We start from the raw sequence: 71804 nt of genomic DNA, 5'->3' as shown, positions 1-71804 counted from the left end.
TTTAGATTGGAGGCAGAACCCAGAATCAGAATCTCAGTTTTGTCGTCATTCAGGCAGAGACCATGTGAGGCCATCCATGCCTGGATGAGGAGGTATATTCTATTTACCAGAGCTGTGTCTTCAACAAAGTTGCCTGACAAAGGTATGAGGATCTGGGTATCGTCCGCGTAGTGAGTGTAGACGACACCTAGCCTGTCAAGTTTGTCGAAGAGTGGCTTGGTAAATATATTATACAATGTGGGTGAGACACAGGAACCTTGGGGTACCCCGCACGTAATTTGGATTGGGTCTGCTGAGGCTGATGGGGAGAACACTCTCATCGTACGGTTAGCTAGGAAGGATTGGATTAATTCTATAGCATCACTCGAGAAATGTGCAGCAGATGCTAGGTGATCGCGTAACACTGCATGATCAACCAGATCAAAAGCTGCTGAGAGGTCGAGGAGGAGTAGCATGGCTGTTTTACCTTTGTCCTTCAACTCGTCGATTTGTGTCTTGAGGTCAATTAGGGCTGTTTCAGTGCCGTGTTGGGGTCTGAAACCAGATTGGCGCGAGCCGAGAAGGCGATTGGTCTCAAGGTAGTTTTGAATTTGGATGTAGGCTACTCTGTCAATGATTTTGAGTAGGAAGGGGACGGTGGTGATGGGTCTTTAATTAGTGGGGATGGCTGGGTCTAAGGTTTGTTTTTTTAGGAGTGGTAGCACCCAGGATTGTTAGAGGTTTGTAGGGACTGAGCTAGAGTTGAAGGAGGTATTGATGAGCTTGGAAATAAAGGGTGCCAGGTCTCTAGCTGCATCCTTAATTATTTGTGCCGGACAGCTGTCGCCCTGGCAATTGGAGGGCTTCAGAGATAGTAAAACCTTTTCGGTTTCCAATATAGTGATGTTGGAAAATCGGAAGGGTAGGGCATTGGGTGGTGTATCTATAGGGTGGGTGAGGTGTATTTCAGTGGAGCTGGAGTTTATGGAGTCTTTTTTGTTGGCTATTTTCGTTTGCAGATTAGATATTTTGTTGGCCAAGGCATTTTGGACGCTGGTGCACCAAGGTTTGTCTTTATCGATATTGTCTAACTGTTGGATGGGGTTTTCCATTTCACGTAGAATGGTAAAGAGTTCTTTGGAATTAGAGTTGGCCTGGGTGATTCTGTTGTTGAAGGTGTTTTTTTTTAGTGCAGATGATTTCTTTTTCATACAGCGTGGCAATATTTGTGAGCAGGGTTTTATTCTCAATAGTAGGGGAGTGTCTCCAGGTGGCTTGAGATTTCCTTTTTTGAAGACGTAGTTCTTTATGCTGGGGTGTGAACCAGGAGTTCAGGTGTGATTTTTGTTTACTTTTACGTGTTTTGACAGGTGCAATCGTGTTGAGTGCTTTTGTCATGGTGGTGTTGAAAATTTCTACAAGTTCACTCGGATCGGAATTGTTGGACATGGCAGACAAGGTAGGTAGGATGAGTGGGAGTAGTTTCTCAGTCGTGAGTAGAGGTGGGACCATGTCATTTGTTTTCTGTTTCATGGGCTCGATTTCGGATAAGAAACCAATAAGGTAGTGGTCGGACCAGTGTTGTGGGGTTATTTTATTGATGGTTATGGAGCAGTTCAGGTTGGCTACCCAGTCTAGGATGCGTCCTTTCGTGTGCGTGGGAGTGAGTACATTTTGGTTTAGCCCGTGTTCGGAAAGGATTGTAGCAATAGCGTGGGCTTGTTTATCACTGGGGTCATTGAAGCCCAGGTTGAAATCTCCTAGAACCAGTATTTGTGAGGTATCCTTGATGTCATTAGAGAGAAGACTGGATAAGTCTTCCTCGAAGGTCCCGAGAGGGCCTGGTGGTCGGTATATCAGCAGGATATTTAGTGTGCTATTATTGGAGGTAGTACGTTTCCCTACAAGCAGTTTGCAGGATTTGATTAATGGGGGAGTGGTTAGTCAAAGAGGCAGACTAGTTTTGGATATGATGGCAAGACTTCCACCTTTGGTGTTTGGTCTATCGACCCTGAGAATGTGATAGTTTTCTGGTATAGCTACCGTGAGGGCTGGGCCTGCTGCATCATGTAGCCAGATTTCTGTGACAGCTAAGAGGTCTGGGGCTTCGCTATAGAGAATGTCTGCGATTTCGGTAGTATGCGCCATAATCGACCTAGCGTTGATAAGGGCTCCTGAAATGGAGGTAAATTGTTTAGATCCTGGGTAGGTTTGGCGCGGTTGTTTTTAGTGTGGTGTCGCTGAAAGTGTGCAAAGGTGTTGGACTGGTGTTTTGGCAATGTTTTGGTAGTAGGTGCATTGGCTGGGGCAGAGATATGAGCAGTGGTGGCATGATTGGTGTCCCTATGGGCTGGGGCGGGTGAGCAACTACTGTTGGCTTTAGGGTCATAGATTCAGGGCAGTCTTGCTCAGAGTCTTAGGTTCCTCTCCGGAAGGGTTCAGGGTAGGAGATTGAAGAGAGCCATAATTGTGAGGGTGCAGAAGGATGTCAATCCAAAGCTGGAGAATTGGCACTTTATGGTGTGCATAGTCGTTGACAGTAGTGGATTGCGGGTCACGTTGGACTTCCGGTTAGGGGATGAGCAGATAATATTCACTAGGGATCGTTGTAGTACGGTGGATCCTGGGAGGTTTAGATGTGTTTTAAACAGAGGGGTAATGGCAATGGATCATTGTGAGTTAGTCTGGACACTGATGGGTAGGCAGTTGGCAAATACATGCGAAATGCAATGGGCTAGAGGTAGCTAGACATAGGCAAGTTTCCAGAATAGGCAATGCAATTGGCTAGGTACATGCGAAATGCAATGGGCAAGAGGTAGCTAGAGGTAGCTAGGAATAGGCAACATAGGCAGGTCTCCATAATCGGCAGTGCAATTGGCTAGGTGCATGCGAAATGCAATGGGCTAGAGGTAGCTAGGCATAGGCAACATGGGCAGGTAACCAGGTTAGGCAATGAAATTGTGAAGTCAGAGTGTGCGCCAACTGGAGGGGCGGCTTTCCGAGTGAGTTAGGTGGCTAACTCGGGTGCTGATCTACTTCAGTGATGTAGTTAGAAGCAGGGTTTAACAATTACTTTGTGATGCATTTGTCGGTGAGCGTGCGGCAGATACTAAGGACGTACTCACTGGGTCGGTATTTCTCTTTGCTGTGTCGCGGAATGAGTCATGCCGGCGTACTGAAGGAAAGGTATGCCGTTGTAGTTCAATAGGCGAAAGTTGTAGCAAGTACTTGGTGGGACGGGCAGGCTTTCTGGCTCCTGTGTCCTGGAAGCCACGGACAGGCAAGGACAAGTGAAGCACCTTTTAAATTGCACCTTCGAAATCGGCCCAGCTCTCACCTTCTAGTTTCCGGAACGAGATCAAATAGATGGGGCCAATCACACGCTTCCTAGTTGCTTAGCAACGCGTGACAACAATGGCCTGGTAATGAACGTGCGCCGCCATTTTATGGATGGTGGACCTCGCACAGGAGCACACGCCGTGTCGGAGCGCAAAGAGGGGCACTGGTGGGAGGGGACCGCTCCTATGATGGTGGTAGTGTGCTTCTTAGATGAGGGCTCTTAGAGATAGGGATCTCACCATTGTGGATCTCGTGGATGCCGCGGAGCTCGATGAAGCTGCTGCTGTTGCTGCGGGGCTCCTCCTGCTGCAAGACTCCTCCTGGAGCTTGCCGTAGATGGGAGACGAGGGCTCCAGCCCTTCCTCTACTGGATTGCAGTGATGTGTTTAAAGCTAAGTTGTTACTCATCATCCAAGCCTCTACTAGGGTGAAGACTCTATTGAGTTAAAGTTCCTCATGAGCATGGAAGCCGGTGAGAGGAATGAGACACTGAGTGGCATCAGCGTAGTTACAAAATTGGACCCCTTCTTCTTTCAGATATGCGAAGAAGGGGGCCATAAACATTTTATAAATGCGAGGTGAGGTGCTCGCACCTTGCGGTACCCCATACAAAACAGTGATGGGGGAGGACTCGGCCTCCTCCATGCAAACCCTGCTCTGCCTGTTAGCAAGGAAGGAACTAATCCAGTGTCCTGCCGCAGGTGAAGTTGGCCACTTCGACCTTTCTGGCTGCTAAAATGGAGTGGTCAATCAAATCTAATGCATCTGGCTGGTCAAGAGATATTAAAAGGGGCATGAGGCCTTTATCAATGCGGCCCAGCAACCTGGACTTCAGCTCCAATAAGGATGTCTCGGTGCCAAATCCTTGTCTGAAGCCGGACTGGTATGTGTTCAAGATAGGGAACTGGGTTAGATGTTGCGAGATCTGCATGTACCATTGGTATGATCTAAAAGCGCTGTGGGTTGAATGCTCACAGGGACCGTAGTCCAGGTCAGTGGAGAGTGGGGGTAGTAAATAGTGCTTGGGTGCACTTGGTATGCATGCAGCCAGATGTTGGCTGCGTGCTGATGCTAGGTGCAGTGGTTGTGAGAGGTCTGTCTAATGTGTGCAGAAAGGCGGGTGGTTTCATAGTCTGTATTTTGGCAGCCATAGGTAGAGTGTAGAAGATTATGTGGAGTAAAGCTCCATTCTAACAGACTTTTGAGGTATTTCATGGAGTAGTGTATGTATGTGTGCAGCTAGGATGAAATTGATCGAGAAGTATAGGTGCATTCGATTGTTTGTTGGTGTAAAGTGGAGAGTGAGCATGGTGCAGGAATGAGTGTCAGTGGATACCAGTGAAAGGCCGCCATTCTTGGTTATTTTCGGAGCTCAATGGCAGGCTGTGTCTATCCTGGTGGTTCGTGGGAGACGATTTCCGAAAGGGATACTCTGGTTGCTGTTACGTTACGTTATGTTTAGCCCAGATGGACGGTCCAACGCTCTGTTGTAGGAGTTGGCAGACTCATTTTCTGGGTCCCTAGTTATCGATTATGGCTGGAGGCTAGGTATTTCTTCACACAAGAGTGGGTATCGCATGATTATCTCGGTCTGTGTAGGGGTCCGTAGGGGTCCGAGGGCCCAATTTCCAGGTCATAGCTTGTTGGGCGGCTGGGTATTTCTAGTCATGTTTGTGGTTATTGCATAGATCTCAGGAGATTCTACCAGGCAAGCCACTATATCTCCTCCAGAGCAGGAGTTCGGGCTTGATTCTTTAATATGTCGGGCTGGCTACATTTGACCACATAACATCTTGAGTGCCTGATAGGTGACATGATATGACCCAACCGTAAGGTTTGAAATCATAGGTGCTCTGGGGTCTAAATTGTTGACTGTCTGACTTGAAGTCCCAAAGGGTAAGGCTTAATACGGGTTAACCGGGAGCAGGGTCATATGTAGTTGCCTGGCGGGGGGCTTGCAATGGTAATTTTACGTGTCGTAAAAGGGTTGGATTAGACAGGAGTGGGTACACTCGCACTGGCTGTCTGAGGACTTATTGCACTCTGGTGCCCAGGGTCTGCGGTTAGGTTTGTATGATAGTGGTTGGTATTCAACTTCATTCAGACAGGTATCTCTAGTTCTAAGAGCATGGGCATGTCAGGTCGGGTAGCTATATTGCGCTACAAATCTTACCTCCACATTCAATGATATTACCATCATATGTTTCTTTTAGTTAGCACACGGTTCCAACTGAGCAGGTCTGCCAACATAGAGGCACAAAACGACCTCTCCATTTCCTGGCACACCTACAAGCATCTTCTGCATTTCTCCATGAAATAAGAATCCCGGACCACTACCGAGGTAAAAATTGGAACCCTCCAAATTTGAACATAGTGCCTTACCCTCTAATAGCACAGGCACCTTACAACCTAACCCCACTAAATTGAGGTTTCCTCTTTTTTGTTTTGTACCAATAGGAAGTCAGATAAACACAATAAGAGGTACCCTTGGGAACGGTCCTACCCTCAAGGGGACTGGAGTTACTGCAATTAAGAAGCAAAGAAGTTACAACACTTGAGTCTAGGGATTGCTCGGTGCTCAGGACTGGACAGGACGCAAGACTTGGGATTACCGTATCGGCAGGTAAAGCTACAGCCGATAGCCTTGAGGCTAGATTTTAATTATTGAATGTCAGACACATCCTGACTAATATTGAGATGGGGAATTATAATGCTTGTTTTCTTTTGCACATTCACACAGGGTCTTCAAACAAGATGCCCTGATGAAGGCAGACTAAAAAGTGTCTTATGACCGCCGAAACGTGAAGAGCTTGGTTGGTGACCAAGCCCCACGTAGGCGAAGAATTCTTTAACCTCAAAGACCCAGATACAGGCTTCATTTGAGCCTCAGGACATTCATTAACCCTTACTAATTCCTGCCTTTCCACCAAAACAGAATAATTGCCGGGGAGAGGCACAGGGATTACCTTAGAACACCCCCAATTGGGTGCATCACTAGGGAACTGAATTCAAGGTTTCCTAATAATTTCTTTTAATTTATTTTCATGTCACATTTAGAACCTCTATTTCTTGTTTTTATGTCGATCAATGCTTTTTGTCATGATGTATCACGACTGAGTTTATCAGAATGTGTATATTTTTTGCAATTTTCTTTTTTTTAATGGTAATATTGAATTAGAACGTATTCTATCAAAAAGCACTTTATTGATGCAAATTAAGAGCACATGTTTTAAAAAATCTTTTTCCGTCTCCAGTATGCTCAATTATCCCAAGACTTTTATAAATAACTGATTTGGACTATTGAGGCTCAACAAATGTCACTCGCAGAGTAACCACCGAGTGATAACCAAGATTTTTGTTCCAAATTTCTTTCTTATAGGGTGGGATACATTCTTATTTACACATGTCAGGTCGGGTGTCAGTGGGCATGCCTGATCATGGCATACGAAATAAGGAGGTTGTGTCTCGGGTTTGGCATCATGTGCACCAGCGTTTGGAGTGCTGGGCGAGCATGGTCCCTAGATGGCACACAGGGTTGTTATGCGGTTGTTGATCAATCCAGGGTGCGCGCAGCACACAGCTGCATGGAGTGACTAGATGGAAAATAGCGGGCTGCTCTGCCTTTGTGGTCGTGCCAGCATCTGCATAGCCCAGAGGCCCACCCCGGGTCTGCCAGTCTTAAGTCGACTGCCAAGAATCGCCAGTTTCTGTTTTTCTGTGGCCAGACTGTTTATTTGAGATAAAGCGATTCTATCCGAGGACTTCCTATTGGAGTAGGGAAATGGTGGCCGTAGGTGGAATAGGAAAAAGCCACGTTTTTAATGCTTTATGGAAGCCTATGTAGTCATGGTTGTGTCTAATAAGGGGAGACAATGATTTCCACAGTGTTGGTGCCAAAGTAGAGTAGGCCGGCCCTCCAAGCCTGGCTGAAATGGAGAATGTAATCACTAGTAGAAGCGCCAAACTAGACCTTAGGGTGCGTGATGGGTAGTAGGGAATTATCTTTTCATGAATTTATGTCGGGCCAGTCTTGTGCACTGCTTGGTGGGTGATGCATAGGACTTTGAACGTGGCCTTTCCTCCAATAGGGAGCCAGTGAAGGGTGCGGACAGCAGGCATTGTGTGGTCCCTTCATCCCAGTGCAAAGAGGAATCTAGCAGCTGTGTTTTGGACTCTTTGGAGTTTGTTGAGTTGGTAGTCCGGTGCATCCAAATACATGGAGTTTGCGTAATCCAGTCTGGACATGACAATGGACATAATAGATGTCAGTCTGTTGGAGTAGGTGAGGTATGGGGAGTTTTGTCCAAGAAGCCTGAGGTGGTAGTGACAGGGTTTGGATACATTATTGACCTGGTTGGATATGGTTAGGGCCGAGTCCATTATGCAGCCAATGTTTTTGACAGTGTTGTAGGAAGTGGAGGAGTGCCTACGGATGGGGGCCATGGAAGCGGTTAAGGAAGAAGAGCTGTATTGCCAGCCACCATGATTTCAGGTTTCCCTAGGTTAAGAAGGCAGTGGTTTCTTGTCATCCAGAGGTCTATATCTCTGAGGCAGGCTGCTAGCTCGGGTTGTGGATCCGAGCTTGTTTTGGGGATTTTAAGTTTGAGCCAGAGGACCGAAGAACGGGAGGGGAAGCCAGATGCCCTTGTGAATGATGCAAATGGTTTTGAATTTGACCTTTGCGGTCACGGGGAGCCAGTGAAGACATTTTAGGGCAGGAGAGATGCAGTCCCTGGGCTTGTGGCTAAGGATAAGACTTGCAGTCCTATTCTGGATTATTTGGAGGGGGCGAAGCGAGGAAAGAGGCAGGTTGAGGAAGAAGCTGTTGCAGTAGTCAAGCCTAGAGAGAACCAGGGCTCTGGAGACATTGAGCTTCTGGGGAAAGGTAGAATGCCCCTGAGAAGGCAGAGCTGAACGTTGAACTTCTTGGCAAGGTCTGTGATGTGTGGAGAGAGAGACAAGTCAAAGATGACCCCAATGGTTTTTGCCTCACAGCTGGGTGAGGGGATGGGACCCAAGGAGTCTGGCCAGAGGGGGTGTGGGATACAATGAGCAGGTGCCCCAATGAGTAGGATCTCTATTTTACTGGCTTAAGGCAGAGATTATTGGCAGAGCACCATGCCTGAATAGCAGTCAGGCAGTCAGGTATGAGAGAGGAGGAGACGATGGCAGACTGAAGGAGAGCTCTGTGTCATCTGCATAACACTGGGAATGAGGTGTGAAAGTGGAGATCAGGTAGGCCAGAGGGGCCAGGTAGATGTTGAATACCCATGGCAATAGAATAGAGCCCTGGGGGACGCCACCGGTAGAGAGTGTGATGGAGGAGAGTAGGAATAGGTCTTCACTGGTGTCCAGGAGAGCAGTCTGCATGCCTCTGGCAGCCCTAAAACTGGACTGGTGATTGTTGAGGCAGCCGACCATTTCAGTGCAGAGGGTCAGTTGGGGGATGTCCAGTATTTCTTGAGTTTGCACAATAAAGGGGTGATGGAGATAGGGCGATAGTTAGCTGGGCAACAAGGGTCAGCAGATGGCATTTTTATGAGAGGATGCACAAGAGAGTGCTGGAGGGTTTGGGGAAAGGAGCCAGTAGCAAAAGAGTGGACGCAGAGGCCCGCCACGGCAGGGGCGAGAGGTGATGTTGTTGTTGTCCATGATGATTCTGGAAGAGCAGGGGAACACCTGTTTAGAGAAGACTTTCAAAGAGCGGCTGACTCTAAGGATCTCATCTGGCGCAATGGGAGAGAGGGAGGAGAGTATGGGGGGATGTGGCCCAAGGGAGGCGGGAGAGGGGTGGAGGGGTGGGGAGGGGGAGCAGAGGACAGGATGTCCAACATTTTGGAGAAATAGTTGGCCAGAGCAGAGGACCTGGGAGGTACAAACTATATCCTTTCAAACAGAAGGTAAGTTTCAGACTTTTTGTGAAACTGCTTTATACTTGGGGACGGGTGTTGAAAGGGAGCTGCAAGCTGGGTGTAGGTCAGACGTTTGAGTTGAACAATGTCGTTTGGTTAGTGACATTCCTACACATTGTGCCTCATTAGAAGTTTGGAGGTAGCCTTGCCGGTAAAACCAGCAGGCTACCGCCAGACTTGCAGTTTTTTCCGGGTCATTATGACCTAGGCGGACCCAGTAATTGCCCTTTCCTGGGTGCCAGAAAATGTTCTTCCCCATTCCCATTTGAGCCCTATAGGGCTCAATGTGAATGGGGAAGGCGGATGCACCGGCACCGTTCATATCGGTGCCAGTGCAGCCGTTGAGTTGTGCTCGCGGCTGCCGCTCTTCCCGCCAGGTCCGACCTGGTGGGCAGAAGGGCACCCGTAATCGCATCTCATAGTATGGAGGTCTGGATGCAACGGCACCGGCAAGCTTACCGGTGCTGTTGTATCCAGACCGCCATACTCGTAATGAGGCCCAATGTATACACATAGCTGTGAGGGTAAGCATAGGTTTTGGACACAGACAGATTTTGAAGTTGAACTTTTTGACTCAGACTTTCCTTAGTTTTATTTAGGTATGGAAATCCCCCCTTAGCATTGGGCAAGTTAGGCGTTCAACCATCCTGACACATCAAGAAAATAAAAGCGTGTGTTTAAACTTGAAGTTTGTTGTCTGTGTCCTTCTTCATGATGCATTCACAGTATACGGTACAAACTATGCTCGATATATCATCCACAGGCCAACAGAATTGTAGAAAAATTAATGGACTGTTGAAGAGTAAACTGTCTCAAATATGCACTGGCTTTCTCTGGCTTTTTAAGCCTGATTAAAGATCACCACTTGTGCCCGCACGGGATATTGATGGGGAGAAGAATGCACACACCTCTCACACCCACAGGCATAGCATCAGATGCTCACAGGGCAGTAGGTGTTTTGCGGGAGGGTTTTCTGGGGTATTTGAGGGAGCTAATAAAAAGTATAAAAGATGTGTCTTGCCAGATTGCTCCAAGAAGAGAAGACACAGTTGAAATGTCTCCCTCAGATGAAATTAACTTACCAGCGCCACAGTTATATCCAGGAGACCAGGGTTTTTTGAGAAATTGCATCAATCATAGGAATTAGCAGAGACTGGAGTGGCCATTTACTGTTATTTATGCCACACACTTTGCAGTTCGTGTGAAGGAGTTGCGGTACAGGGCCCAAGTATCTGACATCCAGAAAGCACCCAGCAGCACTCCACCTTCTTACCAGAATGAACACATTACTGAGTGATATTAAAGTGCATTTTGCAGCACGTTTCCTTATGACACAGCAGATGACCAATCCTTATACTATGATGAAGAGTTTGCATTTTTCTGCATGGTTGTCTGTTTTTCTCTCCCTCTGCAGGTTAAGCACTACAAGCATTGTGTAATATATGTGTTATGTTGTATATGTTTTCTTTTTGGAGTAGGTGTCATATATGATATGGTGTATCATTTATAACGCACCTGTACACAAGTGTTTCTAGGCGCCACAAGACAAGGGTGGGGGAAGACAGGGGAGGACAAGACAAACAATCTTACTAGGCCTTGTGTCATGCAGATCGTGCCAGTGCGACAGCGCAAAAAGTGCAGGGGGAAGGGAGAGGGAAAACTGCCAGGGAGAGGGAAAGGGGAAGTACACTCAGGGCAGCATTGTTCTGAGTGAGTACAGCCAAGGCCGCACGGCTCTGGGGAATTGCAAGGAGACAGGCGTCTATAGAGGTTACAGCTACAGCCCCTAGGTGCGCTGTAGGCACTGAGGCTGTGCAGGGGAGACTGGTCATGGAGGAGCCTGATACCTAGTGAGACTCTGGGGGCAGACAAGCAACAAGTCGGCACAGCAGACAGGCAGGTCAGCAGGGGCAGAGAGAGAAAGAGAGAAAAAGCCGAGGAGAAAAGGAAGGTCTTGAGCAGCTTCCGGAACTTCAGGTGGTCTGGCTCAAGATTGGGAGGGGCAGGGAGGCCATTCCAGAGGAAGGAGAGAGATCTATTCCCTGATCTGCCTGGAGAAGCATCTGACCCTCAGAGTTGGAGGTAGCTCAGCGAAGGACTCAAGAAGAAAGGTATTTTAGAAGAGAGAGTTGGATGTAGTGTAGTGTGGACCACGCCCCCATAAAGCCTTGTACATGATGCAGAGGGCCTTGAACCTGATTGTTGCAGTCCCCAGGAGCCAGTGCAGAGGTTTCAGGGCTGGTGAGATACAGTGCCTGGTCTTGAGGCTAAGGACAAATCTTTCAGTGCTGTTTCGGATTAGTTGAAGAGGACAGAGAGTAGCGGAAGGCAGATTGAGGAAGAGGCAGTTGCAGGAGCCCAACCTAGAGAGAACCAGGGATCTTGAGACAGTGAGCTTCTGGGGGAAAGTAAGAAAAGGAAGAATACCTCTGAGGAGGTGCAGCTGGTAGTGGGTCTTCTTGGCAAGGTCTGTGATATGAGGCAAGAAGGAGAGAGTGAAATTGAAGATGATACCAAAGTTTTTTGCCTCACAGAAAGGCAAAGGAAGAGGGCCCAAGGAAGGCCACCAGAGTGAGAGAGGGAAAGCGGGAGAAGTGGTCATATTGAGAAGGATCTCCATTTTGCTGGCATTAAGGCAGTGATCGTTGACGGTGCACCAATCCTGAATCGTGGATAGACAGTCAGGAATGAGCAAGAGAGGAAAGGAGGATCAGGGGAGGTTGAAAGAGAGCTGATTGTCATCTGCATAACACTGAAAGCTAGAGGATAAGGTGGAGATCAGGTGGGCCAAAGGGGTCAAGTAGACATTGAAGAGCCAGCGTGAGAGGATAGAGCCATGTGGAACACCACATTTGGAGAGAGAGAGAGGTGTTGGAGAGAAAGGACCCACGTTGGACCGCTCAGTCCAGGAGGAAAGTCAGCCACTCCAGGGCTTGATCCATGAAGCCCAGGTTTTCGCAGAGTTGATTGATCAGGATGGCATGGTTGACCGTATCAAAAGCAGAGGAAAGATCAAGCAGTATGAGGACAGAAGGAAGGCTGGAGTCAAGATTAGAGAGCAGATATTCATGGGAGTTTAGGGGAGCAGTTTCCATGCCTCTGGCTGCTCTGAAGCCAGACTGATGATCATGGAGACAACCAACAGATTCAGTCTGAACAGTAAACCGGGTAGATGGCCAGCTTTTCCAGGTATAGTGTTTTTGTGTGATTATTTTATGGGTATTAGCCTAACTGACTGAATTCGGCCAGTACCATTCGATTGATTATAAAGCATACTGAAGATGTGGAGCGGGGTTGCGAGGGTGGCTCATGCTCCCCATGTTCGGTATGCTTGGCCTTGGAGGTTGCAGGGGTGTCCCTGCTTCCTCAGCAAGGGAGGCGGGGGACCCAGCAGCGTCGGATCAGACCCATGTTAGAGGGACTGTCTGACACTGCAGGGTTGCTGTGGACCTAGGGGTGAGCAGGCAGGTAAGTAGGGTTGGGGAGTGGGGGTGGGAGCATTTTGGGTGAATATGGGCAGGGATTGGGGTTGTTTCTTGGTCTGGTAATTGTGCGCATACCAACAGATTAATTTTGAACAGTTCACTGTGAACAATTATCAGAAGAACAAACAACCCCAAACCATTTTATGTGGTTGGGACATATAAAAGGGGGGGGTATGGGAATGAAACAAATGTATTCTTGGGGATGACTTGAACTGGGAGGGAAACAGAGGCAGTGATAGAATGTAATCAATATAAAGGGTTAATACTGGAAAATGTGGCGGATGTGTACCACCCCAAATTGGATAACATGTGGTATAATCACATGCGTGAAGTGGAGCTGGATGGGTCATATGATAGCTATGTATTCTCTTTGATAACTAATGCAACAGGCACACCCAAGTTGTTTTTCCTACAGGAACTGCTGCATTTTATAGCCCAGTGTTTGATACGCTTGGCCCTGTGCAGAGTATGGCCCAGTGTTTGGTACGCTTGGCCCTGTGCAGAGTATAGCCCAGTGTTTGGTACGCTTGGCCCTGTGCAGAGTATGGCCCAGTGTTTGGTACGCTTGGCCCTGTGCAGCGTATAGCCCAGTGTTTGGTACGCTTGGCCCTGTGCAGAGTATGGCCCAGTGTTTGGTACGCTTGGCCCTGTGCAGAGTATGGCCCAGTGTTTGGTACACTTGGCCCTGTGCAGAGTATAGCCCAGTGTTTGGTACGCTTGGCCCTGTGCAGAGTATAGCCCAGTGTTTGGTACGCTTGGCCCTGTGCAGAGTATAGCCCAGTGTTTGGTACGCTTGGCCCTGTGCAGAGTATGGCCCAGTGTTTGGTACGCTTGGCCCTGTGCAGAGTATAGCCCAGTGTTTGGTACGCTTGGCCCTGTGCAGAGTATGGCCCAGTGTTTGGTACGCTTGGCCCTGTGCAGAGTATAGCCCAGTGTTTGGTACGCTTGGCCCTGTGCAGAGTATAGCCCAGTGTTTGGTACGCTTGGCCCTGTGCAGAGTATGGCCCAGTGTTTGGTACGCTTGGCCCTGTGCAGAGTATAGCCCAGTGTTTGGTACGCTTGGCCCTGTGCAGAGTATAGCCCAGTGTTTGGTACCCTTGGCCCTGTGCAGAGTATAGCCCAGTGTTTGGTACGCTTGGCCCTGTGCAGAGTATAGCCCAGTGTTTGGTACGCTTGGCCCTGTGCAGAGTATGGCCCAGTGTTTGGTACGCTTGGCCCTGTGCAGAGTATGGCCCAGTGTTTGGTACCCTTGGCCCTGTGCAGAGTATGGCCCAGTGTTTGGTACCCTTGGCCCTGTGCAGAGTATGGCCCAGTGTTTGGTACCCTTGGCCCTGTGCAGAGTATGGCCCAGTGTTTGGTACGCTTGGCCCTGTGCAGAGTATGGCCCAGTGTTTGGTACGCTTGGCCCTGTGCAGAGTATGGCCCAGTGTTTGGTACGCTTGGCCCTGTGCAGAGTATAGCCCAGTGTTTGGTACGCTTGGCGCTGTGCAGAGTATGGCCCAGTGTTTGGTACGCTTGGCCCTGTGCAGAGTATAGCCCAGTGTTTGGTACGCTTGGCCCTGTGCAGAGTATAGCCCAGTGTTTGGTACGCTTGGCCCTGTGCAGAGTATGGCCCAGTGTTTGGTACGCTTGGCCCTGTGCAGAGTATGGCCCAGTGTTTGGTACGCTTGGCCCTGTGCAGAGTATGGCCCAGTGTTTGGTACGCTTGGCCCTGTGCAGAGTATAAAGTCTTTCTCAAGGGCACTCAGTCGGAGCAGTAATAATGAACAGAGATGATGGCGAATGTGCCAAGAAGAATGAACTTGCCCGGTGTAAAATAAGACCATTGCTGTAGATAGAAGGAGCGTGGTTTTCCAACGATAGATGGGTGGTAGGAGTGGTGAGCTGTGCAGCGGGGGCAGGCTTACTGGGGGAAGATGTAGTGGCACGCGTCAAACATAACCGTGGTCAGACATGGGGAAATTACATGGCGAAATTGACATGGATCGAGCTAAGTGAAACACTAGCAAAAAGTACAGAGCAATAAACATTTGTTGTAATAAGACACTCTCCATCCCTGACCTGACCGAAGGCACAGCAGCGTTAATGGATGTGTATTGGATGTGTGGACAATATGCATACCTACACTTCCCGCCATCATGGAGGGGCGTATGTTCACTGACCAACTTGCACACAGCAGTTCTGGTAGTTCCTAACGCATAAATGTGCCGCCCAAGAACCAACTAAACCTCCATCACTCACTAAGGCTTTGTCATCAGAAAAAATTGAATTATCTTTGTAAAGACTCCTGTGATAAATTAAAGGCAATCCGGATCAATATAGATTATTTACTAAAACAGACGTGTTTCACCTCCCTCCTGGTGCCAGCTATCCCTTCTGCAGCAAATGCAAAGTGGTTGCAGATCACTGGGTGGGATATGCTTCAGCTGGCGAACCAGTCCTTCTTCAGTGTCTCCTTTATGGAACTCAGTCCGCCCTCGCCTAACATCACCACCTGTTGCAAATGGCTCGTAGCACTTCTCATGCCTCCCGTTTGCCAAATCTACTCAGTATCGGCACTGTTGGTAATCTTCCTGTTTTCTGTGCTCTTCCTCATCCTAGTACGTTTGGTTCTCTCTCGTGTATTGCAAAAGTGCATGGGCCTGCTGTCAACATAGTGGTTTGTACTGCAGGTGGGGGCTACCAAATGTGGGGGTCTGGTTTTACCAAGAAGGTTGTAACCTAGATAGACGTCCATGTACCGAGAGGGGCAGTCCCTCCCCATGAGGTCCTGCCGCATTAAACCACCAGTAGGGGGACTATTGGGCAGAGGCCTCACCGTCCTAGCCTCAAGGGAAAGGGCCCCCTCGGGAGAAGTGACGGCAACTCCTGAGTCGTCACATACCCTTCCCTAATGCTGCTGGCTTCCCCATCTCCCTCTAAGCGAAATTGGGGAAGGAAATCTACATTTCCCTGTTCTTGGCCCTTTCTGTGTTCTACACTAAAAAAGAAAGGCTGGAGATCAAGGAACCAGCACACTATTTGTGGGTTGGTAACTTTCCTTGGACTGTGCCATGTGAGCGGGGAGTGGTTGGTTACTAAACGGGGAGATCCAGGCACCAGCACACTATTAGTGGGTTGGTAACTTTCCTTGGACTGAGCCACGTCAGCGGGGAGTAGTCGGTTACTAAACGGAATTTCCTACCTGTTAAAAAGTATTTTAAATAAGCCTACAGCTAGATGGTGGCATAATTGTTCTCCCTTGGAAAGAGCTGATATATAAAACTGGATGCTCTATTCCATCATATGCTTGGGATACTGCTCCTAATCCCAACATCTGAAGGATGAACTCCTTATTAAAATTGGGAACCATCAGGATGGGTTCACTGATCTTCCTTCTGCCAATTTGTTAGTGAGACAAGATGTTATGGCCGAATAGTTGGGAATGAACCAAAGGCCCTTAGGTGTCAATTGGTCTTTGGGGGAGGCATTTCCTGTACAACCCTGACTTTTTCCATTTGGGTTTGGACTATGCCATTTCCCACAAAGCAATCAAGCACTTAACTGGTGACTGGGCTAAATGGCACTTGTTGGGATTATCGGTAAGGTCAGCTTGTGTCAGAGCATGGATGATTTCATTGAAACAGGTGCTCTTCCCAGGACCACCTCCATCCTTGGAATTCAGTAAGACCTCAGGTTCATTCCCTTGAAATGTTGACCCCCTCGTTTGCCCAGGATCACTATTAAATCACCTGGGAATTAGTATATCAGGTCTTGAATATCCTGCTGTTGTTGCTCTGGTAGATGAGATGCAACTACATTATTTTCAAGTTTTTCTTCAGCTAATAAGGTGGCCGTTAAGATGGAAGATAATTCTAGCAGACCCTCCTTCCACTCCTTTAGAAGGTTCACGTGGTAGACTTGGGTTTTAAGTCTTATCGAGTGACCCGATCGTTATAGGTACCTGTCTTCTCTAATATCTCATAAGGTCTGTACCTTCATGAAAGCATTTAGTGCTCTGAGGTGGGTAAGAGGACTAATACTTTCTGTCCAATGGTGAAGGACCAAGGAACTGCCTTCTTGTCATAATGGGCCTCATGGCTTTTTTGGGACTACCCCAGATGTTTTTGAACTAAGTCCCATATGATAGCCATGTCCTCTTTAAGCGGTTGGGCAGTTTTAGACATAGGTAATATTGCCTCTTCCCTTTCTTCCCACGTCTCCCAGAACATGGCAAAGAAGTTTTAGGGGCCTGCCGTAAAGGAGTTCAAATGGTGAATGCCCTCAGGAGGCTCAGGGGAATTTTCTTATGGCAAAAAGGGCCCACAGAATCACTGTGTCACAGTTTCCCCTATCTACTATCACTAGTTTTTTCAGAACTTCTGTTAGTGTTTTATTAAATCTTCCAGCTAAGCCGTCTGTCTGGGGGTGGTAAACAGAGGTGCAGATGGTCTCTATCGGTAACATCTGTTTCGCTTCCGATATCAGCTTTGAGAGAAGGGTGCCCCCATGGTCAGTAAATATCTCCTTCAGGAAGCCCACCTGCAACAGTAAGGTAATTAGGCGTTAAAGAATGTGTTGTGAGGTGCTGTTCTTCTTTAGAAAGACCTACGGATAATGCCGATGGATTTAGGTAGACTCCATATTGTAGGGAGATCGTTGATTTCAATCTTGCACTTGCTGCAAATATGCTGAATTGTTCTGAAATGGCTCTAGTCTGTTTTATTTCAGCGCCTATTCAGTGTGGATTGTAAGAAGGCCAATGGAGATTTAGCTATGTGTTGCTAAAACCTCACAAGGCCTTTACAGGGGACACTTGGAAATGTAACATTTAGCATTTATTCCAGGGCATGTACTGCAACCTTATGAGTCTAAGCTTAGCGCTGCCACTGAGTTGCCCTTGTCAGCTAATGAGGACGCAGGCGATAGTTTATCATTCCCGCGTTTCCCTCACTCCTCTGTGCCTTGAAACTCGCGTTACATTCCTGGCCTCGCCAAGGAATGTTGAGTCTTGAACACACAGATGTCTTGCTCGTAAACATCTCTTCTGCATGGCAGCGCTGCATACCTGAGTTGGCCTCCTATTGACTGCTTTGTAAATGAGTGGACAAGGCTTCTCGCAAGAGAGAACACTGTTTCTGCTTTGACCTGCTGTAAATCTTACTTTCCCTTCAAGAGATTTCTCACTGGAAGCGTAACATTACATTTTAATGCATGTTCTACCATGTTTTTTTCCACACGTGATGACTCATATGTAACTAAGCCAACATGTATGTCGATATGAGTACAAGAAAGCCTTCTTCTCTGCTCATGTTCGTAGGCCCTGAACGTGGCCTGCTCGCATCCATTCTGAGAGCTTGGACAGAAGGATGATGGGAATACAGGCCTTGCTTCTGGGCAGGGATGCTCAGGAGGCATTGTCGCATAGTTGAAACGAAGGCTGTCATTTTAATTAGAGCATTTAGCTTTACAAAAGTCATTTGAACCTGCTGCACGTTGCAAGAATTAACTGTTGTGTGCCTTGTATGGTCACTTAAAGGAGCCATTTGTTAGCTGTGTAATGCCCTGTATTGTAAAGAGACAAACCAAACAGAGTCACACATTTCATCTTTATGGGTGCAAGGTTGCGTTTCTGCCTGACTATATTTAGAAGCTTTCTGCTTAAACATGTCTGTCTAGTAGATTGTGGTGCTTCGCTCAACACATCTAGTTGCCTGTGCTAGGCATTTAATAAAAAGATAGCACTTTTATTTCTTAAGGCTTTTGTGTGCAAGTAATGTGGCTACTTAGGAACTCTTCTATTTTATTTTACAGCTTAGGCACAAAGCAGTTTTTGCACCGATTACAAACTTTAAATGTCGCTTTTGGGGTGCACCCTATGTAAAAGCATCCCTGCATCTCGGGAGGTTCCACTCGTGGACCTCTCTCTACTCTGAGTGTGAGGACTGGTGCTCCCTTATCAGTGGCGTGCCATCTAGAATGAGGGTGTCCAGCTTGGGAGGATTTTTCCGATACCCATTGAATGCTTCATCTGGTAGCCTTTTTATGAAATGCTTCTTAGGGCCTTAGTACTGGACAGATTGGAGGGACCTGGCATCGAGTGTGACTTTTCTTTTTTAATGGCTGCTTTTACCGCCTGATCTACAATTGTAGTTACTGTATCCTGTGCTCTTTTTAGTTCCAAGGAGAACCATTTAGGAGAATTCTGACCACTGGTACTATCTGGCGAGACCTGGGTGGCTTCCCAGGCTACTCCTGCAACTGTGAGACCACTGTAGCCTTACTGGGCTCTAGAGTCCAGTATCTAAGACGATCAAAGTGGAATTTCAGAAGCAAATAATGACTATTTTGGTTGTTATTTCTCTCACCGGGTGGCACCGAGATTGCTCCTAGCTCCAAGGATTCTGCAATGTAGAACCATGTCTGGGTAGACCCACGGGATAGCGAAGCCCGCTTCGGAACCAAGCATAGAATCGCTTTTGCGATAACCCCATTTCTGGGCTGGAATTTGCAGACTATGTCCGTGGCTGATAAACCAAGCATGTCCATACTCCAACATGTGCATATAGGATTTCTGTAGGGAGGGAGTTTTGAGTCCTAGGTTGCTGTGTCCTAATGAACACATACTGCGTTAAGTGATAGACATGGTGGCTGGAAAGTCAAGCATTGATCAACGTGTAGCAACTTTCAGGATTGATGTATTTTAGCAGCTTCAAGTTCCCCATCTACCTGTCCCTCCAATGCAACATATTGGGTGGGGTTAGCTCTTCGCTTGCAACTGCACAAAATGTTGAAGCACTCATTATGTGGACAGTATGAATAACAGGTGTGTGCCTGTATTGCTGTCTTGAAAAGCACTAAGAATTATTAAATCAATCCCAACCGTGCTTTGCATGTGCTCATACGCAACACAGTACTTTCCACATCTGCAGTGGGCGGAGATTCATGTAGTTGGTGCTATTCCCAGCTAAGAGAAGTTCTACTTTTCTCGCTGCCCTCTTCTCTTACATGTCTCTTTCATTTTTATGGTTCTATAATCTCAGGAATCTAGAAAGGCCCTTCTCAGAGTGCCTATTACATAAACAAACTATATATGCAATCCTCTCAAGCTGCTCTTCACTTAAGGGGGAACACAATTCATTTAACAGCTTAGTGTGCAATATGTAGCCATTATGTAACTCGCCGGACTCCAGTGACAAAGGGGCTGTTGGCTTCTTTAACGCGACCTAATCTGCACGACTGACGCGTTATCTTTGCTTCTCACTTTTAGCGCATTTGCGCACTGCTCATGGATAACGCTATGTTGCAGGCTGAGGTATTTTCATGAGCTCCTTTAATGATTCGTTTTATGGGTGCCCGAGGTTTGCACTTTCCTAAACTGCCTTGCGCCGGTAGCCAGCTGGCTGGGGGCCTTGGCATACGTTGGCTCGTTATGAACATACACCGCGGCAGGGCACCATTTGTCGTGTATTCCCTTGGAATTACCTGGCTAGCTAGGAAATTCTGGTGAAGGAAGAACCTAGCAGCCTCCAAATGCGACAAGTAGCACAGGGCTGCCACTTAGTTGCATAGACGTCTCTACAGTGTCTAAGTGCACGTCCCTTTTCTGAGCCTGCACCAAAGTTATGTATGATTAGGGGATGTAGAGACCTAAACCCTAAATGGGGACTGTCAGGGTATGACAGAGTCCTTAAAGTGTTGGCTCATAAACTGTGCATGCTATGAGCAGAGCAATACAGAAATCAAACAGAACGCATGGCAAAGCATCCTGGCATTACATTTTCCAAAATGGATATGGAGTCAAATTAATGCACTGACCTTAAACATGTAAATTATTTAATTTAATTTTTTTAATCATTTTTATTTGGCCTTTACAAGCCTTTAAAAAGAGGAATGAAAACAATCAAGTTTCTTCATATCAAATACATAAAATAGATTCCCCCTCAGTCTAATGAAGATCCTGCAGCCACCTCAAAGCCCCCTGTGCAGAGAAAATCTGTGGTTTCAAGACATTTTTCGATCTCATCTAAGAACAACGTTAAGGCAAATGTACATTTTTTGTTCTCTTCAATGTACATCAAGTGCCATCACTCTTCAGCATTCCTCATAGACAAATCTGCAATCAAGGGGCCGATGTTTGGGGTCGAAGTAGGGGGCAAAATAAGACGAGATGTTTAGTCGTTTCCTCATAGCGTTCACAGAGCCTACAGTTCATGTTCGTCTTATCCAGGCCAGCCCAGTTCTTAGTTCTCTCTTTGGTCTTTAACAGGTTTAGGCGAAAGCGCGTGTATGTTGATCTTCTTTTATTGTCAGGAAAGAGAGCTACATAATTTGGTGGTTTATAATACGCTCAAGCTTCCCACAGCACGTCTTTCATTAGTATAGTGGCGGTTCTTTCTTCACCAGTAAAGATCCAGTCAAGTCTCCAGATCTTTTTCTTCACCAAGACTGGATTATCTCGGAGCGTTGTAGGATCTGTTCCATGCATTGTCAGCAGCCTCTCACATCTTGTGCTCCATAAGGATAATAGGCACTCCGCGTTTCCGCTGCTGGAATTACTCAGAATTTTCAAATGCGGAATAACATTTGTCAGAATGGTTTTCCTATATAGCGCAAGGGTGTTCCAGAAGATACGGGCTTTGATAGAGATCAACCCTAGCTCGTATCGTATACAAGCTGTTGAAGTATTATTGGGTAGATGTAGAATTTTCACCCAAAATATGTGTTCCATGGTTGACCAAAGTTTTTCCGGGCATACACAAGCGTGTTCTGCTCCATAAATCAGGGCTGGGACCACTTTCTGTTGGTAGAAAATTATCACTGGCCTTAGTGAGAACTTCCCGTATTTTCTGTTCAAGATCAAAGCCTGGTTAGCGAATTGACGACATTTTATTTTAGCGATCTCCATCCAGTGCCTATCATTTATGGTTGCGTCAATCTGCATCCCAAGGTATCTAGTGGTTTCTACAGTGCTTACAGTTTCTTTTCCTAGGTGCCACTTAAATGTTTTATTATGTCCATGTCCACCTATGTGTAAATTCTGTAGCGTTAGTATTTCACTCTTTGCGTTGTTGATGACCAAACCATTACTCTCCAAATAGCATTTTAGTGCGTTCATTTTTCACTGGAGACCAATCGGTGTTGAGTCCAACAGGATCAGGTTGTCCGCGTATGGCATCCAGCTTAAGGCGGACCTGTTGATTTTTGGCGAGAATGATCGAGGCTCGTTGATTGCGCTGCCTATGTCAGACAGAAACAGGTTGAAGATTATTACCGCCAATGGGCATCCCTGCTTCACACCGCTAAAGGTGTTAATTTTTTCCGTTAAGGTTCCACTCTGATCTAATCGCACCTTGATGGTAGTGGCGGTGTGGAGTTCTTTAATTGCGGCTAGTAAGCTGTCAGGTCACCCCCAGTTTGACATCTTGGTCCAAAGGAGCTCTCGATCAATGGAATCAAAGGCATGAGAAAAGTCAATCAGAGCTAAGTAGAACTGTCTCCCTGATCTTATGGATTCCATTTTTAACAAGTGTAAGAGCAGGAGGTTTAGGCCGCATCCAACTCCCTTTACAAAACCAGTCTGTCTTGCGTCCATATGGCCACTATCCGAAATCCAGGCTGCCAGTTTCTTTTGGAGCATTGAGGCATAAACTTTTCCCAGCACATCCAAGAGCGCTATGGGGCGATAGTTTTTGGGCTCCAAGCAGTTTCCTTTCTTGATAATGGGAACTATTATGGCTTTCTTCCATGATTTTGGAGTGACACGCCGACTACAGACTCTATTAAAAAGCTCTTTACACACCTCAGCCCATATTTCAGGGTTTTGTTTTAAGGTAAAGTTTGTCAGGCCATCGGGCCCATGTGCCCGCGAGGGACTAACATTGTTGATTATCAGCAGGACCTCTTCTGTGGTGAAGTTGAGATTCCATCTTTCCAGTGTCGATGTTGAGTGGTACGTCCACTTGCCTTTTTTACGGTAGAGCTCAGAGTAGCGAGATATCCACACTGTTTCAGGTACCATGTTGGTCATCAGTGCTGGTTGAGGGGCACCTTCATTATTCAGAATTTTCCAAAACTCAGCCGAGTTATTTCCCATCTTTTTCATCAAGTGTTCTGCATCGTTTTGGAACATTAGGTCTTTATGGGCTCTCAGCCAATTTTTATATTTTTGTTTGGCAATGCGCTTTGCATTCAGGTAGCTTATGGCGTCCTTAGCTCTTATATTTCTTATGGAGTTGCATAAAGCCCTCTTCTGTCTCATAACCTCCACATCAAATTTGTGTTTGTTGGCAAAGCCTAGATTTCTCAGGCCCTGCTTTTTTTCCACAAATTGTTGGAGTAGATGAACGTATTCCACTCCAAGTTCTTCATTGATATAGATATTTTTAATCGCAGACACCTCTTCCGTTTGAGGTTTCAGTCTTATTCTGTTTGGCTCCACCAAGATCGGATGATTCCATGGCCTGTGTTCCGTTTGCCTTGAGCCTGCCATAGACAGAATCACCCTCTCGTGATCGCTGTGCACAATGGGCACTATGAGCAAAGATGAAGTCATTTGCTGGATTTTTTCGGATACGAAGGAGTAATCCAGAGTGGAATTTTGCTCTTTTCTCCTCCATGTTGAATTAGCCGGTATGTCACTGATGGTGTTTCCATTTAACATGGCAAGGTTTCTTACATCCATCTCCAGCATCCACCTTGCGGCCACACTGTTGTGTGTGTAAATAACTTCAGTGTTTTTGTTGTTTACAGACAAACAATTAATATTTAAGTCTCCGCAAATTATGATGTTTGCTGTCTCGTTGGCTAACAGAAGTTCATGAACTACTGTTGAGACTTGGTCGATGAATGTCATGAGGTGATTCCAGTATAAGTTGATGACATTGAGTTGGTTAGAGATGTTGTTTAGCTTCTCTGCTACGGTAATCGTGGTTGGTGTAAATGCCGAATAGTTTACAGAGTTATTAATTCGACAACCCAAGCCTTTTTTTTTTGCAAATGTTAGTAAGCCAGCCATTGGTCTTCCTCTAGATTTTTTAAAGGCAGGATTGATGACCACTTCGTAGATGTCAGAGATCGGGCAGGTATCCAACCAATTTTCCTGGAGACAGACTATGGGGGTCATTATGAGTTTGGCGGTAAGGGATTACCGGCACCAGTAAGGAGACTGGTGCCGGTAATCCCCTACCGCCCAATTCCGAGGTCCCTTAGCGGGAACCGTAAGGGATGTGTGGTCGGACCACACGTCCTTTACGGGTCCCACTAAGGTACCAGGGCGCTAATAACGGGCTTGCTATTCGCAAGCCCGTTATTAGCGCCCTCCCCATTCCCATTGAGCCCTATGGGGGCTCAAATGGGAATGGGAAATGGTTTGTTCAATGGGGACTTACCGGTCCCTCCAGGGTCGGAATGGACCGGTAAGTCCCCATTGAACAACACTGGTGCCGGACCCGGGCTACCTCCAATCTTGGAATGAGGCCCTATGTCAAGGTCAGCTGGCCATGGGTCCTGAAATAAGTGTGAAAAGCCTCTGGTGTTCCAGGATCCGATCTTAAACAGGAGTTGCTCCTCTATCTCTTCACATGTAAATTAATACTTTTTTATTTAAACATACTATCTCTCAGCTCACTTCTTTCACGCAACAGTGTAACACATCTTGATCAATCCCAGAGTATAATCCATAATTCACATTTCCATCATGTGTAGCTGCTGGAATTACAACTCTTTCCAAATCATTAACAACGAATAACTGCTCCGTTCATGATGCCCCCAATGGGAAAGGCCAAAACCAACCAAAATAACAAACACTACCAATACTCTCCTACCCATGTAACATGCCCGAAGCCATCGGTCCATTAATGCAGAAGGTAATGCCCGCGGGCCTTCGTTAAGGCCCTGTAACTATGGGCCCTAGGGGCATTACCTTATGGAGTAATGGCCCGCAGGCCCGGGGCTTATTGCTTAAATAAAAGGTAAGAGCATTTTAAATTCAAGAGGACATAATACAGAGCAAATACACATATTTTATGTCCGATTCTGAAATTAAGCACAACATTCCCTGTCAATAGATGAGGCCTGTTAAGGTAGGACAGGATTTTCAGACTGCTTCCTCAGCTACAAGTCAACGAAAAAGGATTCCACAGGAAGCTACCCTGCTTTTACACACTTAGATCGTCAATGCCCACCGTTTATGTACTATAAAACTGCAACATATTACTTACGCAGTAGTATACCAAGTCAGATTAAACACATATTTTAATTCATATACATATATAACATTATAAAAATGAAAACCCATACAAAAAATGGATGTTTCTGAACAAACGCGTTGGGTAGAAATTTAGCAACAGAAGCGGAGAGATAACCTTGATCTTATGTTTCTGAAAAATGCTTTTGTGAGGTTAGTAACAAAAGTGAGAGATACGTTTAACATAATGGTCTTCTCTGATGGATGTCTACACTTATTCGTGTTTCTGGGTGTGAAGGAAGCACCATTGTGAACTGTTTTGTGTGTTTCTTCCGACCCGTCTTCAGGACGCTTGTTGTGGATGGAACGTGAGCTAAATAACACGTTTGTTGATGCACATGGCCTTGTTAATAGGACACTATGATACAAAATAACCAAACTTATTAAAAACTTGTACCCTAAAACCTTATTTAGACCGGTTATACAGTACAACAGTGGGCTGTATTTCAATTTGACAGACTTTTCGATTTTTCATAGTGTGTAAAGTCATTCTCACGGATTTCCCTTCTGTGGCTCTATCCGGAAAGTTAGTGTTATTCGCAACTATATGGGGGCAATAAATGACCAAATTTACTTCTTCCTATTCAAACATCCAGATTATATGCTTAATAGTTTGATATTATACACGATTTATGCACAAAGCAGTGACCACTTTGTATGAAATACTTCTTATACAATCAAGATGTACCTTACTATGGGTGCAGTTTAACATGGTTCCTATCATCTAACATGGCAATACCTATTATTCACACTGAAAACGCAGTACCGCCAATATCTTAGTCTCCATAGTTACCTGAAAGTAGGTTTCTTTTTTCATATGAAAATTGATGCAAAGGATCTATAATTCTTCCCTTCTGCATCATTTGTAACCTGATGGCTACCACCCAAAGGTTATCTCTCTGCTTGTGTTGCTAAATTGATATATTTTTTTTAATTTGTATATGGTTTCAAGAACCTTTTACAAAAAGAGTTACATAGAAATTAAAAGTAGACAATCGTAATAAAAACATTCTAAGAAAACAAAACAATACGTTTTTCCTTGCATTGCGACCACAAACATTCACCACACATTTCTTAAACAGTGTGGATAGTAGATCGTTCATAATGCTTCTCATTTGTGATTCCCAAACCCAAAGACCTAATCTTGGACACCCAGTGTCTTTCGAGCCGAAAAGTTAAGCAGTGCACCACAGTCCACAAATTCCAGTGGCGAATGGCTTCAGAAAACGATATTGCTTCTTTCTAAGACGTGCACCACATTTATTGTTAATGCCGTTTCGTGCCCAGAGATCAGTCGGTCCCATAACTATCTGACTCAATTCCCTCCTCCATGTCCACAAATCTCCCAAACAATGCCACTCTAGCGGGCCAAGTGCCCTTGCATTCCATTAACAGATGTCTTAGCATTTGATTTGATGGATTTTTACATATTTCAAACAGTTTATGAGCTGCTTCTCCTTGCCTTCATTTGGCCAGTACCTCACCAGTGTGGGTTAGATTCAAGCGAATTCTAAGGATATTTTTTCTGAACTTCCATTCAGGGAATTTTACCAAATATCTCAAAAGATAGCCCAATTTCTTATCAACCGTTAAGAATGAATTTGGGCGGGGAATTGAGTTTCGCAAGTTTTCAATTGTTGCGATCCAATCGCTCAGTTCCACTGCCCTCTTTACTTTTAGGGGATTGTTGATTAGTGTTTCATAATCTACGTCCATTTTTACAAAGATCCCTTATCTCAAAGGTTCGAAAGGGTCTTTGATTTAGAGTGCTCAAGATGAGCCTTAATCTCACTGTATAACGTGTGATCCTGTGCACTGACAGCAATTTCCAGTCTACAAGAGAGCCCAAAGATTTTAAGCCCAGCTCAAATCTCAATCTAGAAATTGGTGCGCTCATTGGTAACCCATGCACTCTCTTCCATATGAGGCACTCCGTTTTTTCCCCAATGTATGTACCAAAGCAATGGTTTGGCCTCTAGTTCATATAAAATCACAGGGATAACTTTTGCTATGTAATATTTCATCAGGGGAAGAATTGAGAATTTACAATATTTGGCAACAACCTTTTTCATTTAGGGAACGAGTAGCATGATTGTCCCATTCACATCCAATTCTACTTTATTTACTACTGGTGATGCGCATACCATATAGCCCAGATAGGTTGTTTCTTCAACCCATGGGATAGCCTGGCCCTCCTGTACCCATTTTGAATAGTGGATCTTTTTTCGTGCATGCCTAAAGACAACAACCTTAGTTTTGTTGGATTGATGGACGGTCCATTTATCTTGGCATACTCGCCTAACCTGGTCGGTAAACACTGCAACCATTGCCATTTTATCCAACAGAACAATATCATCAGTGTTGGGTAGCCAACAGATCCTCCTCCCATTGATCTCCGGGCTGGCCAGCGCTGACGATTCTAGAAAAATACCCATATCTGCCAAAGAGAAATTAAAGAAGAGCATCCCTGTCTCACTCCTCTCTCCACCCTGTCAACCTGGACAAAGGCCTTTTAGAGGTCCACCCAAGCCCTGTATAGAGCAGTTCTCCTTTCCCCCTGGTGTTCTCACTAATCAGACTCAATGTTAACCCATTCAGGGCAGTGGATAGACCTCGTCTAAACCCCGTCTGATGGGTAGACAAAATATGCACACCTACCAATTTTGCAAGATCGCTTAGCAAAGGTTTTTATAAACACTTTACTTTCAATATCAAGGAGGGGGATCGCTCCCTTTGAATAATGGAATAACGATTGCGATCTTCCATGAGGAGGGAAATATTTGTCACTTGAGTATTTCTTTAAAGAGCCAGCAACTTGGACCATATAGCCATATTGTTCTTTAGAACTTGGTATGTCAGCCCATTCGGGTTGGCCGCTCTTGAGACAGATGACTTGGATATTATGTCCACTATGTCCTGTTCATCAAAAGACAGTTGCCAGGGAGCGTCTAAGTTAGCTCTATGTAGGTTTCTTCAGGGGGGGGGGGGGGGGAGTTGTCAAAGTTTTTGTCAAGTATTCCCCCCACCTGCACTCTGACAGCAAATTACATTGAGTATTGTTGGAGTGAGATTCAAGCTGGTTGATAAGCGACCAGAAATGTTTGTAGTTGTTTTTATTAACCAGATGCAACATCAACTCTCCATCTTGTTGCAGGCGTAGCATTCTTCGACCTACTGACCAGTGCTTTTATTCTTGATTTAATATCTTGGACTCTCTTTTGTAACTCTAAATTTATACCCAACTCGTTTGTTCAAATACACCCATTTTATGTGTTTTTGTTTTTATAATGTTATATATGTATATGAATTAAAATAAGTGTTTAATCTGACTGCGTAAGTAATATGTTGCAGTTTTATAGTACATAAACAGTGGGAACTGACGATCTAAGTGTGTAAAAGCAGGGTAGCTTCTGGTGGAATCCTTTTTGGTTGACTTGACTATTTCCTCATCCACAGAGCAACCTATACCACTTTAATTTACTCTTCCTAAACTGCAATCCATCAGGACTGTCAGCATGCCAGCTTCTCAGCCGGCCAGCATCTCATTCGGTCAGCATACCATTATATACCTCAGGAATCTACTTGGTGGGCATCCCGCCGAGTTTGGTAGATCCAACGCAATCTTATGAAGCAAGTGTTTTAAAACCAGGTGCCAAGGTTTGATGTGTATCAACATTTAATTGCTCTGCCAGTTTCTTTCACGTTGGTCGCCAACTTCAGGTTTGATAAACAATTCCCAGATTTAGATGGCATAGCTGTCTGACGCAAACGTACTTGCTTTATCTGTCTGCAATTAGGAGGCAAGACGCCATACATGTTTTAAGGCCATGAACTTATTGTCTGCCTGGAAAGGTGGTGTTGGTGATTAAGTGCTGTCATTCTTTTATCACTGACAACTTGTTTCTTTCCTGCAGGAAGAGAAAGGACATACGAAATAACTTCTCTTGAGAGCTACTGTAAAATCCGTGTAGAAGGAATAAAAACCAAATGGGTTTATTGTAGTTGCTGGTTCACTCTTACCATATTATCGCACAGATTAAAGGGAACATTGCTATGGATCCTCTGATGGCTGCTCAGAGCTGAGGCGTCACTGAAGCTTTTCTTGCACTCTGTGCACTTGTAGAGCTTCACCCCAGTATGGATCCTCTGATGGATTCTCAGAGTTGAGGATCGACTGAAGCATTTCTTGCATTCTGTGCACTCGTAGGGCTTCACCCCACTATGAATCCTATGATGGCATATCAGAGCTGAGGCGTCACTGAAGCTTTTCTTGCACTCTGTGCACGTGTAAGGCTTCTCCCCCGTATGGGTCCTCTGATGGATTCTCAAAGTTGAGAAACGACTGAAGCTTTTCTTGCATTCTGTGCACTTGAAGGGCTTCTCTCCAGTGTGGATCATGAGATGGCTTCTCAGGTGTGAGGAATTACAGAAGCTTTTCTTGCACACTGTGCACTTGCAGGGCTTCCCATCTGTATGGGTCATCTCATGGCGTATCAGAGCTGAGGAATTGCTGAAGCTTTTCTTGCACTCTGTGCACTTGAAGGGCTTCTCTCCAGTGTGGATCATGAGATGACTTCTCAGGGTTGAGGAATTACTGAAGCTTCTCTTGCACTCCATGCACTCGTAGGGCTTCAGCCCAGTATGAACCCTCTGATGCCTTCTCAGCGCTGAGGAACGACTGAAGCTTTTGTTGCACTCCGTACACTTGAAGGGCTTCTCTCCAGTGTGAGTCCTGCAATGACTTCTCATCCCTGTGGAATTGCTGAAGCTTTTCTTGCACTCTGTGCACTTGTAGGGCTTCTCCCCAGAATGGATCCTCTGATGGATTCTCAGTGATGAGGAAGTACTGAAGCCTGTCTTGCACGTGTAGTGCTTCACCTCAGTGTGGATCATCTCATGGCGTATCAGAGCTGAGGAGCCACTGAAGTTTTTATCACACTCTGTGCACTTGAAGGGCTTGTCTCCAGTGTGGATCATGAGATGACGTCTGAAGTGTGAGGAATTACTGAAGCTTTTCTTGCAGTCAGTGCACTTGTAGGGCTTCACCCCAGTATGGGTCCTCTGATGCTTTCGCAGCGCTGAGGAATTGCTGAAGCTTTTCTTGCATTCTATGCACTTGTAGGGCTTCTCTCCAGTATGGATCATGAAATGCCTTCTCAGGGCTGAGGATTGACTGAAGCTTTGCTTGCACACTGTGCACTCGTAGGGCTTCACCCCCGTATGGGTCCTTTGATGGATTCTCCGAGCTGAGGAATGACTGAAGCTTTGCTTGCATTCTGTGCACTTGAAGGGCTTCTCTCCTGTGTGAATCCTTTGATGTCTTCTCAACCCTGAGGAATCGCTGAAGCTTTTCTTGCATTCTGTGCATATGTAGGGTTTCACCCCTGTATGGATCCTCCAATGGCTTCTCAGTGCGGAGGAAGTACGGAAGCTTTTCTTGCACTCAGTGCACTGGTAGGGTTTTACACCAGTATGGATACTCTGATGCTTGCACAGACTTGACATCTGTGTGAAACATTTCATACACACTGTACACTTATAGGGTGTCTCAGCCATGTGAGATTAATTAATTATTTAATCTTTTATTACGCACTTTATACCAGAGTCCAGTCTTTATGCGCTGGGCCAGGATTTGAACCTGTGTTGCTCAGCGTGTTCTTGCTTCCAAGACAGACACGTTCCCCTTGAGCTATCCTCTTATGTGTTTTATTGGACTAGAAACGTGAGTGACGAACATCCCACAAGCTCTGAAGGAAAATGCCTTCCAGTAGGTATGGATCCTTATAGATGTGCCGGGCATTGGCCTCTCTGGAGGAGATGGCACTTTCATTAAAGGTTCGGTGGAATGGCACTGCCCATCTTCTGTGGCGCGTCTCTTATTTCTCTGCATATCTCATCGTCTCATGTTCATTTCCATACCCTCGGTTTCGGGGATGGCTCTACTCTCTGTTGAAAGAAGCAAAGGTTTCAGATATTATTTCAAGTCAATGTAAAAAAAAGCAGGACAGTGCACCAATTTCTTACCAGTAATCTTCACTGTTCCTAGTCCTACTCATCCACAACACAAGAGTTAACATTCAAGGTGACCACCTTCCCGCAAGAGTCTATTCTCAAAAATGTTTTAATTTTTTCCATTGTATTCCCCTGCCCCCATCACCTGGCATGCAAGACTCTCTACCTCCCATGAAAGACAGTATGAAAGCAAGGATGAGACACAATCCATTCTTCAGGGAGGAAGAGGTGGGTGTAAATACTGTGAAGAGGAAGATTAGATCTAGGAGTAGTGAAGATTATGGTAAGTAATCAGATCATTACCACAACCATCATCTTCACCCCAGTTCCTAACAGTAAAGTATACCAAAGCCACATAATTGCACCCTCAGACTTTCCAGAAAGAGAGGCAGACCCCTAGTAGCACACAGAAAAATCACTGGGTTTTGTGCCAACTAAAAGCCACCTTTTGAAGGAGGCAGAATGCAACATGGATGTGTGACAGCCAATCCCAAGGCACTGGTCACCCGTCTCTGGAATGTGCCGCTGGGAGAGGAGAGTGAATGTGTAACGCCGCCCCCCCCATCCCGCAGCCCACCCCTCACCAAGTCGCTGCTCTACACATCTGATCAACTGGACTGGTTGATCCATTCAACAGGTTTGAGAAATTACAGACAGGCTTTTTATGAACGAAACAAACAGAAATATTGCACTTGTACCATCAAGCGATCTTTATCAATTTGGGGTGGAACATTTAGAAAAAATGCTGAGTTTAATATTGATTTCAATATATATATAAAACACAAAATATAATATTAGCTAAATAATTTGTTATTGTGGAAACCTTCTCTATAACAAAATTGGACATCTATAGCTCACACACATTTGAGTTTATTATTTTAATATTGGCAGTAATGGTCAAGACATATTTAAACTGCAAGTCTGGGATACTTTTGAACTTTTTGCATTTAAATTAAACTAATTTGTTCATAGCTTTGTTTAATGTGAAAGTTATAAGTGAGTGGTACCTTCTCTCTAAATCTGATATTAGAATCTACGGTTTGTAATGCTTGTGTTTTACCAGATTATTTTAGCACATGCATTATGAAAAATGTAGGAATGTAGGAACGAAAACCATGCATGCGAAATCGGAAAAGTTTAAAAATCGATACAAATAATAAATAAATCCCTCTGAGTCTTCAAATTTACAAGAATACAAATAAACAAAATATCCTTGCTAGGTAGATTATATAATAAATGAAAACCAGCACTGGCAAAGCAAAACATCTGCCACTTTGTTCCTGCACCTTGGTGAGTGCTGCATCTGCCTGCATCGACCCTCCTGGGCCGAATTCCTGGTGCCCCAGACCCTTTGTAACCCTGTGGCCAGCTCGCTTCCACCCCGTTTCAGCCCTCCCTCCCCTAGACCCTCTCCCTTCCGTGTTTGTCTCTCCTCCCGCCTCCCTCCTCCCCTGATTGGCCGGACCGCTTCCTCCTTGGCCCTGATTGGCTCACGAGCTCACAACAACAGAGCCTACCGGGCCGCGCTCGACTCGTGGAGGCCACTTTGTTCCTGCACCTTGGTGAGTGCTGCATCTGCCTGCATCGACCCTCCTGGGCCGAATTCCTGGTGCCCCAGACCCTTTGTAACCCTGTGCCAGCTCGCTTCCACCCCGTTTCAGCCCTCCCTCCCCTAGACCCTCTCCCTTCCGTGTTTGTCTCTCCTCCCGCCTCCCTCCTCCCCTGATTGGCCGGACCGCTTCCTCCTTGGCCCTGATTGGCTCACGAGCTCACAACAACAGAGCCTACCGGGCCGCGCTCGACTCGTGGAGGCCACTTTGTTCCTGCACCTTGGTGAGTGCTGCATCTGCCTGCATCGACCCTCCTGGGCCGAATTCCTGGTGCCCCAGACCCTTTGTAACCCTGTGCCAGCTCGCTTCCACCCCGTTTCAGCCCTCCCTCCCCTAGACCCTCTCCCTTCCGTGTTTGTCTCTCCTCCCGCCTCCCTCCTCCCCTGATTGGCCGGACCGCTTCCTCCTTGGACCTGATTGGCTCACGAGCTCACAACAACAGAGCCTACCGGCCCGTGCTCTCCTCCCTGCCTCTCCTGCGTCCTGGTCCGCCTCCCGACCCGCCCACAACCCGTCCGATTGGCCATCCGGCCTCCTTTCCCAGGCAATTACTGCAGCTCCCAAGGCAGCCCCCTGCCTGGCAGCCCTACGGCGAAGGACCCGAGGCAAAGGACGACTCCAGATCGTATCTGCAGGTATCCGCAGGAGAAGCAAGAAGCCAACAACAAGTAAGTGTGGCAAGGGCAGGTCCAGAAGCTACTACTTCAGGCCATACTACCCTACCACTCCTCTAACGCAACATCAACAACGTAATTACTGCGCCAAATAGCCTCTCTAAAAAAGTTGAATTGAGAAATATTCCCAATTTGCATTTAAAAGTTTGCGTTAATACATAAGTGTACCCAATTGCATTTAGAAGTGTACCCAATTGCATTTAGAAGCGTACCCAATTGCATTTAAAAGTTTGCGTTTAATACATAAGTGTACCCAATTGCATTTAGAAGTGTACCCAATTGCATTTAGAAGCGTACCCAATTGCATATAGAAGTCTACCCAATTGCATATAGAAGTCTACCCAATTGCATTTAGAAGTCTACCCAATTGCATTTAGAAGTCTACCCAATTGCATTTAGAAGTGTACCCAATTGCATTTAGAAGTGTACCCAATTCCATTTAGAAGCTGCGCCCAATAGCCTCTCTGTGAAAGTTAATTTTAGAACTGCTCCCTCCTCCATTAGAACTGCTCCCTCCTCCATTAGAACTGCTCCCTCCTGCATATAGAAGTCTACCCAATTGCATTTAGAAGTGTACTCAATTGCATTTAGAAGTGTACCCAATTGCATTTAGAAGTGTACCCAATTGCATTTAAAAGTTTGCGTTTAATACATAAGTGTACCCAATTGCATTTAGAAGTGTACCCAATTGCATTTAGAAGTGTACCCAATTGCATATAGAAGTCTACCCAATTGCATATAGAAGTCTACCCAATTGCATTTAGAAGTGTACCCAATTGCATTTAGAAGTGTACCCAATTGCATTTAGAAGTGTACCCAATTGCATATAGAAGTCTACCCAATTGCATATAGAAGTCTACCCAATTGCATTTAGAAGTGTACCCAATTCCATTTAGAAGTGTACCCAATTCCATTTAGAAGCTGCGCCCAATAGCCTCTCTGTGAAAGTTAATTTTAGAACTGCTCCCTCCTCCATTAGAACTGCTCCCTCCTCCATTAGAACTGCTCCCTCCTGCATATAGAAGTCTACCCAATTGCATTTAGAAGTGTACTCAATTGCATTTAGAAGTGTACCCAATTGCATGTAGTAGTTCCTCCTGATAGCCTCTCTGAGAAAGTTAAATGGTAATTGTTCCCACTCACATCTGAAGTGTACCCAGCAGCCTCTCTGAGAAAGCTGAATCTAGAATCGGTCCAACTTGCATTTAGAAACGTACCCAATTGCATTTAGAAGTGTACCCAATTGCATTTAGAAGTCTACCCAATTGCATTTAGAAATGTACCCAATTGCATGTAGTAGTTCCTCCTGATAGCCTCTCTGAGAAAGTTAAATGGTAATTGTTCCCACTCACATCTGAAGTGTACCCAGCAGCCTCTCTGAGAAAGCTGAATCTAGAATCGGTCCAACTTGCATTTAGAAACGTACCCAACGGCATTTAGAAGTGTACCCAATTCCATTTAGAAGCTGCGCCCAATAGCCTCTCTGTGAAAGTTGAATTTAGAACTGTTCCCGCATCTAGATCTGTACCCTATACCCTCCCTTAGGAAGTTGAATTTAGAATTGCTCCCACCTACAGTTAGAAGTGCACCCAATCACATTTAGAAGTCACGCCCAAGAGCCTCTATATGAAAATCGAACTCGAATCGTCTCCCACCTGCTTTTAGAAGTGAACCCAATTGCACACCAATCATGAGCACACCAACTCCACCAATGCCCGTCAGAAACTACTCCCACGAACCTCCTCCACTCTCCGATCTGCCCTCCCTCACCCCCCCCCGCTCCCAAGACAACCCATCCTCCTCCACAATCCCTGCCAGCACCCTCTCCAATCACCAAGCCAGGGGGGCACGATGGCGTGCCACCCACCCCAAGACCACTCATCTCCTGAACCTCACCGCCGACCCGCCAGCACTGCCCAGGCCCGCTCTCCCCACTACCACACCCCACCCTGCAACCATCCACCCCGCGCCTCGCCACCATACACCTGCCACCTTCCCCATCCGACTGCACCATTTCCCCTCCCTAAAAACTGCGCGCCTAGCCCTAGCGAGAACCGAAGCCGCCTCTCTCTCCCCCTCTGACCCTCCTACCCTCTCTCTCACGCCAATCGCAGCAAAGAAACTAAAGAGGAAGCGTTCCTGGTCCCCCTCTACCTCTCTGCTCTCCTCGCCCCCCTTGTCTCGACCCACCACATCTCTCCCACAATCCCCCCCCTCCCCCGTGTCCTCGCCCATCCTCAAATCCCCCACCCCAATCCCGATCATCCCATCACACACATCCACCCAACCCCGCACGAAGCCTGCAAAACTCTCGGCTCGGCCACTCTTCCCTAGCACCACCATCCCTACCCCTCTCCCGCTACTCTCTGCCCCTCCGCCCCTTCCCGCTCCAGCACCAAAACCAACCTTCCCTGCCGATGTGAACTGTATCCTATTTAACGCCCGCTCTGTAGCAAAAAACAGACTTTGCATCTTTGACCTCCTCACCTCTGTCAAACCTGACCTAGTTTTCATCACTGAAACCTGGTTCTCTGATGACTTCAGCCCAATCGCAAATGAAGCCTTTCCGCCCGACTACCGCCTCATCCCACTGAACCGTCCGTCCAGAGGAGGGGGGGTAGCATTTGTCTTTAAATCTCTCTTCCGCGCCTCAATCATGGACAACCAACCCTCCATTCCATCCTGCGAATCTCTCCTCGTTAAACTATCCCTCTCCCAGTCGCTCTCACTCACCTTCCTAATAATCTACAGGCCCCCTGGCTACGATAGACATTTCGCAAACAACCTCTGCGACTCTATTGCCACCCTCCAAATAAACCATCCCAACCTCACCCTTCTCGGAGACTTTAACATATGGCTCGACATCCCCACCAATCCTATGACACACGCCCTAATCGACGGTCTAGATGCAATTAATCTCCAACCCCACATAAATGGACCGACTCATTTTAAAGGACACACTCTCGATGCCATCTTTAGCTCAGACACCCAGATTCAGTTAAAGCCCCCAACTCCTATCATCTGGTCCGATCACTTCATTCTCTCGTTTGCCATCACCGCACCCGGCCCCCTTCCCGTATCCGCATCTGAACCTCCGATCCTACGCAAATGCTGGAAAAAACTAATAATCACCCCTGACCTAGCCGAGGCACTCCTCCAGTCCCCACCACCCACCTGCAACCCTAAAAACCAACTAACACCTGAAGCCTTTGACTCATGGCTCAACGCATCTCTGATGCAACTCACCCCTACATGCAAACCATCAACCCGCCGTGGCCCGTTCCCCAGTTGGTTCACTCCTGAACTGAAGACCAGTAAACGACACTACAAATACCTAGAACGCAATTGGCAAAATGAGAAAACCCACGAAAGCAGGACCACCTTGGCCCGTCACTTGTACCGGTACAAGGCTGAAATCCGGAAAGCTAAAAAAGCCCACTACAACACCCGAATCCTAAACTGCAAAAACCCAAGCAAAGAACTCCACAAAATCATCTCCGAATTCACCAATCCAACTTGTAATACAACCGTCGCGACCCCGTCACAATCACTGTGCGACTCACTCTCCCTCCACTTTTACACCACAGCTATTGAAAGGACAAAAACTCTAAACACCAAACTGGCTCTCTTACAACCAATTGACAATCCTCCACCCATACCGGCCAGCCCGTCAACTACAACCTCAACTCAACCAACATTCGAATCTTTTAGTCCAATATCACCAGAACAATTTCTCAAACTCCTATCTGCCCGCAAACCATCTGGATCCCCTCTGGACCACTGCCCAGCCACAACCCTTAAAGAAATCTTTGCCTCCACCTGCGCAGGAGAACACGCAAGATCTATCATAAATGCCTCCCTTTCCTCCGGTATCTTTCCCGAAGCATTCAAAATGGTTCACGTCAAACCTCTAATTAAAAAACCCTCGCTCGACCCTCTCGAGCCCAAAAATTACCGCCCAATCTCAAACACCAGATTCCTCGCCAAACTCATTGACCGAACCGCCTACTCCCAACTAAACGCCTTTGTTGAAGCCAACAATCTCCTTGACCCCGCCCAATCGGGTTTCAGAACACGCCACGGAACTGAAACCACCTTAACCTCGATCTGGGACGACCTTAAAATGACAGCAGACTCCGCGGGATGTGCCGCTCTAATCCTTCTTGACCTATCCGCTGCCTTTGACACGATCAATCACTCGATACTCCTAGACCGCCTCCACTCACTAGGAATTCGTGGAACCGCTCTTAAATGGATAGCTTCATTCCTCAAAGACAGGCACCAAATAACGACACTCTCCAGCTTTACCTCCCAAGCCCGACCAGTCAACACGGGAGTCCCTCAAGGAGCATGTCTATCCGCCCTCCTATTCAATCTCTACCTGATCACCCTCCCACCAATAATTCGTTCACACAACATCCTATGTTACAACTACGCCGACGACACTCAACTTATTCTAAAATTCCAGAACTCGAAACCCAACTCCCAACCCGACCTGGCATCCTGCCTCGTAAACATAGAGCGCTGGATGACCCAAAGCCACCTCTTGTTAAACCCCTCCAAAACAGAAATCATGGTTTGCGGCAACTCCGACCTTCTTCCGCACCCGCTACCCTGGCCACCCGCCATGGGCAACTCACCTACACCCTCCAAAACAGTAAAAAATCTTGGTTGCACCCTAGACTCCGACCTAACACTCTCGCGCCAAGTCAACAATGTCTCAAAGTCCTGCCACCACCACCTTAAAAACCTAAGGCGCGTCTTTCCATACCTCTCTTTTCCCAACAGAGTCTCCGCTGTCCAAGCAATCGTTATATCCAGACTGGACTACGGAAACCCCCTTTACCTCGGAATCCATACCTACCAACTGAATAAACTCCAAAGAGCACAAAACGCAGCGGCCAAATTACTACTTGCGCTCAGTCCAAGAGACCACATATCCCCAGCCCTTAAAACACTGCACTGGCTTCCTGTAGCCCGTAGGGTAGCTTTCAAAACCTTATGCCTCTCGCATCGAGCACTGCATAAAACTGGACCGCAATATCTTCAAGACAAACTAATACCTTATCATCCCACTCGCACCCTAAGATCAAGCTCAGCCGGCCTCCTAGTAATTCCCAAGACAAACTCAGTCAGGCTAGGCGGATCATCATTCTCTGCCCTGGCTCCAACCCTGTGGAACTCACTCCCACCCCACATCCGCTTAACTGAAGACTTAACGTCCTTCCGCAAACTACTGAAAACCTGGCTCTTCCCATAAAACCAATCCAGCATCACCACAATAATACCGACCCATCAAACTACCTGAAGCGAGAATGACAGCTAAATAAACTCGAATGTAAACTAGAAAGACAAGCAGGCTTAAACGAGTAAAGTAGATCAAAACAATGAAACAGAGAATACGAATAAATCATTGAGAAACTCAGGAAATCTGAACCGATCAAAACGACATAATAAATGAGAAGGGAATACAGTGAATGACATAAATGAAACAGTTAGAATGGATGAAGCGTACAGAACAGACAATTACACTAAACGGAAGCATGTGGATGTGACTGGAGAACAGATGAGTTGTGGAAAGCGGTTGAGTGTGGAAAGCGGTTGAGTGTGGGGAGCGGTTGAGTGTGGGGAGCGGTTGAGTGTGGGGAGCGGTTGAGTGTGGGGAGCGGTTGAGTGTGGGAGCGGTTGAGTGTGGGAGCGGTTGAGTGTGGGAGCGGTTGAGTGTGGGAGCGGTTGAGTGTGGGAGCGGATGAGTGTGGGAGCGGATGAGTGTGGGAGCGGATGGGTGTGGGGAGCGGATGGGTGTGGGGAGCGGATGAGTGTGGGGAGCGGATGGGTGTGGGGAGCGGATGGGTGTGGGGAGCGGATGGGTGTGGGGAGCGGATGGGTGTGGGGAGCGGATGGGTGTGGGGAGCGGATGAGAGTGGGGAGCGGATGAGAGTGGAGAGAGTGGAGAGTGGATGAGAGTGGAGAGAGGATGAGAGTGAAAAGCGAATGAGCTGATGAGAGCAAGAGCGTAGTGCAGATGAGAGCAAGAGCGTAGTGCAGATGAGAGCAAGAGCGTAGTGCAGATGAGAGCGAGAGCGTAATGCGGATGAGTGTGGAAATCGGGTGAGTGTAGAGAGCGGGGGAGTGTGGTGAATGTGGTGATTGTGGCTGAGCGGGTGAGCGTGGAGAGCGGATGAGCGTGGGGAGCGGATGAGCGTGGGGAGCGGGGGGAGCGGATGAGCGTGGGGAGCAGATGAGTGTGGGGAGCGGAGAGTGCATGAGTGTGGAGAGCGCATGAGTGTGTGTGAGCGGACAAGTTGTGGGGAGCAGATGAGCGCGGTTGAGCGCGGAAAACGGTTGAGTGGATAGAGCGGCTTAGTATGAGGAACCGAAATGAGCGGAGGTCTGTGGAGAGCGGAGGACTGTGGAGATCGGGTGAGTGTGCGGAGAGCGGTTTGAGAATGGAGAGCGGACGAGAGTGGAGAGCGGGTGACTTTGTGAGCGGATGACTTTGAGAGCGGATGATTTTGAGAGCGGATAAGCGTGGGGAACACATGAGTCTGGGCAGCGTATGAGTGTGGGGAGCGCACGACTGATTATGGACTGAACGAGTGTCCTACCTCGACCAGTATATAGACTGGACGAGTGGATAAACTACACGAGCATATAGTCTGGACAAATGTCTAGACCTGACGAAGTGTGCGGCCTGGACGAGGGTGCGGTCTGGACGAGGGTGCGAACCAAACGTAGGGTGCGGACTAGACGAATGTGTGGAGCGGTCAAGTATGAGGAACGGACGATTATGTGCAACGGACGATACTTAACATGCCTTGAAATGAAGGAAACTCTTGAAAACATACATCACGCCACACCCCACGCTTACCCTCTCCCTTACACCACCACTCATCTAGAACGCAGAGATACTATGACACCATTCGGTATAACTGTTCCCATATCTACATCTCCCGCTTACTCCACATCACTCTAAGTAAACATTGCTGGTTTCTCACCACCCAGCCAGGCGTTCTTCTCAGGCCTAACGCAGCCACACTCGTTCCGGATAAAGCCGACCAGAACGAACACATACTCCTGATCTCTCAACCACCACACCTACAGCTAAGAAGCAGCTACCACTTGTTTTCGCACTAGCTGCACACATACATGGTGCGCACACGCACTTTTTGACTCCCCCCTACTCTCTCTACTGACCTGAACTTCGGTTCCCAAGGGCGTTCAACCTACCAGCGCCTTCAGACCATACCAATGGTATATAAGGCGCTATATAAATGCAAAATAACATAACATAACATAACATATGCTGCCAAGCGCTGCCTCAAATGCCCCAATAATGGGAACATATAATATGATAAGTCATTCACAACGCCCCTGTACAGAAATGTTTCTAGGCCCGGCAGGACAAGGGGGTGGGAGACAGAGCGAGGACAAAACACATATTACTAGGCATTGTGTCAATCAGATTGTGCAAGTGCAAACCACACGAAGTGCAGGGGGAGGGGGGAAGTGCTAGATAGAGAGAATGGGGAAGTGCCATCCAGGCAGTATTGCTCAGAGGACGAGCAGCCAGGGAAGCACATTTCTGGGTAAGTGCAAGGAGGCAGGGGACTGTAGGGTTACAGTTACAGCCCCTAAGTGCGTGGTAGGGCCGGAAGCAGTGCAGCGGAGACTGGTCATGGAGGAGCTTGGTACCCAGTGAAACTCTGAGGGTAGCCAGGCAACCAGGTCAGCAGCAGAGAAAGAGAGAGAGAAATCAGACGTGAACAGGAAGATCTTGAGCTGCTTCCGGGAATTCAGGTGGTCTGGCTCAAGTTTGAGAGGGGCAGGGATGCCATTCCAGAGAGAGGCACCGGCTGAGAAGAGAGACCTACCCCCACTCTCTGCCTGGAGAAGCATCTGACCCTCAGAGAGTTGGATGTGTTGGAGCAAAGGGCCCGAGAAGGAAGGTGTTTTGGAAGACCGAGTTGGATGTAGTGTGGGCCCTGGCCCCAGATAGCCTTGTGGACGATGCAGAGGGTCTTGACCTCGCCCCTTGCAGCCACCAGGAGCCAGTGGAGGGATTTCACGGCTTCAGAGAAACGGTCCCTGGGCTTAGGAGCAACAATAAGTCTTGTAGTCCTGTTCTGGATTAGTTGCAGTGGGTGAAGAGTAGAGGTAGGCAGATTGAGAAAGAGGCTGTAGCAGTAGTGCAGCATAGAGAGGACCAGGGCTCTGGAGACAGTAAGCTTCTGTGGGAAAGTGAGAAAAGGAAGAATACCTCTGCAGAGGTGCAGCTGGTAGTGGGCCTTTTTGACAAGGTGCGCGATTTGCGGAGAGAAGGAGAGAGTGGAATCCAAAATGACATGAAGATTTTTTTACCTCACAGGAAGGCGAAGGAAGAGGGCTCAAGGAGGGCAGCAAGAGGGTAAGCGTGAGCAGGGGTCCCAATGAGAATGAGATCAGTCTTATTGGTATTAAGACAGAGACCATTGGTGGTGCACCAATCCTGAATAGTGGATAGACAGTCAGGAATGAGCGTGACAGGAGAGGAGGCTGAAGGGAGCCGAGTGTCATTTGCATAACACTGAAAGTTAGAGGAGACGTTAGAGATTGGGTGGGTCAAAGGGGAAAGGTAGACATTGAAGAGGCAGGGTGAGAGGTTACCACTGAAATCTTCATTCAAGAGCTCTAGAAAGACTCTTATGTCAGCAACTGGGTCCATTAAACACATTTTTAAATCAGGACTCTTGCCTTCCAGGAAGGTACTCAAGACAACAGAAGGCAGTTATGATAGGTGTGGATTATCTCAATAGGTTTCACATGCTAGTGAAACTGTCAGTTGATATTGAGTGCAAAAGGGTATGTCCAACTTGTCGGAAGTGGGGAAAAAGAGGCTAGCGAGAACTAAGTTGCACAACCTCCGCTGTTCATTCTGAACCTCTGTTGTTCATTCTGAGAAGATAACAATTATGGCCAGAGGACATACAAGAAGTCCACTTCACATTATTTCCCAAGGATCAAATTTCCATAAAGGTGTACAGAGGAAATTACAAGAGCCTCGTACCTGAAAAAAACCCAAAGTTGTACTGAACAAGAGTTTAGAAGTCTGACATTTCTGCAGAATCTTGAACTGCAAGATAGAACTCCAACTTACCTTCGAGGGTGTTATGGTCTGATAAACATTATAGACTCACTTTGTTGCAGAAATCACTGTGACCATTCACAGTGTCTCATCACGTATCGCTGAGGGGAGCCCTTCCCTGTGAGACTAGGGAGGTGAGCTTGTTATGCAACAATCCTAAGGGTGGCAGAAAGTGGGATCCCACTCTTGGGGACATGGTCTCCAGTTTATCACAGAACTCCCTAAACCCCTTTCCAAGGAGTTACTCACAATACCCAAGGATTGTTCCCATCTTGACAAATACGTCTCTGTCTGCAATTATAACCTTCCGTCATAAAAAAATAATACTGTGTAGAAGTGTATGGAAACAATGAAGAACCAGTGGTTGGCAGCCACGGGACGAAGTTTGATGAAGGAGGTCCAACTCTTATGGAAAGGGGCAAAGGACTGTGTGGTTACACTGGGGAGCATCAAGCAATCTAGCATAAAGGGAGAAGAAGGCCCAATACAAGTTGTGTTGGCGATCCCCAGGAAGTTCAAACCCGGGCTGGTGAAGAAGCTGAGAGATGCCGAGGTGGCTTGGTGAAGCGAGAAGCAGAGAAGCTGAAGGAAGCGGCACAGTGATGGATAGAAAGTAGCCAGCATGCTTAGAAAGATCCTAGAGGTGGCGGCATGGCCCAAGAACAGTGGACCGTGTGGTCCAAGAACTACACCAGACTGAACCAGAGATGGCTGACTGGACCCATATACAGAGGAGAGAAGAACCCGACAATTGAAGCAGCTGTTCCAGGAAGAAGCTCCTGACCCCACGGAAGAACAGGTAAGGGCCTAACCTGACTAAACGTAGTAATGGGAATGGCGGTTGACCCGGGCGGGAAGAAGGCCAAATAGTGAACAGCGAATACCAAGCAGAGCATAAAGATTACTGTGAGGCTAATTGTCCTCATCTCAAGATCGGTACATTTTGAGATTAATTAGTTCAGAGATTAATTAGTCTTGTCCCAGTATTGGGAAAGGTTGTGAATATTGACAAGAAAATAAAGATTATTCAGAAGCTTATCATTCTCATTCCAATATTCGTAAAGGGTGGGAATACCGACAAGAGGCTAATGATCATTCAGATGCCCAGCATCCTCGTCCCAGTATCAATAGAAGCTGGGAATACTGACAAGAGGCTAAAGATCATTCAGAGGCCCAGCATCCTCGTCCCAGTATCAATAGAAGCTGGGAATACGGACAAGAGGCTAAAGATCATTCAGAGGCCCAGCATCCTCGTCCCAGTATCAATAGAAGCTGGGAATACTGACAAGAGGCTAAAGATCATTCAGAGGCCCAGCATCCTCGTCCCAGTATCAATAGAAGCTGGGAATACGGACAAGAGGATAAAGATCATTCAGAGGCCCAGCATCCTCGTCCCAGTATCAATAGAAGCTGGGAATCCGGACAAGAGGCTAATGATCATTCAGATGCCCAGCATCCTCGTCCCAGTATCAATAGAAGCTGGGAATACTGACAAGAGGCTAAAGATCATTCAGATGCCCAGCATCCTCGTCCCAGTATCAATAGAAGCTGGGAATACGGACAAGAGGCTAAAGATCATTCAGAGGCCCAGCATCCTCGTCCCAGTATCAATACAAGCTGGGAATACTGACAAGAGGCTAAAGATCATTCAGAGGCCCAGCATCCTCGTCCCAGTATCAATAGAAGCTGGGAATACTGACAAGAGGCTAAAGATCATTCAGAGGCCCAGCATCCTCGTCCCAGTATCAATAGAAGCTGGGAATACGGACAAGAGGCTAAAGATCATTCAGAGGCCCAGCATCCTCGTCCCAGTATCAATAGAAGCTGGGAATACTGACAAGAGGCTAAAGATCATTCAGATGCCCAGCATCCTCGTCCCAGTATCAATAGAAGCTGGGAATACTGACAAGAGGCTAAAGATCATTCAGAGGCCCAGCATCCTCGTCCCAGTATCAATAGAAGCTGGGAATACGGACAAGAGGCTAAAGATCATTCAGAGGCCCAGCATCCTCGTCCCAGTATCAATAGAAGCTGGGAATACGGCCAAGAGGCTAAAGATCATTTAGAGGCCCAGCATCCTCGTCCCAGTATCAATAGAAACTGGGAATACGGACAAGAGGCTTATGATCATTCAGATGCCCAGCATCCTCGTCCCAGTATCAATAGAAGCTGGGAATACGGACAAGAGGCTAATGATCATTCAGATGCCCAGCATCCTCGTCCCAGTATCAATAGAAGCTGGGAATACTGACAAGAGGCTAAAGATCATTCAGAGGCCCAGCATCCTCGTCCCAGTATCAATAGAAGCTGGGAATACGGACAAGAGGCTAAAGATCATTCAGAGGCCCAGCATCCTCGTCCCAGTGACAATAGAAGTTGGAATACTGACAAGAGGCTAAAGATCATTTAGAGGCCCAGCATCCTCGTCCCAGTATCAATAGAAGTTGGGAATACCCACAATTGAATGGATGTTATTTAGAGGCTAATCATCCTTGTTCCAGTAGCGGTATAGGTAGTGAATACCAACAATAAAATAAAGACCAGGGGACCAGTCAATCTTGTCCCAACACATGTGAAGATTTGGAATGCAAGGAGACAAAGGTTACTAAGGGACAAGTTATAATAGTTCCAAAAACACAGAAATGTCTAAGAATCAAGAAGCTGATTACCTGTGAAATAGAAGGGACCAAAGCAATAAACCGAAGGGTACCACTCCTTTGGCCTACTGGGTAGTAAACAGAGAGTGTTAGAAGACTAGTTTGGAGGAGAGTCATAACTTAAGTAAAGTATATGGGAAAGGCTATCATAACTCCTTTAAGAACCAGACAAAAGCCTACTAAGAGGCAATACAAGGCGAAGAGAAGGAGTTACAAACAGATTAATGCTTGTAGTACCAAAGAATGTGTTGTAGACAGAAGCAAGGGAAGCCCAGAAAGGTTATAAGCTATCTTGAGGAATTAAGAGAAATGATAAACAACATCACTAAAAGCTATCCCAAGACGATAACTGTCTAGACTCAAGGATCCCATCCAGGAGAAGGGAAGCCTTCTCCTGGGTCTCTTTTTCCTTTAATTGTTCTTAAGTAATGAGAGACTGTCAGAGTATCCGTCTAGAGGAGTCTCATAACCTAAGTGAAGTTTATGAGAAGAGCTGTCCCGACTACTTTTAAAAGCAAATAGCCATACCGCCAACGTGATAGCTAAAGCCTCCAGGTCCTATTGTCGCCTAGATTTTCTCTCAGGAAAAGACATTCCTATTGAAATACAGTACTGGATGCTCTATTCCCTCATATTCCTGCAACCAGACTGCCCCTAAACCAGTCTTTGGAGCATTGGTTTGAAGAATGCATTCTTTCCTAAAGTTAAGTACTTTCAACACCAGGGCACTAAAAAGGATGGACTTTAAGGTATTAAAGCAGACCTTATCAGTTTTGTCCAAACTTGAGTTTTTGGGGTTCCACGTTGTTTAGTTTGTCGGTAAGAGAGGAGGTGATGGAGTACTTCAGTATAAATCGCCTAAGATATCATATCCGGCCAAGAAAGGCTCTAACGTCCCATTTAATTGTTGGCAACAGGGTCTCTTATACTGCTCTAACCTTTTCAGTTCAGGGTTGCAGAAGCCCAGTACCGAAAAGAAAACAAAATATTGGACTGTGGTTTGAGCCAGATGGCATTTATGTGGGTTAGCGGTAAGACCAGCTTTCCTCAGAGCTCTGGTAACCTCGTAAAGGTGTCTCAAATGTTATTACCAAGTTCTACTATGAATGACTATGTCATCTACGTAGGCCCCGCAAAACACAGAACAGTCAGTGAATCAGATGCATTCATCTCAGAAAGGTTGCAGGTGCCCCACGGAGGCCAAATGGCAGAACCATAAAATGAAAAATCCCATCCGGAGGAGTGGAAAAGCTGTCTTCTCTGGTCGGCTGAATTCACTGGCACATGTCAATAGCCCTTTGTTAGATCAATCATCGAAAGGTAACTGCTGATCCCAGTCGATCAATAAGTTCATCAATACTTGGCATAGGATATTTTTCAAACTGGGATAATGTGTTTAACTTTATAAAGTCAATACAAAATCTCCACTATTCAGCTGGTTTCACTACTAGGACCATTGGCAATTACCAGGGACTTGCGATAGTTGTATTATATCAGAAGCTTGCATTTTCCCCACTTCCTGGTATACTATTTCTCTATGGGCTTCCGGAAATCGATAGGGATTTAGCTTGACAACTTTGTCCAAGGGGGTACGGATATTATGGAAAAACCCTTTAATCTCCCTGGATCGCAGTCGAAAACAGCAGGAAACTGGTTTAACAGAGTGTGAATGTTGGTTACTGGGTGATATGTCAGCAGGTATTAAATTAATCCCATTTGCTTCCTCTGCCAGAAGACTGGTGGCCATTAACACCAAAGTGTTAACAACTGTACACCCCGCCTCCCCCATTTTTGCATTGCATTTGTGTGGTGTTTGGGAAATTTCGAATCTAGGTGTGTTTAACAACAGTAAACTGCCAATTGTGTACCCACGTGTTTCTACGGCATCCGTTTGCTCTCCTTTTCGGATGCAAGGCTGCTGGTGAGTTTGTGCTCGTGCAGTGCAGTCTCTACTACAATCTGTAAGGAAGGCATGGTATCAACAGTAAGACAGACACAAGTGACCACAGTTCAAGTGTGTTTATTGACCTTTACCAAGTGTGTGATGGACACCTATATAAACCTATATCTTCAGATGGGAGCAAGCTACGACCATCAAATAATAAAAATGCAGTCCCGGACGGGTCTCGTCAAAATAAAAGGAACTACACTAATAAAAAACTATTGCCAATCCTTAAGGCTAAAGATACATAGTGAGGGGTAGTGTTCATGAAAAAGAGAGAAGTGTTCACAAAATGATATGTCGGGATGTTCAGGCCGTTGGCCTCTCTTCATCACGTTTTCAGCACGAGACAAGGTGGTTCACTCGAGCAAAGCACACACTCTGGCTTATGCGGCACAAGAACACAGTTCCATAACGAGTATCAGGGCCTTCTGTGCTGCAATTCTGTTTGCTTTTCCAAGGTCTCTTGACACAGGGGGCCTGGTGCACAAGAACAAAATAAACACAAAGTTCCTCTCCTCTTTCGAGTGTTCAATTCGGCTGTCTTCCCCAGGATCCCCCTCAGCTGGGCTCAGATCCCTTTTCTATATCACAGTCAGTATCATGGATCTCCTTCTTACGGGCTCAGATCCCCATTTTCCAATGTTTACAGAATATTCTTTCTCGGGTGACTCGCGGACTTAGATCCTTTCTACGTCACAATTAGTCTCCCTCAGCCGGGGTTGGACCAATTGTAGCAAACATTCAACTATCGAAAACTTTTCGAATGTGCACAGGATTTGGCTTGACCCGTTGCAGGACCACTTCGATCTCAAATGTCCCCTTTCTATAGTTGCCAATTAATTGGATACCTGACAGAGACCTTTGTGTGAGCACTCACGTGGCACTGGACAACTCTTGTCTATCGTATCTTATTTGCCTCCCAAAGTTCAATCACCCCTCTGATTTTCAATTATATTCAGGTCGCTCGCTATACTCTTTAGATTTCTTCATACAATGTTGCTGCTTGCAAACTTGGTTCTAACAAAGGCAGGTTTGGTATCAGTCTCTCCATCTCACCGGCTATGTTGTCTTTATTGGTGCTGCTTTGTTGTATGAGCCAAAGATAGTACCATGGCAGCAGCCGCTCCTCCCCACTGTGGTTATCGACGTGGGAGAGCCCCGGGTACCTCCGACACACAATGCAGGTTTGCTCAGCTTTAGTTCCCGGTTTTGGGTTTCTTACTTTCCAAGGTTAGCAAAAGTAACAGTCTGAAAAGGTCAAGGGCACTGCCCTCCTTGCAACCCTCTCTGGTCTTGCCGTCTTTCTCCTTGCATTAAACTGCCATCTTGGAACCGCTGTTTCCTTGAGTGCTTTGCCTCACTCAGAATATGCTTTCGAACTCCGCCTTTTATCAGTATGGGGAAGTGTGATGGAAGTCAGGTGTGTGTAACGATCATTAATTGCCTGAAGTTGTGTGACCATTGTATTGGGACATGTCAGGTATACGGCTCTGGCATTAGTCCGTTTTCGCTCATGGTGAGAAAGTGTTTGTGTCGGGAAAGGGCGGGGAAGTGAATTCCTAGGTATCCTACCTGGTAGGATGGGGGAAAGGGTGTTACAGTTAAGGAGATACCGCGTGTCACCCTTCGGTGTCCCACTTCCACTCCCCAAAGACCCTTCATACAGGTGATCCTCCCACACTAGTCCACCCCCAGGAACTGGATACAAAAGCGATGGCTGTGTCCTCGCCACCTGGATGACAGATCCCCGGGGACTAGCGCGTGAGACACCTTCAGGTTTCTGACAATCCCCCATCCTCATCTCTGCCACCCCTATGGCTCTCACTATCTCACCTATATATTATAATTGCTTTACTATCACCAATCCTCCTTCTCTCACGAAGTCTGGAAGGAAAAAGTAAAACAATGTGTTCCTGACTACCAACTCTTGTCTACCCAATTCAGACACCTATGTCAGTGCAACTTCCAGATTGTCACTGATAACCTCTTTTCTGTCCCCTCTCCAGCTCTCTGGACCCCTCATCTTATCTCTACTCTCTAACCTTTCCTAAACTCACCCATTAATTGTGACACTGGATGGGAAGTACTCTTGGCAGGCTTCTCGTCATCCAGGTGCATCATTAATGTCTATCGCAATAGCACTATTATGACTCAGGGTCCTCAACCCAGCAAACCTCCTCTTAGACCGGTGCCTGCCGTCCCTCAACATCTTCCCTCCTGTGCCTGCTACTCCTTCCTCCTTTCTCCCTATCTCTCTTCCCCCTCCTCCAACTGGTGTACCACGTCCCTTTACTCCTCCTCAGAAAATCTTCAAAGGCAGAGACCGGCTTCATCTAGCCAAGCTTAATTCTCATTCCGCTATCAGTCACTCTGCCGACCTCTGCCTCTTCCTTGAAGACATTGACCTTGGTATTTTTGCTCTTACTGAGACATGGTTCAATGCCAGTTCAGTCACTGCTTTTTATTCCCTTCTTCCTGATGGCTTCAAGATCATTTCTAAGCCTTGCCCCAACCGTTCTGGCAGTGGAGATGCCTTGATCTTCCATGAGTGGGTCCCTTCTTCCCTCATACCCACCCAGCCATACTCCTCCTTCAAGAGCCTGGTCTGCAAGCTGGTCATCCACCTCCTCCCTGACCATTGCCACTATCTATAGGCCACCTGGCTCAATCACTGTGTTCCACCGCAAATGGCCTCATTTCTCTTCCTCTCTCCTAACATCTTCCTCTAAACTCCTTCTACTGGGTGACTTGAATATCCACCTTGACTGCACTGTGTCCACTCTCTTCTGTGACCTCTGCACCTCGCTCTCGCTCTCGCTCTCCCTCTCCATTCTCCCCTCTGGTCCTACCCACTCGGCTGGACACACTCTTGAAACCATTATCCAAACAAATCTTTTGCTCTCTGCCCCACTCACCACTCGCTCTCCTGGTCAGACCACTCAATCCTCTCTCCCACTTGGGCCCTCTCAACCCTCTGACCGCATCTCCCCCAGACACCATGAATGCGATGAATGCAAAAGCCAGCGCAAAGCACACAAAAAATATCTGCCACATAGCTATTTTTTTTAGAAACAGACAAATGCAAAAAATACAGGGAGGTGCCGGGAGAGAGACAGTGAATACATGACCTGGCAAATCAATGTTTAGTCACAATATAATGCAGTGCCAAGTGACAGAAAATAAGCCGAAGTTTGCACTTACCGATCAGTCCAAGGGGAAAAAATCCACAGTTTTGTGCTACGCTGCAGAATCTCTGCAGCCCACCGTTTGGCCCCCACCACAGATTTGGCAACTTTGCAGTCAACAGGAGTGCCACGTTTATAAAAACAACCTCTGGTATGGTGAGGACCTTTGTGTGTTGGCTGTGCTTTAGTGGTGGTCGAGGGCAGCCCAGATATCTCCTGCACAGTTAGGCCAGAGACAACAGCACCATTGTGTGGTAGCCTTACCCCTGGGCCCCTTTGGGCTTCCAGCAGCTTGCAGCAAATAAGGAGATTAGACACAGACTGCATAGTAAATAAAGCTTCTTGTATTTAGATAGAAAATACACAGCATAGCGATGTATCAGATGATAAGCAGGAAACTACAGAAGGACAAGTGTCCCGGCAGCAGAAGTCACACAGAGCTCTCCTTCTGTGACCTCTCTCAGAGTGTAGTTTACATAGCCTGTCATCAGCAATTACTAAAATGTTATTGTCATTTCCCAATGGGGGGGGGGTGTTACTTGGCATAATATTTGCTGACATTTGGCAATATCTGTCAGCATCTCACTTGTGACCTTGTGACAAAGCCTTGCAGGGAGATGAGCTGGGTACATCTCGTTAGTATAAGCGGCATTCGCAGAAACCCTGCTGTTATCTACCATATCTGGGAAAAGAAGGACTGACGTGCTCCTGTGCCTTGTTACGGGGTCTGGGTCTAACCTGTCCCAGGAGAGGGGGTTGGGCATGTCTGTGGAGCCGAGTGCATAGGGAGGAAGAGGGAAAGGCAACATGGAGGGTCTAAGGCCTACCTGTATGCGAGAGCCTAATGTGGCATACCATAGCAAGCATAGCATAACAATTCTGCCACATCACCCGGCAGCAAAGTTATATCACTATTTTTAACACTTACATTATGACCGTTTTGAAAAAGTAAAACACAGGACGGATTTGCAAAAGCATGCTTTCAGGTCCTTGCTTATGCTCTTCGTGCATGTTTGCTGCAGTCCCGTCCAGCAGTTCGGGCTCTAGCCACAAGCAGAATTCTTTGCCCCATTCAAACCTATCCCGATTTTGAAAAACGTTACCACATAGCCGGTCCCTGGTGGCCATGCCCACTTTAACATTAGAAGGTTTAAACACCAAGCACACCTTATTTGTTGACGAATTAGTTTGTACTATGATGGACTATTTGTTAGTTGTAAGTGGTTTTATAGATTTTTACAGTGCAGAGGAGAAATGAGCAACCCTGGCAACTAGGTTGTGATACAATATTGGAAAAGAAAAGTTCCCAATTTGGGAACTCTCGTCCCCTGCACACTAAGGTCTGGAATCCGAGACTAATAACTTAAATGGTTTTGGTGGTTTATAGTACACATATTAGCAATGCTGGTTCATTATGAAACATTTAATTTCTATAATGCGTAGATTCAACTTCAACAAACAACAATTTTCATGTTTTCAAATTTTGACTCCTTAACTTGTTATAACAAGTATTTTCTTTTTATTCATGATGTGGAAACACGCCCAACGCGTTTCGAGTAGAAACTCTTCTTCAGGGGCATAAGTGATTCTATAGAAGAAATGCATATAAGGTACATTAAGTAAATTACTACTAAAACAATATCTCAAGATTTACTTAATTGCATGTTTCTTAAATTCAAGTGCTTATCAAGAAGCCCAATAATGTAGTGCGGTCATTCATGCTCAAGTCTCTGTTAATAATCAATTCATATATTCGATCTACCTAGAGACTTAAATCAATTGTAATCCAACTGTTTATATTTTAGTGCAGGCGTATATCATCAGAGGATTGGCTAACCTATTGGCAACAAAGTCTTGCAATCTTTGCCCAAATATTTGTACTTGTACTTCTAAAGACGGGCTATTGTACGTTATTGCTCTATTTAGTACAAAGAAAACGGTGTTTGATAACCTTGTGATGCGCAGTATGCGGTGTGATAGTTAGCCAATTAGAACCCCAGCGGGTGATAGCGTCAAGGCAGACGTCTGTTATCTTCAATTTGCTGAAAAAATATTTGAGCAGTAAATTGTCAAATGGTTGGGGGATTCACGCTGCTGAATGTCTAATTAGATAAATAGATAATCGTCTTACCCACTAGTCTATCAGCAGTATAATGAGTAGATGTCCAGCGGTTACTGTTCTTACAATTGTTAAACTTGCCAGGGGTTCTGTCAGTGTACAGAGTTCACAATCTTTTAATGGTTTGTTGCAAAAAATAAATAAATGTTTAAATTGGTTTGAAAACTTGAAATAAAATTATTCTTTGAAAATCTGGAAGACATGCCCCTGAGTAGTGAATCTCAAGACTTTTTTGAAATGAAGAACAAAAGCTGTTTCCATCCACAAGTGAACCATCCCGATCAACTTATTCAAATCCAAAACCACAAAATACCTGAGAAAATTGATGTCTGAAACATCAAAAGGTAAAAATATTCATAAACACCAGTTGAAAATCATAAAAGAACTAGCTGAAGACAATAAACTAACCATTAAACAAGCTCATAAAGGCGGAGCTCTGGTTCTGATGGACACAACAGTATATAATGCCGGATGTCTAAAATTACTTCATGTGAGGGAGAATTCTCTCTTTAGGCTGAATTTCCTAACCTAGTGAGTCCCCCAGCAGCTTTGCTGGATTTCTGGAGTTTGTTTTTTTTCCTCCTGCCAAGAGTGAGACTCTTTTCCTCCCACTCTTGGACATGATTTATGGTGTTCCTTTGACTGGTAATGTGTTTTATGGGCTAAGGGGTCCTTTACTCCATAGGGCTTCATGTGTTTTTGTGATGTGTGTTACACCGCACCCTCCGTGCAGTAACACAGGGGTGTCATAGTGACACCCCACCATAGACTCCATACCCTGGGACTGACTATTGTCTCCCAGGGCATGTAAAGTCACCATTGGCTTTACTAGTCCCAAATTATTAACAGAAACCAGTACGACCCATCATATTGTGGACGTACTGGTTGGGGTAATTCGATTGCCCCGGGGTCTGTTAGTCGAGGGGGCACATCTCCGTCCCCCCTGATCGAGTTTTGGCTGGTGGCAGTGGAAACTACTTTTTATATTCGACCGCAAATATTTTCCTATGGGATTTTCCCATTGTTCGACGCTACCAACTTTAATTATTTAATTCTCATAGCCTCGAACATACCGCCGGTTTATTTATTTAATATTAATTCGCCAGTTGGTATTTTTTGCCAGGACTTGATTCTAAAATGGCGTTTGTGTTCTCTTCTGTGACTCCAACCCAAGTCGAGCCCTTTGTTCCACTTTTTGGCGGGCTTCTCCACAGAAGCCTCCAAAAGTGGTGCCACTCTGTCTGGGTACCACAGGGGGTGTGGGAGGGGGTTTAGGCACCCTGGACTGAGTTACCCTGGTAACTCAAATCGCACTCTTGTGTGATTGGCCCAAGTGGTGAGCTGGCCGGCTCACCACTTAGCATGTTTGATTGACAGATAAGCTGAGTGAATGGGGGTATGCTGCATAAAAGCAGGGCTTTGGGGACTGGAACTTCAGAACTCGCCACAGGACCTGAGAATCCGACCAGGGAGAAGCTGAGCCGACCTACCACGACGACACCACCAGTGGAGCCCTGCGGAACCGACTCACCACTTCCCGACGACAGAGAAGATCTCCCGGCTGGAGAGGCTTCTTCCCCTGACTGGTGGGCACAACCAGTTTTACCTTCTTTCTTCGCACTTCAGACCGGTTTGTGGTCGAACTGCCCGTGCCAAGCACCCCGGCAGCCGGATAGCCACTCACCACTGAACCGCGAATCCACGGACCGCTCCTTGTACCTGAGAAACTCCGCGGCTGGTTTCTTCCATGGCAGTGCAACTGACTCCTGTCTTCCTCCACAACGAGATCCTCTCTTCCCCCGGACGAAGCACCGACTTGCATCCGCTGCCAGGAACAACTGCCTCCGCTGGAGTCTTCTCACCACTTTAAGGTACCGTGTCCGCCAGGCCTCCCTTTCTAAAGATTGCTACAAGGTAATAATAACCCCTTAACCTTCTGGACTGGGCTGGCCGCCTTGACCCTCTAACTGGTCCCTTTCTTTGGTCCAACTCCTTTTTGAACCTTTACAAGACTTTTGTGCACTGCAACCGTGTGACCTTGGACACATTTCGTTTTGATCCTCTGAAAGTGGATCCGGCCTCTTGAACTCGAACTTCACGGTTTTACTTTGCCTTCTTCCCTTGTTATGTTCTTGTAAAAGTGTTGGGATCTGTTTCAACTTGTTCTCTGCTTTTCTCTCCCTTTTTTAAACAAACTATTAGAGTGCCATCTACGTTAAGCGCTCACCGCTGTCTGAAAATAAGTGGGGCTTTACTTAAGACTTGTCTAATATTCTTTTAAGGGAGTGTATATCTTTTAGTGACCGTGTTTTTGAATTGCTTACTATTAGTGCCTGTGTGTTTTTCTAGATGTGTTTTTTAAATAAATAATTATATCTCTTTTACACCAAGCCCTGGTCAGTGTTTACTTGCTCTATTGTGTTCTCTTGACCTATTGTGAATACTCTGTATACTGCCTAACTCTTCTTGAGGGAAGTCTGACTGCTCAGCCACAGCTACCAGGTGAATCTGTGTGGTACAGACTGCTACCAAGTGGGTTTACTGCCAAACACTTGTAGTCTTAAATCTTTTGCAGTGGTCCCAGAGGGAACTGCACAGGTTTCTGCCTAACACTTAACGATCGGCAGACTTACTTACCTTAGGACAATGACCCCATTAACATGATTAAAGATTTAATCAAACACGTGATTGTCAAAGCCAGTTCACTAGACTGGATATCAGAAAAAAAACTTCATAATTCTTGAACAACAAATTTCCAGTGACATCAGTTTTTTACGGCTTACCCAAAATACACAAGAATACAACAGATCCACCTTTTCGGCCCATAATAGCAGGCACCAACAGCATCTTCCAGCCACTAGCTGTATATCTGAACACAGCCTTGCAAGCCTTGGTACAGAAGATACCAACCTCCCTAAAGGACATGACACACTTTATACAAACCCTCAAATCTCTGACAATTGACTCTCCAAACTCATTACTATTCACTATGGATGTCAGCAGTTTGTATACATCGATACCCCATGATGAAGGTACCACAGCCTTGGCATGGTTCATACTAAGAGCAGAAGGAATTTCCATACACAAGACTTTTGCTATAGAACTAATTAACATCATCCCGTACAATAACTACTTTCGTTCCAATGGCCATTTTACCTACAAATCTCAGGGACCTCAATGGGCTCAGCAGTAGCCCCTCGTATGCCAACATCTTTATGTACTACTTTGAGAACACCTTTGTCTTGGAACATCATCATTGGAGAAATAAACTCAAAAAATGGCTTAGATATATAGACAACGTTTTTGGTATTTGGAGTGAAACAGAAGCTGAATTGCTACAATTTTGGGAATATATCAACCAATGTAATGAAAGAATTGAATTCACCATCGAAATCGGGAAACCCAAAATCAACTTCCTGGATTAACTATCGAACTAACAGAGACTGGGATTAACACTACCATCTTTAGAAAACCCACAGATGTAAACAGCTCTCTCAACTACAATAGCTTTCATCCAAAATATTTGAAAGAGAATCTACCATACAGTCAATTATTGAGATTAAAAAGAATTACATCAGATGCAGAAAGATTACAGGATGAATACGAGACAATGAAAGCAAGGATCTTAAATAGAGGTATCCCGGCCAAAATCCTTGATAAAGCTATACTCAGAACTGGAGAACAGAACCGAGAGGATCTATGTCATGCACCAGCCCTGGAGAATTGCTAGTCGTTGGAGATACTACTAAGATGGCGGTCTGTTACATTCTATCGGTCTAGTTTATTCCAACATGACCAACGTATTCTATAACTAGCGGGCCATAGCAACGCTCAGCGCGTTGTATCGTTTTCGTTACGTGCCCAGCCAGTCGCTCTCAGCGTCTAGCTTTCCATCATAGCCTTTTGTTTTCATTCAGGTCCTTTGCTTACCTACCTACTTTCCCTGCACTAGTGGCGTTTTCAGGTTTTCAGGTAAGGTGATTAGGGTCTTATCTTCTGTTCTTTCTTACACGACGCGTACTACCAAGCGTTTTCCATGCAAGTATTTTTCCCATCTTTTTCACTCAGTCGGCGCTTCAGCGTTAGCATTTTGCTGTGAGCGTTTTCGGCTGTTCATACTTTTCTGTCCATTTCCTTACCTCTTTCTTTCCACCTTCCTTTCTTCTGTTGTTCCGTTCGTAACGCCTCTCCGGTGTTCCGACGGACCGAGACCTCCCTTCAATTACAACTCAGCCCATAAGACATCGAGACCGCACAACACTGGAGGTGGTATCCTGGTCTCACCGCCTTTCTCAGGGAACGAGTTGAGCAAGGTGTGGACATTCCTCCTACGTGTCCGGAGTTACGCTGCTGCAGGAATCAAAATCTCCATATAATTGCAGGACATCAGTATTCCACGGACACCTGAATACTGATCGGGGTTTTTTTGCCAGGAGGCTTTTTTCCCCATTCTTTAGGGCGTGCTCCTCGGGTATTCCCTTGATCTGTTATCAGCCAGATCACAGAGGCTACCGAGGGAGCACGTCCATACGAAGGAGAAAAGGTCAAGAAGAAGAAGGCTGTAATCAGGACGGAAGAAGTACAGGAGAAGACAGGTGAGGAGGAGTTGGGGAAGGCTGAGACAGATCGTGACAATCTACTTGGAGAGAAAGCAGTGAAGGACAAGTCAAACTTGATTTACACACTTAAGTATTCTAGCCAAAGCTTTCAAATTAAAAGGATCATCAACAAAAATTGGGACATGATAAAATCTGACCCAAACCTCAATCAACTTTTCCCCCAGCCACCGATGTTGGTATATAAAAGAGGAAACAATCTACGTGCCAAACTAATTAAAGCTGAGAAACCGAAAAAAACACTACAAAGAAATCTCAGTAAACAAAAATTTTACACATTTCCATCTTTAAACTGCCAACAATGTTCTAATGTGATCAAAGGAGATCATATATTCGACAACCAAACACTGGAAAGAAGATCCCCTTAAAAAAGTATGCAACCTGTGACACCAAGAACGTGATATACACCATACGCTGTCCTTGTGGCAAATATTATGTGGGGAAAACTGCAAAGAGAGCCAAAGATCGCTGGACCAAACACAAGTCTCAGATCAGAAATTGTAACATAAAATCACCAGTGTTCCGCCACTTTAGGAACAATCACCACAATGGGCCTCATTACGAGGCTGGCGGGGCTGCCGCCGGTATCCATTTTTTTGCGGCACTCGCGAATGGGCAATTACCAGGTCATGCCGAGTTTGACAGACCCGGTAATTGCCCATTCGCGGGTGCCGGTAATAAGGGACTCCCCATCCCCATTCGGCCCCAAAGGGCTCAATGGGAATGGGGAGGGTGGTAGCACCGGTACCGTTAATAACGGTAACCGGTATTACCATCAAGTTCTGCTCGCGGGTGCCGGTACGGCCACCTGGTCAGACCAGGTGGCTGCAAGGGCACCCTTTAGCAGAACTCGTAGTATGGTGGTATGGTAACAATGGTGCCGGTAGCAATACCGGCGCCGTTGTTGCCTTACCGCTATACTCGTGAGGCACATTATCTCGCAAATGAGAGTAGCCATTCTAGAAGTGGTACATCCTCTATCAAGAGGAGGTAACTTACCTAAACTATTGGCAGAATGCAAATTGTTCTGGATCCACAGGTTGGATGCCATGACACCTCTAGGTCTAAATGAGACTACTATTTAGGTCAATTTTTGTAATTTTACCCAAAAATCCCCTGTTTTTCACCCAGGTTCTAACACTCCTTATATCCCTCATGTTCCACGTTTTCAAACTGGTTTCAACTCTGTTCAATGCAGTTTTAAGTTTACAGACCTGTTACTTACAAATGTAATGTTGTTTACTTTATTAGATTTCATTTATTTATTTATTGCAATGATCCACTAACAGATTGTGAACCCTGTACAGAGACAGAAACACTGGCAAGTTTAACAATTGTAATAACATCTACTCATTAGAACTGCTGATAGACTAGTGGGTCAAAATATTCCTAAACACCAGTTGAAAAATACTTAACGACCACAGCTCTCTCCCATCCACTTGTATGTCACCCGTTATGTCATGTCCAGGCACCCCAGTAACCCAGTAACCTCCCCGCGACCAGAGCTCTCCCCCACCCACTTGTATGTCACCTGTTATGTCATGTCCAGGCACCCCGGTAGCCCCCCGCGACCAGAGCTCTCCCCCATCCACTTGTATGTCACCCGTTATGTCATGTCCAGGCACCCCAGTAACCCAGTAACCTCCCCGCGACCAGAGCTCTCCCCCATCCACTTACACGCCACCTGTTATGTCATGGCCAGGTGCCCCAGTAACCCCCCCGCAACCATAGCTCTCCCCCACCCACTTGTATGTCACCTGTTATGTCATGTCCAGGCGCCCCAGTAACCCCCCTGGACCACAGCTCTCCCCTATCCACATATATGTCACCTGTTACGTCACGTCCAGGCTCCCCTATGCCTATGGGCTCCTGTCCTTGCGCCATAGAAATAAAATAAATAAAAGCATGTTCCTTTTACAAACTGCACTATTAAATAGAATCTGCGGCTCCTGCCAACAAAGAATCACACAGCCCAGAGTGTCATCACGAGGCACTATCGCCCCTTTGATGTCATGCGATAAGCAGCCGATGTGAGTCACTGATTAATATCATTTTGTGAAAACTGAAATTGGCACAGAGAATTCATCCTACTCTTGGAAAACAGTGCAAAGTGTTAAACATGTGCAGTCCCTTATTTTTTAAACCACTATCAGTCCTATGTGTAATGTGACAGGGAAAGGGTGTTTTAACATTGTAGCTTTAGTGAAGGTTACATATGCAAACCAATTATTCACAGCTGCAGACCATCTCGTTTTGAAGTGTCTCGTTTCATTTAAATACATGTATTTGTGAAACTCGCTGTCTGTGTGTTGCCCAGAATTGTGGGGCGGGACCGTATATCAGGGGACACGAGAGCAGGCATGTTACACTATCTGAACTTGTAGATTAACACGAAAGACCAATAATTCTACCTGTACTTTGTGCAATATCTATATAAAGCACAGCAGGGGGTATTCAGTCCCACGCATAAAACCCCTCCCCTACATCTGAGCTTCAGTACCAGGGCTGCAGGAAAGGGGGCCTTCCTGTGCACTGCAGCCTCTGGGTGTCTACAGAGAACATCTGGGGTTATAAAGCGAAGTTCTAGATGTGCTCTGGTGTGTATGAGAATTCTCTGGGGGTTTACAGGAAGACCTGGGAGTGCACAGGAAATCTCTGTGGGGAAGCTCCAGGTGTCTACATGGAAGGTCTGATATTGGGCCTCAGGAGTATGGCAGTAAGGCGACAACGGCTCGGGTATCGCTAGCGGCACCATTGGTACCGTACTGCCATACTAGGGGATTTGCTCGTGGGTGCCCTTGCAGCCACCAGGTCTGACCAGGTGGCCGTACCGGCACCCGCGAGCAGAACATGATGGTAGCAACGGTACCGTCATAAACGGTACCGTTGCTACCATCCTCCCGATTCCCATTGAGCCCTATGGGAATGGGGACGTACCGGTGCCGGCACCCAAGCAAGGGGAATTACCGGGTCTGCTGAGGTCGGAATGGGGCGGTGATTCCCCTTTTGCGGGTGCCGGAGCCGGATGCGAGTTTGGGGGTAGCCTTGCCGGTAAAACCGGCAAGGCTACCTCCAACCTCGCAATGAGGCCCATTTGTACTTTGACGCTCTGGAGGTGTAGTAATGACACTCATGGTGTGCTCCGGGAAGCTCTACAGTGTACAGGGAAGCTCTGGGGTGTGCAGGGAAGCTCCGGGGTGTGTAGGGAAGCTCCGGGGTGTGCAGGGAAGCTCCGGGGTGTGCAGGGAAGTGCTTGGTGTGCAGGGAATCTCTGGGGTGTGTATGGAAGTTCCGGGAAGCTCCTGGGTGTGCAGGGAAGCTCCGGGGTGTGCAGGGAAGCTCCGGGGTGTGCAGGGAAGTGCTTGGTGTGCAGGGAATCTCTGGGGTGTGTATGGAAGTTCCGGGAAGCTCCTGGGTGTGCAGGGAAGCTCCGGGGTGTGCAGGGAAGCTCCGGGGTGTGTAGGGAAGCTCTACAGTGTACAGGGAAGCTCTGGGGTGTGCAGGGAAGCTCTGGGGTGTGCAGGGAAGCTCCGGGGTGTGTAGGGAAGCTCCGGGAAGCTCCGGGGTGTGCAGGGAAGCTCCGGGGTGTGCAGGGAAGCTCTGGATATGTGCCTGGAAGTTCTAGGGTGTAGAGGCAAGCTGTAGGGTGTATAGGGAAGCTCTAGATGTGGACAACAAATCTCGGGAGTGTATGAGGATACTCTGAGGCTGACGGTCCGGGGAAGTGGCAATGAAGCTCTAGGTGTAAACAGGGAAGTTCTGACGACATAACGTGTAGCTCTGCATGTAGTAGTAATGTAGCTCTAGATGTCTACAGGGAAGCTCTGGGTGTGGTAGGGAAGCTCTGGGTGTCTACAGGGAAGCTCTGGGTGTGGTAGGGAAGCTCTGGGTGTGGTAGGGAAGCTCTGGGTGTCTACATGGGAGCTCTGGTGTGCAGGGAAGCTATGACATTGCACTGGGATGCTCTGGAGGTGAAGTAATGACACTCATGGTGTGCTCTGGAAAGCGCTGCAGTGTACAAAGAAGCTCTGGGGCGTACAGGGAAAATCTGGTGTGAGCAGGGAAGCTGTGGGTGAGGTAGGGAAGCTCTAGGTGTCTACAGGGAAGTTCTATGTATATGAAGGGAAGCTCTAAATGTCTACACAGAAGCTCTGGGTGTGGTAGGGAAGCTCTAGATGTCTACAGGGAAGCTCTGGGTGGGGTAGGGAAGCTCGAGATGTCTACAGGGAAGCTGTGGGTGTGGGAGGGAAGCTCTAGGTGTCTACAGGGAAGCTCTATGTATATGAAGGGAAGCTCTAGGTGTCTACACGGAAGCTCTGGGTGGGGTAGGGAAGCTCTGAGTGTAGTTGTGTAATGTAGCTCTAGATGTCTACAGGGAAGCTGTGGGTGTGGTAGGGAAGCTCTAGGTGTCTACAGGGAAGTTCTATGTATATGAAGGGAAGCTCTAGGTGTCTACAGGGAAGCTGTGGGTGGGGTAGGGAAGCTCTGGGTGTAGTAGTGTAATGTATCTCTAGATGTCTACAGGAAGCTGTGGGTGTGGTAGGGAAGCTCTAGATGACTACAGGGAAGCTGTGAGTGGGGTAGGGAAGCTCTAGATGTCTACAGGGAAGCTGTGGGTGGGGTAGGGAAGATCTCTACAGGGAAGCTCTGGTGGGGTAGGGAAGCTCTAGATCTCTACAGGGGAGCTCTGGGTGTGGTAGGGTAGCTCTAGATGTCTACAGGGAAGCTGTGGGTGTGGTAGGGTAGCTCTAGGTGTCTACAGGGAAGCTCTGGGTGTGGTAGGGAAGCTCTAGGTGTCTACACGGAAGCTCTGGGTGTATTATTGTAATGTAGCTCTAGATGTCTACAGGGAAGCTGTGGGTGGGGTAGGGAAGATCTCTACAGGGAAGCTCTGGTGGGTTAGGGAAGCTCTAGATGTCTACATGGAAGCTCTGGGTGTGGTAGGAAAGCTCTAGGTGTCTACACGGAAGCTCTGGTGGGGTAGGGAAGCTCTAGATCTCTACAGGGGAGCTCTGGGTGTGGTAGGGAAGCTCTAGGTGTCTACAGGGAAGCTCTGGGTGTAGTAGGGAAGCTCTAGGTGTCTACACGGTAGCTCTGGGTGTAGTAGTGTAATGTAGCTCTAGATGTCTACAGGGAAGCTGTGGGTGGGGTAGGGAAGATCTCTACAGGGAAGCTCTGGTGGGGTAGGGAAGCTCTAGTTGTCTACATGGAAGCTCTGGGTGTGGTAGGAAAGCTCTAGGTGTCTACACGGAAGCTCTGGTGGGGTAGGGAAGCTCTAGATCTCTACAGGGAAGCTGTGGGTGGGGTAGGGAAGCTCTAGGTGTCTACAGGGAAGCTCTATGTATATAAAGGGAAGCTGTGTGGGTGCCTGGGCAAGCACTGTGGTGTACGGGGAAGCTGTATGTGCTTGAAGGGAAGCTCTGGGGCTTATGCATGGATGGACGCGCTCTGGTTGTCCAGGGAAGCTTGGAGTTTTACTGTGAAGCTCTGGGGTGTACAGGAAGTGGGCTGCGCAGGCAAGCTCGAGGGGTGTGCGTGGTAGTGCAGGGGAGACCCTGGGGTGTGCATGGAAGCTCTTGGGGTGCACAGGGCAGTGGGGTGTGCAGGGAAGCTCTGGGGGTGTGCAGGGAAGCTCTGGGAAGCTCTGGGGTGTGCAGGGAAGCTCTGAGGTGTGCAGGGAAGCTCTGAGGTGTACAGGAAGTGGGCTGCGCAGGCAAGCTCGAGGGGTGTGCTTGGTAGTGCAGGGGAGACCCTGGGGTGTGCATGGAAGCTCTTGGGGTGCACAGGGCAGTGGGGTGCAGAGGGAAGCTCTGGGGTGTGCAGGGAAGCTCTAGATGTCTACAGGGAAGCTGTGGGTGTGGTAGGGTAGCTCTAGGTGTCTACAGGGAAGCTATGGGTGTGGTAGGGTAGCTCTAGGTGTCTACAGGGAAGCTGTGGGTGTGGTAGGGTAGCTCTAGGTGTCTACAGGGAAGCTCTGGGTGTGGTAGGGAAGCTCTAGGTGTCTACACGGAAGCTCTGGGGGTAGTAGTGTAATGTAGCTCTAGATGTCTACAGGGAAGCTGTGGGTGGGGTAGGGAAGATCTCTACAGGGAAGCTGTGGGTGGGGTAGGGAAGATCTCTACAGGGAAGCTCTGGTGGGGTAGGGAAGCTCTAGATCTCTACAGGGGAGCTCTGGGTGTGGTAGGAAAGCTCTAGGTGTCTACAGGGAAGCTCTGAGGTGTGCAGGGAAGCTCTGGGGTGTACAGGAAGTGGGCTGCGCAGGCAAGCTCGAGGGGTGTGCGTGGTAGTGCAGGGGAGACCCTGGGGTGTGCATGGAAGCTCTTGGGGTGCACAGGGCAGTCGGGTGCAGAGGGAAGCTCTGGGGTGTGCAGGGAAGCTCTGGGGGTGTGCAGGGAAGCTCTGGGTTGTAAAGTGAAGATCTAGGCATGCACATGGAAGTTCTGTGGTAGTGCAGGGGAGACCCTGGGGTGTGCATGGAAGCTCTTGGGGTGCACAGGGCAGTGGGGTGCAGAGGGAAGCTCTGGGGGTGTGGAGGGCAGATCCCGGGGTCTCCAGGGAAGCTCTTGTTGTATGAAGGCAAGTACAGGACACCAGGGAAGGAAACACAGAACATGGGGGGCACTTACCCGGCCTCTTTTCCCGGGGACAGCACAGCATCCATCGCCTCGCAGTGCGCATGCGCATGCGCAGGGACTACCTTAACTTCGCAGTGCGCATGCGCATAGTGGAGGCCACACTCTGCGCATGCGCCGTCCCCCGGGGTCGCGACCTTTACGAGGGTCAGCGTGAAAAGTTTTAGTGAAAAGTTTTCACGCTGGACTGGAGACGCGATTGTATTAATAATAAGGATTGGAGCACCCCACCGCCCCCCCCACGTGTCTCGGGCCTCTCAAAGTCTAAAATGAATGCGCTGCTTAGATGCTGCCCCCCCCACCCCCGCACGCGGCTCTAAACATACTACATTTTCCGATAAAACTACCGTACACAATAACTTAAAACGACATTAATGTTTTTTTTTTTTCCCCATTATTAGCATGTGCCGGGAAACCCGGAGACCCAGAGAAGAGCGTAAAAACTCCGAGACTAGGCAGGTATGGTGGGCAGCAGTTACGGCAGCTCCAGGGGTGGGACCCTCAGCAGCTCCAGGGGTGGGACCCTCGGGAGTTCCAGGGGTGTGACCCTGGGCAGCTCCATTGGTGTGTGTGACCCTGGGCAGCTCCAGGGGTGTGTGTGACCCTGGGCAGCTCCAGGGGTGTGTGTGACCCTGGGCGGCTCCAGGGGTCTGACCCTGGGCAGCTCCAGTGGTGTGTGTGACCCTGGGCAGCTCCAGGGGTGTGACCCTGGGCAGCTCCAGTGATGTGACCTAGGGCAGCTCCAGGGGTGTGACCCTGGGCAGCTCCAGGGGTGGGACCCTCGGGAGTTCCAGGGGTGGGACCCTCGGCAGCTCCAGGGGTGTGACCCTGGGCAGCTCCAGGGGTGTGTGTGACCCTGGGCAGCTCCAGGGGTGTGTGTGACCCTGGGCAGCTCCAGGGGTGTGTGTGACCCTGGGCGGCTCCAGGGGTCTGACCCTGGGCGGCTCCAGTGGTGTGTGTGACCCTGGGCAGCTCCAGGGGTGTGACCCTGGGCAGCTCCAGTGATGTGACCTAGGGCAGCTCCAGGGGTGTGACCCTGGGCAGCTCCAGGGGTGGGACCCTCGGGAGTTCCAGGGGTGGGACCCTCGGCAGCTCCAGGGGTGTGACCCTGGGCAGCTCCATTGGTGTGTGTGACCCTGGGCAGCTCCAGGGGTGTGACCCTGTGCAGCTCCAGGGGTGTGTGTGACCCTGGGCAGCTCCAGGGGTGTGTGTGACCCTGGGCAGCTCCAGGGGTGTGTGTGACCCTGGGCGGCTCCAGGGGTCTGACCCTGGGCAGCTCCAGTGATGTGACCTAGGGCAGCTCCAGGGGTGTGACCCTGGGCAGCTCCAGGTGTGACCCTGGGCAGCTCCAGGGGTGTGACCCTGGGCAGCTCCAGGGGTGTGACCCTGCGCAGCTCCAGTGGTGTGTGTGACCCTGGGCAGCTCCAGGGGTGTGACCCTGGGCAGCTCCAGGGGTGTGACCCTGGGCAGCTCCAGGGGTGTGACCCTGGGCAGCTCCAGGGGTGTGTGTGACCCTGGGCAGCTCCAGTGGTGTGTGTGACCCTGGGCAGCTCCAGTGGTGTGTGTGACCCTGGGCAGCTCCAGGGGTGTGACCCTGGGCAGCTCCAGAGGTGTGTGTGACCCTGGGCAGCTCCAGGGGTGTGACCCTGGGCAGCTCCAGTGCTGTGTGTGACCCTGGCCAGCTCCAGGGGTGTGTGTGACCCTGGGCAGCTCCAGGGGTGTGTGTGACCCTGGGCAGCTTCAGTGGCGTGAGTCTCAGCAGCTCCAGTGGAGTATGCCTCGGCAGCTTCAGTGGTGTGAGCCTTGGCAGCTTCAGTGGTGTAAGCCTCGGCAGCTCCAGTGGTGTGACCCTCGGGAGCTCCAGGGCTGTCACCCTCGGCAGCTTCAGTGGTGTGAGCCTCAGCAGCTCCAATAGAGTATGCCTCGGCAGCTTCAGTGGTGTGCGCCTCAGCAGCTCCAGGGGTGTGACCCTGGGCAGCTCCAGTGGTGTGAGCCTCAGCAGCTCCAGTGGAGTATGCCTCGGCAGCTTCAGTGGTGTGAGCCTCAGCAGCTTCAGTGGTGTGAGCCTCGGCAGCTCCAGTGGTGTGACCCTCGGCAGCTCCAGGGGTGTGACCCTGGGCAGCTTCAGTGGTGTGACTCTGGGCAGCTCCAGTGGTGTGACCCTAGGCAGCTCCAGGGGTGGGACCCTCGGCAGCTCCAGTGGTGTGAGCCTGGGCAGCTCCAGGGGTGTGAGCCTCGGCAGCTACAGTGGTGTGACCCTCGGCAGCTCCAGGGGTGTGACCCTGGGCAGCTCCACTGGTGTGACCCTCGGCAGCTTCAGTGGTGTGAGCCTCGGCAGCTCCAGGGGTGTGACCCTCAGCAGCTTCAGTGGTGTGACCCTCGGCAGCTCCAGTGGTGTGACCCTCGGCAGCTCCAGGGGTGTGAGCCTCGGCAGCTCCAGTGGTGTGACCCTCGGCAGCTCCACCGGTGTGACCCTCGGCAGCTCCAGTGGTGTGACCCTCAGCAGCTCCAGGGTTGTGACACTCGGCAGCTCCAGGGATGTGACCCTTGGCAGCTCCAGGGGTGTGCGCCTCAGCAGCTTCAGTGGTGTGAGCCTCGGCAGCTCCAGTGGTGTGAGCCTGGGCAGCTCCAGTGGAGTGACCCTCGGCAGCTCCAAGGGTGTGACCCTCGGGAGCTCCAGTGGTGTCACCCTCGGCAGCTTCAGTGGTGTGAGCCTCGGCAGCTCCAGTGGTGTGACGCTCGGCAGCTACAGGGCTGTCACCCTCAGCAGCTCCAGTGGATGGTGCCTCGGCAGCTCCAGGGGTGTGCGCCTCAGCAGCTCCAGTGGTGTGAGCCTGGGCAGCTCCAGTGGAGTGACCCTCGGCAGCTTCAGGGGTGTGGCCCTCGGCAGCTTCAGTGGCATGAGTCTCAGTAGCTCCAGTGGAGTATGCCTCGGCATCTTCAGGGGTGTGACCCTTGGGAGCTCCAGGGATGTCACCCTCGGCAGCTTCAGTGGTGTGAGCCTCGGCAGCTCCAGTGGTGTGACCCTCGGCAGCTCCAGGGGTGTGACCCTCAGCAGCTCCAGTGGAGTGTGCCTTGGCAGCTTCAGTGGTGTGAGCCTCGGCAGCTCCAGGGGTGTGACCCTCGGCAGCTTCAGTGGTGTGAGCCTCGGCAGCTCCAGCGGTGTGAGCATGGGCAGCTCCAGTGGTGTGGCCCTAGGCAGCTCCAGGGGTGTGACCCTCAGCAGCTCCAGTGGTGTGAGCCTCGGCAGCTTCAGTTGTGTGCACCTCAGCAGCTTCAGTGGTGTGAGCCTGGACAGCTCCAGTGGAGTGACCCTAGGCAGCTCCAGGGGTGTGACCCTAGGCAGCTCCAGGGGTGTGACCCTCAGCAGCTCCAGTGGTGTGAGCCTCGTCAGCTTCAGTGGTGTGCGCCTCAGCAGCTTCAGTGGTGTGAGCCTGGGCAGCTCCAGTGGTGTGAGCCTGGGCAGCTCCAGCAGAGTGACCCTCGGCAGCTTCAGGGGTGTGACCCTCTGCAGCTTCAGTGGCGTGAGTCTCAGCAGCTCCAGTGGAGTATGCCTCAGAAGCTTCAGTGGTGTGAGTTTCGGCAGCTTCAGTGGTGTGAGCCTCGGCAGCTCCAATGGTGTGACTCTCGGCAGCTCCAGGGGTGTGACCCTCGGCAGCTTCAGTGGTGTGAGCCTCAGCAGCTCCAGTGGAGTATGCCTCGGCAGCTTCAGTGGTGTGCACCCCAGCAGCTCCAGTGGAGTATGCCTCGGCAGCTTCAGTGGTGTGAGCCTCGGCAGCTTCAGTGGTGTGAGCCTCGGCAGCTCCAGTGGTGTGAGCCTCGGCAGCTTCAGTGGCGTGAGCCTCAGCAGCTCCAGTGGAGTATGCCTCGGCAGCTTCAGTGGTGTGAGCCTCAGCAGCTTCAGTGGTGTGAGCCTGGGCAGCTCCAGTGGTGTGAGCCTGGGCAGCTCCAGCAGAGTGACCCTCGGCAGCTTCAGGGGTGTGACCCTCTGCAGCTTCAGTGGCGTGAGTCTCAGCAGCTCCAGTGGAGTATGCCTCAGAAGCTTCAGTGGTGTGAGTTTCGGCAGCTTCAGTGGTGTGAGCCTCGGCAGCTCCAATGGTGTGACCCTCGGCAGCTCCAGGGGTGTGAGCCTCGGCCGCTTCAGTGGTGTGAGCCTCGGCAGCTCCAGTGGTGTGACCCTCGGCAGCTTCAGTGGCGTGATCCTCAGCAGCTCCAGTGGAGTTTGCCTCGGCAGCTTCAGTGGTGTGAGCCTCGGCAGCTTCAGTGGTGTGAGCCTCGGCAGCTCCAGTGGTGTGACCCTCGGCAGCTTCAGTGGAGTGACCCTCGGCAGCTCCAGTGGTGTGAGGCCCCTCCTGCACCTGCAAACCATTGGATAGTTAGTCCCGGCCCAAGGCTGGGAGATTTCCAGGGAGGTCCTTGCACTGTAGGTGGGGGTGCCGGCAGCAATGCCTCCAGCCACCCTCTGAAGAGACCTCTTTGGGAATGTAAGCAGCATTGTGAATGCTGACACGAAAGCCTGCAACCCTTTATGGGACTCTGGCCCTGCCTTAGTGTGCAATTTTTTATTTTTTATTTTTTTGGGCATTTGTAAGGCACTTATATAGCAAGAATTGTGTTTCAAAGAACTCACAAAGCAAAAGGGAAGGGAACAATACGCGACAATGGAGTTACAAAAAAACAAAAAAGCTGACACTCACAGGCAAGCTACAGCTCATGAATATTAATGGTATCAGGTAATATTATCCCCACCAAAAATATCGCCGTACATATGGTCGTCGGGAACTGCCATAGGCGATATTTTTGGTGGGGATAATTCATGGGGTAATGGGTGGAGGGGTTGCGGGGGTGTCCCCCGCTCCCTTTAAAAATATATGGGGGTTGCGGGGGTGTCCCCCGCAGGTTCCATGGGGTAATATCGCCGCAAAAATATGGCAAACATTTTGTATGGCGATATTTTTGCGGGGATATTATCACATGGAACCATATTAATGAGGCTGCCCATGTCGGTCTCATTGAGCGCAGTCCCGTTTTCCTTCGCTGGATTATCACATCAGGCACAGTTCAAAGGACAGCCCAGTAGCAGTGCAGTGATGTGTGAACACAGTGATTTTATAAGGTGTTTTTGGACAATTATGTGACCCATTTTAGCACTCGCCACCTCCAGAGGGTTCCATGTGTTAATATTCCCTCAAAATTATTGCCATACAAAAATATCGTCATATTTATGCGGCGATATTAAGCCATGGAACCTGCGGGGGACACCCCGCAATCCCCATAGTTTTAGAAAGTGAGCGGGGGACACCCCTGCAAACCTCGGTCCCATGTACACCATCAATTATCCTCACTAATAATATCGCCTATGTCCTTACCCCACAACCATATATATGGCGATATTATTGGTGGGGATAATATTACCTGCTACCCTCCAGAGATGGCATCCAATTGCAATGAGTACCCCCATGCCCAGATGTTTCTTTCATCTTTACCAACACAACCACTGGGTATCTTACCAAGCCATGGGGTGCTCAGAGGCCACTTAGCTTGCAATGGGTAATTTGCTAATCCAGGAGGTGCCTAGAGGCCATTTAGCTTGCAATGGATAGCTAATCCAATCCAGGGAGTGCTTAGAGGCCACTTACCTTGCAATGGGTAGCTAATCACATCCAGGAAGTGTCAAGGGGCCACTTACCTTACATTGGGTAGCTAATCCAACCCAGGAGGTGTCTAGAGCCAACCTGGCTTACATTGAGTACTTAATCCAATCCAGGAGGTGCCTAGAGGCCACTTAGCTTGCAATGGATAGCTAATCCAATCCAAGAGGTGCCTAGAGGCCACTTAGCTTGCAATTGGTAGCTAATCCAATCCAAGAGGTGCCTAGAGGCCACTTACCTTACTTTGGGTAGCTAACCCAATCCAGGAGGTGTCAAGAGGCATGTTAGCTTGCATTGGGTATCTTCTCAGGCCACAACGTGCCTAGAGGCCACTTAGCTTGCATTGGGTAGCTAATCCATTCCAGGAGGGCCTAGAGGCCATTTACCTTGCATTGGATAGCTAATCCAATCCTTAAAGTTTCGAGAGAGCATTTATCTTGCATTGGGTAGCTAATCCATTCCAGGGGGTGCCTAGAGGCCACTTAGCTTGCATTGGGTAACTAATACAATACAGGGGTTGTCCAGAGGCCACTTAGGTTACATTGGGTTGTTTACCAATCCAGGACATGCCTAGGCACTTTGCTTGAGTTGGGTAGTTAAACCCGTTCACTTTCTATTCACTCTAGAGTTTCTGTTACCCTGCATAGGGATGCCGCCACCCGTTCACTTTCTATTCACTCTAGAGCTTCTGTTACCCTGCATAGGGATGCCGCCACCCGTTCACTTTCTATTCACTCTAGAGCTTCTGTTACCCTGCATAGGGATGCCACCACCCGTTCACTTTCTATTCACTCTAGAGCTTCTGTTACCCTGCATAGGGATGCCGCCACCCGTTCACTTTCTATTCTACAGAGCTTCTGCTACCCTGCATAGGAATGCTGCCACCCGTTCACTTTCTATTCCCTATAGAGCTTCTGCTACCGTGCATAGGGATGCCGCCACCCGTTCACTTTCTATTCACTCTAGAGTTTCTGTTACCCTGCATAGGGATGCCGCCACCCGTTCACTTTCTATTCACTCTAGAGCTTCTGTTACCCTGCAAAGGGATGCCGCCACCCGTTCACTTTCTATTCACGCTAGAGCTTCTGTTACCCTGCATAGGGATGCCACCACCCGTTCACTTTCTATTCACTCTAGAGCTTCTGTTACCCTGCATAGGGATGCCGCCACCCGTTCACTTTCTATTCTACAGAGCTTCTGCTACCCTGCATAGGGATGCTGCCACCCGTTCACTTTCTATTCACTCTAGAGCTTCTGTTACCCTGCATAGGGATGCCGCCACCCGTTCACTTTCTATTCACTCTAGAGCTTCTGTTACCCTGCATAGGGATGCCGCCACCTGTTCACTTTCTATTCACTCTAGAGCTTCTGTTACCCTGCATAGGGATGCTGCCACCCGTTCACTTTCTATTCTACAGAGCTTCTGCTACCCTGCATAGGGATGCTGCCACCCGTTCACTTTCTATTCACTCTAGAGCTTCTGTTACCCTGCATAGGGATGCCACCACCCATTCACTTTCTATTCACTTTAGAGCTTCTGTTACCCTGCATAGGGATGCCGCCACCCGTTCACTTTCTATTCACTCTAGAGCTTCTGTTACCCTGCATAGGGATGCCGCCACCCGTTCACTTTCTATTCACTCTAGAGCTTCTGTTACCCTGCATAGGGATGCCGCCACCTGTTCACTTTCTATTCACTCTAGAGCTTCTGTTACCCTGCATAGGGATGCCGCCACCCGTTCACTTTCTATTCTACAGAGCTTCTGCTACCCTGCATAGGGATGCTGCCACCCGTTCACTTTCTATTCACTACAGAGCTTCTGCTACCTCAGAGGACCAAGGAATGCTTTTGTTGTGGGTTAGTTAACTGTCATTTGGTTTGCCAATAGCCCCAGTCTAGCCAAACCCTCGTGTCTCTCCATCTCCAAGCTCCCCCAAGCCGCCTCTCCACCTGCACCCCCTATTAAGATGCTCCTGTGCTGCCCGAATCTCCAACCTCTTATTTCCCCCTCGCCCACTGCACAACACCCGCTCCTCTCCCCCAACTCTTAGCTCTCCTTCACTTGGCCTCTTGAATGCACGATCCCTCTGCAGCACATCTTCCTGCAACACTGACCACTTGGCCCCTTTAATGTACAATCCCTCTGCAGCACATCTTCCTACAACACTGACCACTTGGCCCCTTTAATGCACAATCCCTCCGCAGAACATCTTCCTACTGCACTGACCACCCTCTGCAGCACATCTTCCCGCAGCACTGACCACTTGGCCCCTTTAATGCACAATCCCTCTGCAGCACATCTTCCTACAACACTGACCACTTGGCCCCTTTAATGCACAATCCCTCTGCAGCACATCTTCCTACTGCACTGACCACCCTCTGCAGCACATCTTCCTACAACACTGACCACCCTCTGCAGCACATCTTCCTACAACACTGACCACCCTCTGCAGCACATCTTCCTGCAACACTGACCACTTGGCCTCTTGAATGCACAATCCCTCTGCAGCACATCTTCCTGCAACACTGGCCACTTGGCCTCTTGAATGCACAATCCCTCTGCAGCACATCTTTCCACAACACTGACCACTTGGCCCCTTGAATGCACAATCCCTCTGCAGCACATCTTCCTACAAC

The 71804-nt window shown here is 48.1% G+C and overlaps 1 protein-coding gene across 1 annotated transcript; it reads right to left on the bottom strand.

Annotated features, from left to right (window-relative positions):
- Positions 1-27916: 27916 nt before the first annotated feature.
- Positions 27917-63587, bottom strand: LOC138551802 (zinc finger protein 271-like). The gene is made up of 3 exons (XM_069642504.1): positions 63510-63587; positions 28962-30887; positions 27917-28849 (listed from the first exon to the last, which is right to left on the bottom strand). The coding sequence occupies exons 2-3, from the start codon at positions 30495-30497 to the stop codon at positions 28817-28819; spliced, it is 1569 nt and encodes a 522-aa protein (XP_069498605.1). The 5' UTR covers positions 30498-30887; positions 63510-63587; the 3' UTR covers positions 27917-28816.
- Between the last annotated feature and the right edge of the window lie 8217 nt (positions 63588-71804).

Source organism: Ambystoma mexicanum, chromosome 1q (assembly GCF_040938575.1).
Source record: "Ambystoma mexicanum isolate Mex_15411 chromosome 1q, UKY_AmexF1_1, whole genome shotgun sequence".
Lineage (NCBI taxonomy): Eukaryota > Metazoa > Chordata > Amphibia > Caudata > Ambystomatidae > Ambystoma > Ambystoma mexicanum.
The sequence above is the reverse complement of the archived record's forward strand: the minus strand, read 5'-3'. Positions and strand labels throughout refer to the sequence as shown.

Coding starts and splice junctions, on each gene's coding strand:
- LOC138551802 (XM_069642504.1), bottom strand. CDS start 30,497: ATGGCTGAGACACCCTATAAGTGTACAGTGTGTATGAAATGTTTCACA. Junction 28,850..28,961: donor TTAATCTGTGCGATAATATG/GTAAGAGTGAAC, acceptor CTCTTCCTGCAG/GAAAGAAACAAGTTGTCAGT.